A 57,255-nucleotide genomic window follows, 5' to 3' on the forward strand; every position below is an offset into this window, starting at 1 on the left:
TGCTGGTGCAGCTGGCCATTCGCCTCACTGTCCATCTCCTCTGCCCACTCAGGCTCCACCTTCTCCGTCTGTGTCCCCTTTTCCTCCATCTGCCATTCCTGGGGAGTTTCTTTTGCCTCCCGCTGCTCCCGTTTGCCCTTCTCCTCCCAATACATTTCCCAAAACCTCTCGAGCTCCAGAGCCACTTCCTTCAGTGGGTCAAGGTCTTCCGTCTGGGTTCCCTCATCGTCCGTCCACAGAAAGGGAAGGGTCCTTTTCTGCCCTTCCTCCTGTCGGCCCAGATCATCCTCTTTCAGGACCACGGAATTGCGCCCGTCCCCCTCCGCAGGGACCTGAGGCTCTTCCCGCCATCGGGGCTCTTTCTGGCCTTCCTCGGCCTCGGCTTCTCGGTCATTGTTTCTGTGGTCCTCCCACTGGTCAGGACTTCCAAAGAGTCGGCGGCAGTAGATCCGTCCCTCGCAGCAACAGCGTTGCTCGCAGCAGTGCTCCAGGGCCGGAGGGGAGTCTCCGAAGATGATGCTGCAAAGGTGCTTCGATGGCCCGGAGATCTTCATGTTTCTATCTGGGTTGTGCTCGCAGTCTGCACCGGTCCAGGCAGAGATGAGTGGAGAACTACCTCGAAGACCCGACTCTCTATTTATGGCCCCCAGTTTCTTCAGAGCAAGAGGTGTGAATCCGTGTTTCCGTGTCACGCCCTCCTGATTCGCTGGAATAGAGAGAAGGTGTTCCCACTTCTGAGAAATTCTGTGTGTGAAGCAGGCAGAATTTACACCATAGGTCATTCACTCTGGGATGAAAACTCACCCATCCTCTACCTCTTCTCCACATCTTTCTCCAAGCTTGTGGTGCAATTTGAAGGGACTACGGCCTTACCTAAATCTTTCTCCCTTACTACCTTTGACCTTTCTCGTGTCCCCAGGCATGTGGAGTTTCATAATATATGAAGATTCCACTATATCTCTCCAAATGAGCACTTTAAGTTTCAAGAGTTAGACAATGATCTCCTAAAAAAAATTATAATAATGACGGTATTTTTTAAGCACTTACTATGTGCCAAGCATAAAATAATTCGACTCAAATTCTACTCAGGATATATTATACTAATGAATTAAAACTCTTTAATTAGAAACTTGACTAGAAAAATGGGAAAATGTTTTCACAAGATGAAGAATGCCTCATGGTTTTCCACTTGAATTGCCAATAAAAATTATTATAATCTGTTGGGTGATTTGAAAAGAACATTTAAGCTGTAGAGAAGGCAAGTGTTTCAATTGAGAATAAGTAAATACCCATCATATGTTCTAATTCTACAGTGATATATCAAGTATTAATTGCCCTAGGACAAGCAATCTTCATGGTGGGATAGAAGCAGATTTAAAAGTTCTTATCCTACTGGTTATTACATACTTCCCATTCCATTCCTCTTTTCAAGAAAATATACTTTGCATATGATGCTTGGTGTGCTTTTAGATTTGACTAGTTAGCATATCGTGATATTGAGTATGTATGCCATGGGCAAAGGAAGGCATAATTACTCAAGGATATTGAATTAAATTGGGAAATAAGGTCTTTGAGAGAAAAACTAATATTGTAAGACATTAGCTATTTAAGAAAGAGTATTATAAGACATCAGCTGTTTAAGAAAGCCTCAAAAATCCTTTTTATGTGGATCAATTTATTATAGTCTTGAAAGTCAGAGCATTAAAACCTCCTCCCCCAGTAAACTCTCAGAGAATCACAAATCCCTAGAGAGACACAGTCCAGGGTGGTGGAAGGGCTGGTGATGGGAGAGGTCTCTCTCCCTTGTCCTGACCTGACCTGACCTGAGCACAGCCAGGGACTGAACCTAAGGCATGAGGGAGGAGTGGGGCCGGATATCCAGCCGCAGCACTGGTCCCCAATTGGAAACATCACCAACTCCCATTTAATCCATCTCCTGTCTTCTTCTCTTCTTTAACTATGGTCCCATCCCGCCAATCGGACCCCAGCACCTTTCCTGAGACACATTTCAGCGTGGCTTAGTGGAAAGAGCACGAGCCTGGGAGTTAAAAGACATGGATTCTAGCCTCGGCTCCACCACTTGTCTGCTCGTGGCCTTGGGTCAGTCACTTTACTTCTCTGTGCCTCAGTACAATCATCTGTAAAATGGGGATTAAAAGTGTGAGCCCCACGTGGGACAATCTGATTACCCTGTATCTACCCCAGTGCTTAGAACAGTGCTTGGCACATGGTAAGTGCTTAACAAATACCATCATGATTTTCATTATTATTATTGCCCTGGACAAAGGGATAAGGTAGTGGATGAGGTGACTGACAGAATGAATGGCAGGGCGTATTGCAACCTGAGGCGAGGATATTCATTCTCTTTGCCCTCACTGTCCTCCAAGGTCACCTTGCTTTGGTCAGTCGATCCCAGCATTTGGCTGCCGTTGATGGACAGGCCACTTATGCTGCCCCAGGAATGTCCTAAGGCGCCGTGGTGGGCAGGAAGGTCCCAAAACACCTGCTTTCCACAAGACCTTCGTGGGTCTGCGACCGCTAAGGTCCCTGAAGATTTGGATGCAGTGAGTGTGGTTTGATTCGATATTTTCATAAGGCTGTGAATGAGGGGAGAGCTGTGGTCTGGAGTATGTGTAGGGAGAAGGATTTGCGATGTTGGTGGAGAGGTGCGTTGGGACACCGTGATCTCATCTTGCAGAGCTGCATAGGCCACACAGCAGAGAAATAGAATGACTTCAAAAGAGTGGGAAGTCATTTATAATCCCTTAAGGGCAAACTCACCCAGTCCAAGGCCTTGACCTGTGAATGAGACAGTATTCTCACCTTTAATCCATAGGTCATTCACTCTGGGGTAAGAACCCACCCAACTTCTACCACTTCTCCATACCTTTCTCCACGCTTGTGGTGCAATTTGAGGAGACCAAGGCTTTACCTTGGATTTCCACGGCAATTTTTCTACTTTTGACCTGTCTTCTCATTATTCCAACCAGGTGGAGTTCCCAGAATACCCCTCACTCCTGCCCTGTATGTCTGTGTGTGTGTGAGATGTATATATTCACATATATGTACTTCACCCTTGAAAAAGGCCCTTCTGGCAATGATAATTCCACATGAGTGTGTGTTTGTGGCTGCAAAGGCCATCACAGGGCCAACAGATTCACAGAAGAAATGGTCTTCCTATGACTTCCTGAGTGTATCTGTGTGTTGTGTGTGGCTGAAGAGTTCAAAAAGGGGTCCATAGTCACTTCCAGAGAGGCCACACAAGACATAGTCACTTTGTTGTGTATTATCCTTAATATTTGCAGGAACTGGTACTGTTTTATTCTTCCTTTTCTGTTTTTTTTATTGTGGCCTACAAAAATATCCTCTGCCCTCATGAGTTTCCTAATTTCAGTCCTCCATATCTCACTTATTTTAGGATCCTGCTGTCAAATGTTTTCCCCAAGTATTTCACCCAGGATAAATGGTTTAGGGTAAGGCTTTGAAGCGGGGAGAGTGTAACTGTCTGTTCAATGAGGAAATGGATGGGCAACCACAGGAGTTTCTTGAGGATTGGAGAAACATGGTCGGAACGTTTTTGTAGGAAAAAAGTAGGAAGTATGGGCAGAGGCAAAAGACAGGGAGGTCAGCAAGGAAACTGATATAGTAATCAAGACGGGATTGGATAAATGCTTAGATTAACGTAGCAGCAGTTTGGATGGAGAGGAAAGGGTGGATTTTAGCGATGTTGTGAAGGTGGAACCAACAGGATTTAGTGATGGATTGAATACGTGGGTTGAATGAGAGGAGTCAAGGATAATGCCAAGGTTATGGGCTTGTGAGGCTGGAAGCATGGTGGCACTGTCTACAGTGATGGGAAAGTGAGGGGGAGGAGAGTATTGGGGTGGGAAGTTAAGAAGTTCTGTTTTAGACATATTAAGTTGGAGGTGACCAGAGGACGTCCAAGTAAAGATGTCTTGAAGGCAAGAGGGAACGTGAGACTGCAGAGAGGGAGAGAGATTAGGGCTGGAAAAGTACATTTGGATATCATCTGCATAAAGGTTGCAGTTGAAGCTGTAAGAGTGAATGGGTTTTCTAAGGGAGTGGCGGCAGATGAAGAATAGGGCACCCAGAACTGAACCTTGCAAAACACCCAATTAGGGAGTGGGAGGCAGAGGAGGAGCCCACGAAAAAGACTGAGAATGAGCGGCCAGAGAGATAGGAGGAGAACCAGGAGAAGCCAGTGCCAGTGAAGCTGAGGATGAATTAGGTGTCCAGGAGAAGGTGGTGGTCCACAGTGTCGAAGGCATCTGAGAGGTCGAGGAGGATTAGGATGGATTAGAGGCCATTGGATATGGGAAGAAGGAGATCACTGGTGACCTTTGTGAGGGCGGTTTCTGTGGAGTGAAGGAAATGGAAGCCAGATTGGAGGGGGTCCTGGAGAGAATCTTCATCCCACCCACGCCAATGGTAGTGGGAGAGAGGCTGGAATCCCAGCACCTTTTCTGGGACACATTTGAACAGTGGACAAAGGGAGAAGGGATTGAGTGAATATTAAGGCATATTGTAATCCAAGGCGAGGCACTACTTTGCTGTTTTTCAAACCTAATTAAAGTTCGACTATTTTGCCCTTTTCCTTTACCAGTTAGCATGCAACTATATACTTTTCCATTAAAATACGTGATTTTCATAGTATATTGAGATTCCACTAAATTTCTCTGCCCTCCCCACGACCCTCGTGCTGCTGCCACTGCTAAGGTCCCCGGAGATTTGGATGAAGCGAGTGTGGTTTGTTTTGATTTCATAAAGTTGGGAATCAGTGGAGAGCTGTGGTCTGGAGAATGTGAAGGGAGAAGGATTTGCAGACTTGGTGGAGCGGTGCTTTGGGACACTGTGAATCCATCAGGCCGAGCTGCATATGGCTTCAACACGCCGCAGAGCGAATGACTTCAAAAGTGTTGTGGATCATATGTAGGCCCTACAGGGCAAACACACCTAGGCCACAACCCTCCCAACCCTGACCATGCCCCTAGGATGAGTGCAACCGTGTTTACTTTTGCTCTTGATCGGTGTACATTTCAGTTATTTAGCACAGGACACACAAGACAGAGCGATCACTAAAATGACACTTTATTGCAAAACTCCCTTCCCCCAGAGGCCGCACAAAGAATCACAGACATGAAGGGTCAGCCCAACCCGACCGTGGGACCACCACCGGCCAGGCCCAGCACATAGACCATGAGGGGCAGGCGAAGGCAGAAGCCCCACCCAAGGGAGCAGCACATCCAGTCGCAGCAGTGGCCCCCACTCGGGAACCAGGGAGGGGTGGGATGTTTCTGAAGGACTGGTCGCGCCCACAGGTCATCTCGGTGGCCCCTCTGCGACTGCTGCTCCACCAGCTCCTCCTCCTTGGTTTCTTCCTGCTCGTTTTTGGTTTCCAGCCCTTGGCCTTGTACTTTCTCCAGTCTCAGCTCCTCCGCTCCTGCCACATCCATCGCCTCCTGTTCAATGGGGTCGAGTTCCTCCGTCTGCGTTCCCTTTTCCGTAGTCTGCGGCTCCTCAGAAGTTTGTTCTATCTCCCGGTGATCCCGATGGCTGTTTGCTCCCCTGGACATCTCTGGCACCCACTGTAGCCCTAGAACCTCTTGCTCTCGCAGGTCGAGTTCGTCGGTCTGCGTTCCTTTTTCCTTTGCCCACAGTTCTTTCTGCGTTTGCTGCCCTATCTCTTTGTGATACAGGTGGGCCTCCAGGCTCTGGGCAACAGAACTGTGTTGGTCCCTCTCAGGAGGACACTGAGGCACTTTCTGCAAACTGGACTTCTCCTGGCCTCCCTCACCATAGGCACCAGTGGCCAGGCCCAACACATTGACCGGGGGAGAGTTCCATCCGAAGGAGGAACATATCCAGTCACAGCAATGGCTCCCACCCGGGAACCAGAGGGGCGTGGGAAGCTTCCACAGGCCGGACTCCGCGCACAGAGGGTCTCCGCGGCACCTCAGCCCATCTTGTTCCACAGCTGATTCTTCTGGCTTCTCTCTGGGTTCCAGCTTCACCACGCCATGGACTCGCTCCGGCCTCAGCTCCTCCGCCCCCTCCACGTCCACTTCTTCCAGGCCCATGGGGTCCATGGTGTCCTCCGTCTGAGTTCCCTTTTTCTTGCTCCATGATTCCTCAGGAGTTTCCTCTGTCTCCTGCTGGTCCAGCTTGCCATTCGCCTCACTGTCCATCTCCTCTGCCCACTCCAGCTCCACCTCCTCCGTCTGTGTCCCCTTTTCCTCGATCTGCCATTCCTCAGGCGTTTGTTCTGTCTCCTGGTGGTCCTGTTTGCCTTTCTCCTCCCAGTACATTTCCCGCACCCTCTCGAGCTCTAGGGCCACTTCCTCCAGTGGGTCAAGTTCTTTTATCTGGGCTCCCTCATTGACTGCCCACAATTTCTCCTGCATTTTCTGTCCTTCCTCCTGTCGGCTCAGTTCATCCTGCAGGGTCTGGGCCACAAAATTTTGTTCATCTCTCTCAATAGGGCCCTGAAGCGCTTCTCGCAATATAGCCTTGGCTTCATCCAGCATTCTGTGGTCCTCCCATAAGTCAGGGCTTCCGAAGAGTTGGTGGCAGTATATCCTCCCCTTGCAGCAACAGCGTTTTGAGCAGCAGTGCTCCAGGGACAGAGCAGAGTCTCCGAAGATGACGCAGCAGAAGTGTCTCGGTGTCATGAAGATCTTCATGTTCCTCCACTTGCAGTCAATACCAGTCCAGGCAATGATGAATGGACAGTCCCAGGAGATCCAACTTTCAATGTTTATGTCCAAAGACACTCTCTTCAGAGGCAGAGACGTGAATCCGTGTTTCTGTAACTGGCCCACCTCGATGGCAGAATAGAGAGAATGCATGTGTTCATTCTTGTGTCAAGGTCTAAGTGTGAGGAAGGCAGTATTCACACCTTTCACACATATGTCATGAACTCTGGGGTGCAAACACACCCATCAGTCAACTAATAGTTTTTAATTTCAGCCTTTATGCTGAGCACTGTACTATGATTTTAGGAAAGCATAACAGAAGTGGAGTAAATTCTCTATAAGTTTTTATGCCCTAGCCCAAGTACCAGACAGCTACTTCCAATACTTTAGGCTTCTTATGGGCAGGGATTGTATCTACAAATTCTAGGGTACCATTCCAAGTGCTTAGTACAGTGTCCTGCACATAGTTAATCGCTCAAAACTGACCATGGATTAAATGACTAATTTCAGCTGAAATTATTCCCTTTAAAATGAAAGATTTTACGTTACTATCCTAATTTAGATAAGGGTGAACTTTCTTTTTTCCCTCAAAGCTTTCCTTTTTCCTCAGATTGCAATTAGCTCCCAGGCCACCCTGCCCCAACTTCTTAAAAGTAGAGGCACTATCAATTCAATAATATATACACATCGAGTCCTCTTTTCATATTTTAACATTTTAAAAAAATACAACAATTTTCCCCTTCCCTCCCAAAGACACCTTATTTTATCAGAGTGATCAGGGATTTAAATGTGCTCTGAATCCACCCCCAGGTCTAGAATGTATCAAGGTTTACTTTCACTCCAAGTTTACAGGCCAACCTGGTGTAAGAGGTGAGACATCTAGGCATCCTAACAGCCTAAGGCTGAAGGAGGGAGATAGGTGGTAACATAGAAAATTATAAGGTACAGAGCCACAACAGGGTGTACGAACCCTTTTACTTTTAGAGAAATAAATAAATCAGGCAGCAAGGAATAAGTATTGCAGAAGATGGACATTGGTCTGCCATTTCAAGTAGCACTGTCAGAGTAGGGAGGTTGTTTTTTAAGACTGTTTTTCCTTAAACTCCCTTTCTCACATAGAGTAGTAACCATATTCCAAATGGTTAGGCCCCTTTGGGGGTCCAGTTCCATAGAAAACATTAACACCTTTTAGGGTACCAAATTCAAGATGGAATCTTTGGTATTTTTACATTTCCATTCGTGTTTTTCATGACAACATGCAGGATTAAAAAATGCTACATTGATTAAGAAATGGAAGAAAAAATACTTTGTACTCAAGAGTTCATATATAAAAAATAGGAAACAATATTTAGTGATCCTACAACTGGGAAGCTCTGTTCAATTCTAACGTTCTGATCTGATGCTGAAAACCTTGAAACCATTAGCCTTAGTTTTATGAGACTCGGGTGATACGATGATATGGCTTTGTACTGGGGTCACTTGGTGTTAGTAGAACCACTACTTTACAGGTCTGGGGTTCTAAATTGCTCTAGCTTTGGTCTGAGAAAAGGATGAAGTGGGACATTACCCTCTGAGCCTTTGCTATAATTTATCCCTTCTTTCTGGTCTCTCTTTATGAATAGCAACTTTGATAAGGGTACCTGTATTAGGCCTCAGACCTTGTGCCTTTTGCATTACTAGTCACAGTGGTCACTGCAGTGTTTACAACTGACTCTTACCCCAATTCACTGAAAAACCCATCAGGAAGAGAAGCAATACTCTTCACAGGGGGAGAGACATGCACTTAGGAAAATCGAAGTATAAGAAATTGTCACTCAAAATCCATGGTAAGGTCAATATTCTGCCCCCTTGGGACACAAGCTTTGAAAAAAGAGTTGAGAGAGGTTACTTAATAGAATGGATTTTCACTCCAACGACAGGTGCACTGGAGATCACCTTTAACGTTACCTTTAAGAGGACAGTGTGCACCCAGAAATTCCTGTGCACTATACACATGTATAGATCATTTTTTGCTAAGCTGTCACTTTAGGTATTGCTAATGTTTGGCAGCATTTTCAGTTCTCCTTCTTGCTGTCACAATTCCTCAAAGTCTGTGTTCTAAAAGAGCTATCCTATTCCTGCTTGCTACACACCAGGCTGGTCTATCACCACTGTCTCCCAGCAAACCTCAGCTAGATCAGCAATTGAAGCTGTACCTCACCATGTCCATAACAAGACTTCTTCCCTCCCTGTCTGCTTAGGCCATTCACATTTCAACTTATAGTCTAAGCAGAGTTTAGATATTTTGTTGTCATCCATTATCTTCACTTAACCCAGCCAATGGGAGGTGTGTTGATGTAACTATGGTTTCAATTGGGGATTATAAACGGGTTTCTGGAGGACTTGTTCCCTTGTTTCTTAGCTGTTCTCCAAAATGCAGATAACCAGGCAACTCTGTTATTCTGCTGTCTCAATCAATCAAATTTATAGAATACTTTTTTTATGGTTTTTGTTAAGTGCCTACTATGTGCCAGGCACTGTACTAAGCACTGGGTTAGACACAAGCTAATAAGACTGGACACAGTCCATGTCCCACATGGGGCTCAGATGAGGTAACTGAGCCACGAAGAATTTAAGTGTCTTGCCTGAGATCACAGAGCAGATAAATGGTGGAGCTGGAATTAGAACACAGGTCGTTCTGACTTCCAGGCCTGTGCTCTATCCACTAAGCCATTGTGTGCAGAGCACTCTGCTAGGTGCTTAATTTTATTTTTAAAATGTCTTTTCCTGAGTGAGAGGTCCCTTGAGGGAGCAGCAGGAGACCCGGTTCTAGTCCCATCTCCGCCAGTAGCCTGCTGAGTGACCTTGGACAAGCACTTAATCTTTCTATCAATCAGTCAATCAATGCCATCTATTGATCGCCTCTAAGTGCTTGGAAGAGTAGACCAAGCGTAAGACATACATCTCCTGCCCTCATAAGGGAGACAGAGATAAATATTTATAGATTATGAAAGCCACAGGAAGAACAAGTATAATGTAGGGCAAACATGGCAGGATGAAAGAATTGAACAAACAATTGAATGTGCAGATAAATAAATAAAAATACACACCATACAGATAGGATTAAGGAAGCAGCATGTCCTGGTGGAAAGAACACGGGTCTGGGAGTCAGAGGACCTAGGTTCTAATCTTAGCCCCGCCACTTCTCTGCTGTAAGATCTTCAGCAAGTCACTTCACTTCTCTGCGCCTCATTAACTTCATTTATAAAATGGGGATTAAATCCTTCTCCCTCCAATTTAGACTGTGAGCCCTATGTGGGACAGGGACTGTGTCCAACCTTATTATTTTGCACTTACTCCAGTTCTTAGTACAATGTCTGGCATATAGCAAGCATATAACAAGAACCATTAAAAATTCACAGTTTATTGATTTTTGAGGCCAGACATCAAAGCCCGGACTCATCTGCTTGATATTTGTATATTGAGAAAGGACAGGTGAAATGGAAACATAGTTTACCATTGCTGAAAATACTCATCCCTCTGAAAGCAACCCAATCTGAAGGTCTAAAGCTCAGATTCCAACTGCCATTAGTATTAGCAAGACACAAACAATGATTAACATTGTGAAAGGATTGCAAAACCCAGAGTATAGCTGATCTGACCGAAATCCATTTCTTTGTTCGGTTTGCCACAGTGCTGTTCAGAAGGCACTAATGCATATTCAGATTCAATTCTATGACCAAATGTAACCAACACCTAAAATGCACCTATTTTCTGGAGCTTAAGATGGAAAAAAGTAGGGCTTCCATAGTGAAGGGGCAGGTACAATGGTCCCAACTGATGAAGGGGGAGGAAATGGCAGGAAAGGATAACAGGAATATAGAGGGAGAGATAGAAAAGACCAGAGACACAAAGAGAGATCAATAGAAAGAAAAAATGAGATAGAAAGCGATAAAGAAATACCATTATTATTATAAAGGCAGGGAAGCAGATCCACTTGACCCCAAGGGACAGGGACCATGTCTAATTCCCATTTGTGTAGACTCTCTCAGCACTCAGTACAGTGCTCTGCACATAGTAAACACTTAATAAATACTATTACTATTACACACACATAATCAACCTCATCCAGCAGCAGCATCTACTGAGGATAGAATAGTGCGGGCAGAAAGAAGAGACTAAATACATATTTAAAACATAAATTGGCCTCAGGTTTCATAATGATAATTTGAAAATGATATTAATAGTATTTAAGTGCTTACTATCTGCCAGGCACTGCCAGGCACTGTACTAGGCACTGGGGTAGTAGATACAAGATAATCAGATAATCATAGCAATATATGTTATCTTCTCAGCAACTGATGAAGCTAATATGAAGAAAAACTGTTCCAACTCACTTACCTTTTCCACGGGGCCACTGTTACTCCAGAATCAGAAAAGTACCACGCACAGAAGTCATTTAAATGGGCCATGGCTCCCTCCAGGTTGACTCTGACATGCTGGCATTTCATTTAAAATTTAGGGGTTTGGCTGCGCCAGACCTTAGAATTTTTGTGTCTCCTGGGCTTAGGCTGAGCTGAGTCAGATTGGACCCTGAAATGGGAAAGAGCATGGTCACAGGGACTGATCTGAGTGAGAATTAAATTCTCCTCTATTTTCTCAAATGCCATGGGGGAGGAAGTACTGGAGATTTACAAGGATTTCAAAATTGAGAAAGGTAAAGATGAATTAAAGGGAAATCGTGACCCAATTTGAAGAAGATTGCTTACCAAAAAAAAAAAATTTAGAAACAATTGAGCAGAAACCAGACAAAACTAAAAATGTTGGCTTACATCTTGCTTTTGTGAATTTAATCAATTCCCTAATGACAAAACTCTATAAAAGAAACTATTGCATTTAGAGGTCTGGATAAGGCTCTATCACTCAATCGATTATATTTACTGAGCACTTACTATGTGCAGAGCACTGTACTAAGCACCTGGTGAGGTACAATATAAGGGAGTTGGAAGACATGTTCGCTGCCCACAGTGAGCTTACAACATTTTCCAGAGGGGGACACAGTCGGTAAAATAAATAGTAAATTATGGATATGTACATAAGTGCCATGGGGCTGAGGGAGGGGTGAATAAAGAGTGCAAATCCAAGTGCAAAAATGATGCGGAAGGGAGTGGGAAAAGAGGAAATGAGGTTTAGCTTGCCCTGTTTCTTGGAGATGTGCTTTTAATAAGGCTTTGAAGGTGGGAAGAGTGATGGATATGAAGAGGGAAGGAGTTACAGGCCAGAGGCAGGAAGTGGGCGAGGGGTGGGCAGCGAGACAGACGATATGGAGGTACAGAGAGTAGGTGGGTGTTAGAGGAGCGAAGTGTGTTGACTGGTATGTAATAAGAAATCAGGGAGGTAACATTGAGGGGGCAAGGTGATTGAGTGCTTTAAAGCCGATGGTAAGGAATTTCTCTTTGATGCGAAGGTGGATGAGCAACCACCAGAGGTTCTTAAGGAGTGGGGAAACATAGACTGAACAGTTTTGCATAAGAACGATTCAAGCAGCAGTGTGAAATATGGACTGAAGTGGGGAGGCAGGGAGTTCAGCAAGGAGGCTGATGCAGTAATCAAAGTGGGAGGGGGTAAGTGCTTGGATTAACACCGTAGCAGTTTGGATGGAGATAAAAGGGCAGGTTTTAACAATGTTGTGAAGCAGAACTGAAAGGATTTATTGACATGAAATATGTGGGTTGAATGAGAGAGATGAGTTGAGGATAACACCAAAGTTATGGGCCTGTGAGGCAATAATAATAATAGCAGTATTTGTTAAGTGCTTACTATGTGCCAGGGACTCTACTAAGCACTGGGGCGGATACAAGCAAATCGGGCTGGACACAGTCCCTATGCTCTATAGGGCTCGCAGTCTTAATCCCCATTTTATAGATAAGGTAGCTGAGGCACAGAGAAGTGAAGTGACTTGCTCAAGATCACACAGCAGACCAGTGGCAGAACTGGGATCATTCTCACTCCCAGGCCTGTGCTCTATCCACTACACCATGCTGCTTCTTGGTAGAATGTTGCTTCTCGGTAGACAGGTAGGATGGGCTACAGTAATGGGAAAGTGAGGGGAAGGACAGGGTTTGGTGGGAATATGAGGAGTTCTGTTTTGAACATGTTAAGTTTGAGGTGTCGGTGGGACATACTAGTCGAGATGTCCCGAAGGCAGGAGGAAATAAATGACTGCAACGAAGGAGAGAGGTCAGGGCTGAAGATGAAGATTTGGCAATCATCTGCATAGAGGTGGTAGTTGAAGCCGTTGGAGTGAATGAATCCTCCAAAGGAGTGTTTGTAGATGGAGAACAAGAGGACGCAGAACTGAACCTCGATGAACACCTACGGTTAGTGTGTGGGAGGCAGAAAAGGAGCTCGCCAAAGAGACCAAAAATGAGTGGTCAGAGTGATAGGAGGAAAGCCAGGAAAGGAGAATGTCAGTGAAGTCAAGGTTGGATAATATTTTCAGAAAAACGGGGTGGTCGACAGTGCCAAAGACCTCTGAGAGGTCAAGGAGGATTAGGATGTAGAGGCTGTAGGAAAGAATAGAGATATGGACAGCTGCAAAAATGATAATCGTTCAAGCAATGAGTTAAATGTCCCAAAAGGGACAGTTGCACTCTAAACTTAATAATAATAATTTTGGTATTTGTTAAGCGCTTACTATGTGTAGAACACTGTTCTAAGCGCTGGGGTAGATACAGGGTGATCAGGTTGTCCCACGTGGGGCTCACAGTTTTATTCCACATTTTACAGATGAGGTAACTGAGGCACAGAGAAGTTAAGTGACTTGCCCACAGTCACACAGCTGGTAAATGGCAGAACTGGAATTCGAACCCATGACCTCTGACTCCCAAGCCCAGGCTCTTTCCACTGAGCCATGCTGCTTTTCAACTTACTGAAGGCTTAGTCTGCGTGAGAACTGTACTAAGTGCTTTGGAAAGTACAACAGTTGGTAGACACGATCCCTGCCCACAGGTAGCTTATAGCGTAAAGAGGGAGACAGACGTTAAAGTAGATTGGAGTAGGAGAAATAGTAGAGTATAAGAATATTTATATGTGTTGTGTGGCTAGGGTGAGTTTCAAGATGCTTAAGGGATACACAGCAAAGTTCATAGTCGGCACAGAGGAGAGCGCAGATAGGGAAAATTGAAGGATTACTTAGCGAAGGCCTCTTGGAAAAGATATGAACTTAGAAGGACTTTATAAGGTGGAGAGAGTAGTGGACAGTAGGATATGAAGGGAGAGGGTGTTCCAGGCCTGAGGGACAACTTAGGCAAGGGGTCAGTGGAGGGCTAGATGAGATGATGGTTGAGAGAGTAGGTTAGTATTAGAGGAGTGGAGTATGAGAGTTGGGTTGTAGTAGATCCGAGGTAAGGTAGCAGAGAATGAACTGAGTGCCTTAAAGCCAACGGTAAGGAGCTTCTGTTTGATGCAGAGATGGATGGGCAACCATTGGAGTTTTCTAAAGAGTGGATAGATATGGACTGAATGTTTTTTCAGAAAAATAATCCAGGCAGCAAGAATGAAGTATAGACTGGAGGGCGGGGGAGATCGGACGAAGCAATACTTCCTGCTGATTGACTGACAGAGGGCGGCAAAGAGGTGGATGCAGTAATCAAGGTGGGAAACGATGAGAGTGTTGATGAGCACAGTAGCAGTTTAGATGGAGAGGAAAGGGTGGATTCCTAGAGAGATACTGTGAAGGTAGAACCAACAGGATTTTGTGATGGATTGAATATATGGGTTGAATGAAAGAGATGAGTTGAGGATAATGCCAAGGTTATAAGCTTATGAGAGAGGATGTAGACCATCCTGTCTACAGTGATAGGAAAGTCAGAGGGAGGACAGGATCTGGATAGGAAGATGAAGACTTCTGTTTTAGACCTGTTTAGTTTGAGGTGTCAGCAGGACATCCAACTAAAGATGTCCTGAAGTCAGGAGGGAAAACGAGACTACAGAGGAGAGAGGTAAGGGGCTGGAGAGGTAGATTTAGGAACCCTCCACATAGAGATAGCAGTTGAAGCCATAAGAGCAAATGAGTTCTCCAAGGGAGTGGGTGTAGATGGGGAATAGAAGGGGACCTGGAACTGAACTTGGAGGCACCCCTAGAGTTAGGGAGTGGGAGACAGAGAGGAGACTGCAAAAGAAGCTGAGAAGTGGTCGGGGAGATAGGAGGAGATCCAGGAGAGGACGGGGTCGGTGAAGCCGAGGTTAGATATTTCAGGAGTTGGTCCACAATGTGGAAGGCAACAGAAAGGTCGAGGGGGATTAGGATGGAGTAGTGGCCATTAGATTTGGCATGCTTGGATAGCACGCAAGTGGTGTCCCGTAATTGGGAAATCTGTCACGGGAACAATCATTTTGCAAAATGCTGCAAATCTCAAGCATTTATAAACTTCAAAGAGTCTACTGTGAAAGTTCTCTGGGGAAAGACATTTCATACGCATGTGGAGAAATCAATAAAAACTAAAGAGAGACTTGATTCTGCCAGCAGAAGTTTGGAGAAACATGGTTTTATTCCAACTGGGTACTGGAGCTCAGAGTCATATTTTATTACAGCAAGATTATAAAAGATGGGGAAAATGAAATCACAATTGAGTCCAGTACACATAAAAATATCTGGCTTTTCAGAAACCAAAATGCTATTGGAAGGAAAATTCATCATTAGCATTAGGTCTAAAAACAAGTATTATCCATGTTGCTCTGGAATAAGCTCATCATTGTTTTCAAACTGAAGGTTAGTTCTGTAAGGAGCTCTCATTAAAGAGCATCAAGATTTATCTCAAGGTCTGGGATGTTTGCCATGTGAATACTTGATCTGAATAAGTTCCAAAGAGACATGTAGAAAAGTGCCTTTGGCTGTTTGTGATAAATTTGAAGCAGACTCATAAGTTCAGATTTCACATATGAAAAAGATTTTAGACCAGTGGCCCCACAATTAAAAGGAAGATTTATAGGATTTGAAATTACTTTCCAGGAAAGAAAACCTTTTGCAGTAACATCAGTGAAAATTGAAGAATTTCGAGAGAATGTCAAATAATTTAAGACTCGCTCTGGCATGAGATACTCTGCACAAAGTTCTTTAAATTAAATTTATTTGATAGTTACTGCCATTCATGTGCTAATACACAAATACGGACATTATCATTGAACGCCCTGATTGGCATGAAAGCTGCATCGGAGAGTGTAATTAGTTAGAAGGTTGGAGAATGGTGGGGTGGGGGAGAGAGAATCATGTACTCCATTCTCCAAGGTTATCTTCTTCCCATGGGAAGCCCTGGTGGGCAGGGAAAGAGAATGATGCCGCAAAAACTAGCCCTCTCCTGCAGTGAAAAAAACCATCCCTCAGAGGGAGTCAATAATTAATTTACTCTAAAAAAGTTCATCTTTACATTAGTTAGAAATAGAAAAATATATTTATTTATAATATTTATATTTGTGTACAGTATTTAGACACTCCCTTATACTAACCTGGGTAAATAGACTAGGAATGGGAAAGTCATCTCTAACTAGAAGAGGCTCAGCTCTCCCGATGATAAGTGAAGAAACACTACCCTGGCCTCACGTTGAAAGTCAGTGTTTTTTTCTTCTGAATATAGTGGATGTCTATTGAGCGCTAAGATAATAATAGAGGGTGGATGCATAATATTGGGAAGTGTACCTTGAGTAGCATAATAGAACATGGAGAATAAGGGGCGGAAGTTGCAGTGATTATTCCCACATACAATTTTGTTCACCCAGGGCTCATATCCCTCAAAAATCTGGTAAGGATTTTCAAATCATTGGTGCCCTTTTTTTCTTTAGTTTGACTACAGGGGATGGGAGCCTCGTGCACTATAACGCCCTGTCTCTAGGGCTGTGGAGCATTCATTCATTCCATCATATTTATCGAGTGCTTGCTGTGTGCAAAGCACTGCACTAAGTATTTGGGAGGGTACACCATAAGGATAAAGGGGCACATTCCCTGCTTACAGGCTACGGGAAAAGCCCGGGAGGGCGACACTAGGCGAATTATTGCGTTTGAATTAAATCTCCAGGCGGGAGACGAAACAGGAGGAGGCACGGCCAGGGCCTGGGCCTTTAGTGGTTCGCACGCCCGTGGTGGAAAGCACATGGACCTAGGAGAGTTGGGAGACCTGGGCTCTGACCCTAACCCCATTCCCCCTGGCAGTTACCTCGCCTGTAAAATGGGGATTCGATACCCGTCATCATCACCGTGGGTATTTAATAGGGTGCTCCCCGTATTCTCTTTCCCACATGGGGTGGGAACTGTGTTGACCCTGAGGGCGACCCCGGTGCTCGGTACAGTGCTTGGCATCTAGCGAGCGCTTGGCAAATGGCCCGGTCGGTCACTCTGAGGTAACGTGGGCTGCTAAGGGATCATCCTCCACGTGATGAATGTGATCGAAGCGGCCTCTCCCAGCTCGACCTCCATCGGTTTGGCCGGCGTCTGGGGCTGAGGCCTCCGGGCGGTTCCCCCTGGAACGAAGCCCCCGGGGCCGCACATTACCTCTTTTGGGGTTCTCTGGGTGGTGCCGTTGGGGCGGGGTCGTCAATGGCGGAGGGGGAGGGTGTCGGGAGAACCCTTCCCCGGGGGCCTTCGTGCAAAGCCGGGCCCCCGGGAGGACGTGGCGGGCGCTCACTAGCAAGTGTCGGGGCCCCTCTTCCCTGAAGCCTGAGGGAAGGAGGGAAGGCGGGAAGACCAGCGACTCCCTCACACCAGGCGGGAAGAAGCCGGGGTGGTGGGAGGGGGGGAAAGAGGGGGCGGGCCTCGCAGGCCGCGCCCCCCTGTCTCCGGACGGGCGGGAGGAGAGAGAAGGAGGGGAGAGAGAGAGGAACGGAAAGGAGGGAGAGGAAGCGGAGGGAGGAGGATTGCGCCACAGCCCGCGGGCGCCGAGCGGGCCGTCCCCGTCCCCGTCCCCGTCCCCTCGCTGTAGCTTCAGCCGAGGCCCCGCACCATGGCGGCCGGGGCCGGGGCCGGGGCCGGGGCCGGGGCGGGGTGGGCGTGGTGGGCCCCGGCCGAGCCCCTGAGCCCCGCGCAGCTGAAGCGGCTGGAGGAGCACCGCTACAACGCGGCCGGACGCTCGCTGCTCGAACCGCCGCTGCAGCGCTTCTGGGGCTGGCTGGTGGAGCGGGTCCCGCCCTGGCTGGCCCCCAACACCATCACCCTCACCGGCCTCCTGCTCAACCTGCTCACCACGCTCGTCCTCGTCGCCTACTGCCCCACCGCCACCGAGCAGGTAGGCCCGGGCCCGGGGGACCCCCGCCCCGGACCCCACCCCTCCCAACGGCCCCTCCCATCCTCCTTTTTTACAAGGACGGCCTGGGCCAGGCCCCTCTTACGACCGACCCCGACTGTAAAACCTCGTGCCTTCCCCAGGCCCCCGGGCCTGCCTCCCTCTTTTGCTCCAGTTCATTCCTTCGGTCGGATTTATTGCGCGTCTCCTGTGCGCGGAGCACTGTACTGAGCGCCTGGCATGTACAGTGCAGCAACAGGTACGTGTTATAAGGAGGACTTTTTAAAAAGAGGAAAAGTAATACTTGTCCACGTAAATTCTTCTCCCCTTCCCCCGGCCAACAAGCCCGGGGAAAAGCGCCAAGATTACGGCCGTGAAGTTTTTCAGTCTTCTCCAAGGGACTATAACCGGGGGAAGCAGCGTGGTTTAGGGGAAAGAGCACGGGCTCAGGGGACGTGGGTGCTCATCCTAGCACCGCCACTTGTCTGCTGTGTGATCTTGGGCAAGACGCTTAACTGCTCTGTGCCTCAGTACCTCATCTGTAAAATGGGGATTAAAACACTGAGCCCCACGTGGGACAACCCGATGACCTTGTGTCCACCCCAGCGCTTAGAACAGTGCTTGAAACACAGTGCTTAACAAATACCATAATTATCATTATTGGTATTATTATAACCACCCCCAATTCGTAACCAGCAGTGGCATTTAGCCACGTTCAAAATAATGGTCCTAAGAATTTGGGATTTGGGCCAGATGACTGGGCAGGGTTAGGAATCAAAATGTATATAATAGCAATAGTTGTGATGTTTCTAAGGGCATACAATGTCTCAGACACAGTACTAAGCGGTGGGGTGGATATAAGCAAATCGGGTTAGACACAATCCCTGGCCACCACGGGGCTCACGGTCTTAATCCCTGTTTTACAGATTAGGTAATTGAGGCACAGAAAAGTAAAGTGACTCTACCAAGGTCATGCAGAAGATAAGTGGCAGAGCTGGCGTTAACTCAGGTCCATCCGACTCGCAGGCCTCTGCTCTATCCACTTAGGCCACACGGCTTCTATTGGAAATATTGTATTCTCTAAGTGAGCATGAGAGCACTGATATAGCTTGGCTTCCAGATAATTCACTGGGGATTCCCCCCTCCGCTGTGATTTTTGTTTGTAGAGAAGTCGATAGTAAGTGGTTTGTTGATAACAAAAAAGCAAGAAGTTGCAGTATGGAAACTTGATTGGGCAGCATTTTATTAGATGAGGTGTGGTATGTTAGCAGAACTAGTTTTGACTAGTTGTTACTGCTGCTGACAAGATGAATCAGTGCAGTGCCCTAAGTGTATAGGAATTGGATTAACTCTAAAGTGGAGAGTTGATATATGAGGTGGTCATGTGAAAGTTTGGGCTTCTCAAATTTTCATTGTATTTTTCATATTTGCCTCATTCTTTGAAAGGGGAATAATAATTCAGGACTTGAGGATCAAGAAGTAGAATGTAAACTTTTCAAGGTCAGGGACTGTGTTTTTCTATTGCGTGCTCCCAAGTGTCTACTTAAGGGTTCTCCATACAGATGAGCAAATACTGATGAAGAAATATACACTTCATTAAGCCTCTTTGAGTAAATATCTGTATAAAATATTTGTATAAGCTTTTCCTTTTATTATCTAGGGCCTCTCTTAGTTATTTGAAAACTGCAAGGCGTTTGGAGATTTTTTTAATGCATTTTTAGTATCTAATTGACACGGCCTCATTTTTACCCTCACTAGAGATTAGAGTTTACAGATGAATGTAGCCAGAATTATTTTTTTTGCCAGTTACCACCCTCTGTGCCACTAGGCCCAAATGGGACCATCCTTTGGGTGTCATTTGTCTATATGACCTACTTCCCCATTCTTTGACTTTAATAAACAAATACTTAACCCCATAGTCCACAAGTTGTAGTGATCAAGTCATTTATTCATTCAGTCAGTCGCATTTATCGAGCACTTACTGTGCAGAGTATTCTACTAAGTGCTTGGGAGAGTACAGTATAACGATAGACACATTCCCTGCCCACAGTGAGCTTACAGTCTAGGGAGGGAGACAGATATTAATATAAATAAATTGTACGTATGTACATAAGTGCTGTGGGGCTGGGAGGGGGAATGAATAAAGGGAATGAGTCAGGGCAATGCAGAAGGGAGTGGGAGAAGAGGAAAAATGGGCCTTGGGTGCAGAGCACTCTATTAATGCTTGGGAGAATACACTGTAGCAGTTTGGTAGGCACATTCTCTGCCCTCAAAGTTTACAGTCTAGAATGCTGAGGGTGGGTGAATAAAAAGTACAAATCCAAGGGTGGTGCTGATGGGAAAGTGGGGGAAATGAGGGCTTAACTGGGGAAGGCCTCTTGGGGAGATGTGATTTTAATAAGGCTTTGACGATATGATTGATAGTACTGTATTAGTAATAGGAAATGCTTTCTGAGATGGTGTTATGGTAATTCATGGTAGAGAAGCAGCGTGGCACAGTGGCACAGTGGAAAGAGCACGGGCTTTGGAGTCAGGGCTCATGAGTTCGAATCCCAGCTCTGCCATTTGTCAGCTGTGTGACTGTGGGCAAGTCACTTCACTTCTCTGTGCCTCAGTTCCCTCATCTGTAAAATGGGGATTAAGACTGTGAGCCCCACGTGGGACAACCTAATTCCCCTGTGTCTACCCCAGCGCTTAGAACAGTGCTCTGCACATAGTAAGCGCTTAACAAATACCAACATTATTATTATTATTAATTCCCAAGTAGTTACCTAAAAACCTTCCTGTTTCTTACCTGAGAAGGGGAAACTGGCAGAGCTACAAATATGTGCAAGGTTGATCTACACTGAATCAAGATAAACATCAAGGAAGGCTTTATTCATAGTTTAGGCTAGTAGTTACTTACAAAGGCAATTACACTTTACAAAGACAATAACTTAGACTGAAGATTAATGACAATTAAGACTGTTTAATATCCACTTTGGGGCACCTTCATATTTTAGTCAGGTTCATCGTCTGGCCAATTACAGAGTGAATTTTGTGTGTGAGATTGAAGAGGTGGGGAACAAGTTGGAATTGATCAAAGAATTTGAAATCAATAGGGGAATTCAGAAAAGTAGGTTTATTTGATGGGGAATTGTGAGATTTGGTGGTTTTTTTTTTTCAAATAATCCTTTGAAGAATATGGGACTCCATGGTTTTTCATTCATCCTTTCATCCTTTTGAGGAGAAGCGCTTACTCATATTTACACATTTCAAGGTGGGCAAAAAAGATCAAGAAAAGTTAAGTCTTCTGTCAAGGTTCACTTAGAGCCCTGCCTTACTATCATCACCAGTTCCACTCTTGAATCTGCTGCTTCAGTGTTAAATTCCAGCCTATGGTTAACAGTAACTTTCAGGAGTTTATGATTAACTGGAGCATTTTAGAGTGAAGTTTGAAAGTATTTAAAGTACAGCACTTGAATTTGCATAAAATAAGCTGAAGTTGGCTTCACACTGCAAATCAATCAATCCGGTTGAGGGCTTATTGTGTTTAAAGCACAATATAATAGAGTTGGTAGACATAATCCCTGCCCACAAGGAACTCAATAACTGAACTGATGTATGGATAGCTAGATTCATTTTATACGTGATTAGTCATTCACACAGGTTATTTAAACAAGTCAGATTCACTATTGTGGAACTTTTGAAACCAATTAGTTTTGCTCCTCACATCTCCACTCCCTTCCATCGCCTCCTCCTCTCCTTTTAAGTATTCAGGCCTGTATTTCCCAGTAATAATTCTGAAGCCAGGATGGCCCTATATTCTTCAAACATTTTTCTCTAGATCAGCTTATTGGAACAACGTTAATAACCCTGTTTCTCTCCCTTTTCTTCCTCTTCTTGTTTCTACATGCATCCATGTTGAAAGCCAAAGTAAATTATTAGCAATTGAGAAAAATAACTTAACTAGATTTGTGGTTTCAGGACTGAGTTTTCTAATTGAATTCTTTGATCTGATTTTTAAGGGTATTTCAAGTGTCTAATATAATGCTCTTCATCCTGCGATAAATCAGTGGTATTTATTGAGCACTCACTGTATACAGAACCTGTACTAAGCACTTGAGAGCACAGCACAGTTGGTAGACCCATTCCCTGCCCACATAAGCTTCAGTCTAGAGTGGGATAAAAAGTGTTAGCAAAATCTGCATTTGCAAAATGTCTTTTAGATGGGAAATAAGCAGATGCAATCCAACTGTTTAAGAAGTCAGCACCACTTCATTTACACATCTGGTCATGAAATTGTGTCTCTATAAAAAAAAAACAAGGAAAGAATTAACTTTTAATTTAAAATCTGGGAAGCCATCGTCTTCACTCCTCACCTCTCTTCTTTCACTGTGAGATTCCTGGGGCAGTAGAGTGCTAGTTGCCACTCCCAGGGCACCAGTTTGCCAGGGAACCACATTCCTCAGGGTCTGATTTGTCAGGAATCCAGAAAAACTGCTGTTTACCATTTAAGAAGTAACACTGTATGTGGATAACATGTCCATTGAGCTGACAGATAACTCACATTAACTACTTCTCATGTATTGCAAGTCTATGACAGTTAAACTTTGTAAACACCAGGAGCCTCACTGTACAGAGTAGTGTATTCAATCAGTCCTGGATATTGATGATGTATTCCACAATGATGTCTATTTGAAGATATTTCATAACCTAGTCTTCAGATGAAATGAGAAACATAGATGTTTAAATATTTTGCAGGGGTATTATCAAACAAAAACTCCTCACTATTGGCTTTAAAGCTCTCCATCACCTTGCTCCCTCCTACCTCACTTCCCTTCTCTCCTTCTACAGGAGAAGGATTATGGCTCAGTGGAAAGAGCCCAGGTTTGGGAGTCAGAGGTTATGGGTTCGAATCCCCACTCTGCCACTTGTCAGCTATGTGTGTCAGCTGTGTGATTGTGGGCAAGTCACTTAACTTCTCTGTGCCTCAGTTACTTCATCTGTAAATTGGGGATTAACTGTGAACCTCACGTGGGACAACCTGATTACCCTGTATCTACCCCAGCACTTAGAACAGTGCTCTGCACATAGTAAGTGCTTAACAAATACCAACATTATTATTATTATTACAGCCCAGACCACACACTGCTCCTCTGGTGCTAACCTCACTGTGCCTCGATCTCGTCTGTCTCTCCGCCAACCCTGGCCCACATCCTACCTCTGGCCTGAACTCCCTCCCTCCTCAAATCCGCCAATCACTCTCCCCCTCTTCAGAGCCCTACTAAAGGTGCACTTCCTCCAAAAAGCCTTCCCAGACTAAGCGCCTCTTTTCCTCAGCTCCCACTCCCTTCCGTGTCACCCTGGCTATCTCCCTTTGCTCTTCCCCCCCTCTCCCCATCCGACAGCACTTACATATATATCTATAATTCTATTTATTTGTATTGATGCCTGCTTACTTTTATTGTTGTCTGTCCCCCCCCCCCCCCCCCCCCCCCCCCCCGTCTAGACCGTGAGCCCGTGGACAGGGATTGTCTCTCTTTATTGCTGTATTGTACTTTCCAAGTGCTTAGTACAGTGCTCTGAACAGAGTAAATGCTCAATAAATATGATTGAATTAATATTGATGACAACATTGTAACTTATTTTTTCCCCATTATTGTGCAAGCAATCGAATGAACCAGAGCCCTGAATTTTGGGGACAGAGAAGGCACCTTGAATTAGATAGCTTCCTTCACTTCTTCATTTTTAATATGAGGAAATGATAGAGATCCTTTCAAATACTTAGAAAATATAATTCTTGTTCAATGATCCAGCAGACCAGACCTCCAAAAAATACAAAGAAGTAGATGGCACTTAAAAAATTCAACCTAGTCACTAGGACTGAATCTAAAGTAAAATTCTGATCAGGGAAAGAATTGTAGCTTGAGAAGGATGGTGACAGAAAAACAGAATTAGCTTTTAAAAATCCCATTTATTCTCTAATCTTTCCATAGCTTTTTACCAGTAGTCTCCAATGGGAGGTCATGTACAGTGACAAATAGAAAATCTGCAGTGAGGCCAGTGAGGTCTTAATAGTTCCTAGGTCAGTGTTCTCAATCATGGGAGCTCAACAAATGTCTGATAATAATTATCTTTCATACTGCAGCTGTGGTTCAGCTTAGCCCCACTGCACTTCAGTACATAGCTGTAATTTATAGTAATGTCTGTCTTCCCCTCTAGACTGCAAGCTTCTTGTGGGCAGGAAACAAGTTTGATAATTCTCTTGTACTCCTCCAAGTGCTTGATACAGTGTTCTACATAGAGTAAGAGCTCAAATTCTTTTGATTATCAGTTTCAACAGTATTCATTGAGAACATTGTACTGGATATTCAGGGAACGTACCAAAGAAATGAAATAAGTGATCCCTTTCTTTGAAGAGCATATATTAAAACTAATAGTTTGTGTATTTATTTTAGGCACCATTTTGGACATTCCTCTTGTGTGCACTGGGACTCTTCATCTATCAATCACTAGATGCTATTGATGGGAAACAAGCCAGAAGAACAAATAGTAGTTCCCCTTTAGGAGAACTTTTTGACCATGGCTGTGATTCTGTTTCCACAGGTAAGTTAACGTCTTTTTCATTGTCTTCTTTAAGCGGGAAATTGCCCGAAGCCTATTAAGGAGCTGAATCTTAAATTCATTTTTAAAAAGGAGATAGCTCTAAGTTGGGAGAACAACTTTTAAGAAATACCTTTGTGGGAATCCGAGTGGTCACATCATCTTGGATTAAATGTGTAGAAAAATGGTTTGGAGCTGTTTCCTGACCGTGTTGTGTGTCTTCTCTTTGTGTTGGCTGTTTCCATACAATAGCTGGTAAGTATGTGAATCTTGGATTAATGGGCATGTGGTTTTTATATGGGTTGTCATTTTTATTATCATCTTATGGGAGTTAAAGGAATGTAGAGGGAAAAACTTGGGATGTTAGAGGATAGTACAGCCTTAACTATGTCAAGCTGGGCAGCTAGCACATGGCTTCTCCAAACAGTGGGTTGCCACCGGTCTGCCCCAGGAATGGCATTTCTTATAATGTTCTGTTAATATTTATCAGAGATTGGAGGCTATTCTTGGTTCTTTAACCTGCTGTCTTTATTACATTGGAGATTTTTTGTTCCTATGCCCTCATTGGGCCCTACTTCCATTAACTTTTGAGGCCAATAACAAGATGCCTTTAAAAGTCAAAAATGACATAGTGAATTCAGGAATAAAAGTTAAAAATGACAGTGAATCCAGGAATATTGTGGCCGCTGAATTAGCCATCGGGGCTGTTTAATCAATCAATAGTATTGTTGAGCACTTACTTTGTGCAGAGCACTGTACTGAGCATTGAGATGACTCTGGGTTGCCAGACAGCAGTTGTTGAGTTATGTGGCTATCATCTATGCCCTGTTCAGCAAAGCCATGGTGCTGAGATAAGTGCCTCAGTGCCGGGAAGCTGAAGGCATACCCAGTATTCATTGTTGGTAAATTTTTCATGCCATATGATTCTGCATATGGGTTATAGGTGATGTTGTTGAAGCTACTCAAGAAGCTGGGTGTGTCCACAGTCTTTTGTAGTAGGTCCATTCCAGGTCGCACAACAATCTAGCACATTAGATGCCCAGTAGCCCTTAACAGCCTTCAACTTGGCATGGTACTGGATACACAGTTGTTGCCCAATTGTCATAGTAACATGGGTTGACACTGTGTAACATCTTGCTGCCATTTGGAACTCTGTCATGGTGACTGGAAAAATGACCACCGCATATCTGTTCTTTGGGCTGGATTTCTACAACTGAGCCACACTTCCATAGAGTTATTTTAAGTGGCTTAGTTTCATTCTTTAAAATATGAAAGAATATAACAAAGAGCTTTTAAAAATACTTGGTTTCTTTGAGATGTCAAAATAGTTGTAGAGGCTTTTTACAAGTTTTGTAGACTGATATTCCACTAACTGTACTGGACACCATTCCTTAGATATATATATGTATACACATTTAAAAGGGGAAGTGTTGTAGAGGGCTTTCAGGTGGCAGTTGACGGGAGAGTTAAGCATGGGGAGACAGCCTGGAGGAAGAGTAAGGATAGGAAGTAGACCCTCTTGACTCTCCTCTTGAACCCATTTCTAGGCCTCCTTCTAGACTTCTGCGACCCATTTGCTCCCTCTGAAGCTGGGCGGGGAGCTTGGGGGTCGGGAGAGGGGTATGTTTCCACACACTCCCATGCAAAGTTCCTCTGTAGCTACACATTTGTGTAGCTGTTCTCAACATTCAAAAGATGACTCCACCAAGTGTGAATTTACCAGAGTGATTGAAAAGGTCAATGCACGACCAACCGTCTCTACTTCCCTGGACATTCCTGAGGGCTGTCTGCTACTTGTTTGTGATTTGCAGCACCTGACACTGGCTTTGGTTTCCCTACCACCCTCTCAAAGCTTCTGCTTAGCAATGCATAATCTTTTTTTGGAGGACACCCCATTGCAGGAGCAAAATTACCAGCAGCCTCCTCTGAGCTTGGTTTGGTTTGAGTGAGCCCCGTGCTTCACAAAAGGGTTGCTCAGATGCCCAGGATGTTATTAAAGTGTGCTGCTAGCTCAGACAACCACCTGGGATACCTGCCCGTGTAGCCATAGCATGATTTACAGGGAAATACTGTTCACAATAAAGCTGCGTATTTCAAATGTTGCTTCAGTCAGATTCTGGCTCTTTAGCTTGGATAAGCCTTTTAAAACACATAGGAAAGATATTACTGAATTATGCCTTATTTGTGTGCCCTTATGTCATGTAAATATAACATACTACAGAAAAATTACAGATTTTTCATATTGTTTTTGCAAAGATTGGCAGACATGGCTTATCACCAATAGCACTAAAACTTTATTTCTTTCAGTATTTGTGGCCATCGGAGCCTGCATTTCTATTCGTTTGGGAACAAATCCTGACTGGCTGTTTTTCTGTTGTTTTATTGGAATGTTCATGTTTTATTGTGCCCATTGGCAGACCTATGTATCGGGCATGTTGAGATTTGGAAAGTAAGTATGCTGCATTTATAAATGTCAGTGTGTGAATCGATGTGTTGCAGGATTTTGCTAACTCATAATTATCTCTGCAAAGACACTCCCCACAAAAAAGAGAGAAACTCTCAGTTCTACTGCAAAGCCTGGGGAACCAATTCTTGCTTCCCGCAATAGTTGAGGAGGCTAAAGGAGGCCAAAATGGTACTGTACTTACATTGGGAAAAATTTTCCCAGGTTCCAGTTAATGTAAGCTGTCACCACTCACCTCCCTCAAACACTTTCCAGAGCAACATCCTTCTCAGTAACATAGTATAATCTTATTTATCCTAATTGATCAAAAGTAGACACTAGCCGGCAGGGTCTTAAGGAGAAAGGGGTGGGGAGATTGGGGATTTAGCGGGGAGTTAACGGTCTTGAGTACCTGGTGGGGGCACAGTAGTCAAAGAAGGAGGAGAAGTAAATTGCTGAACAACAGAAAGGCAGTAGCAAATAAGACTTCATTTAAAATGGCATGTCAGGCTAGTGTCTGGATTTCTGCCAACAGCTCTCTGCAGGAGTGGAAGAACCGTGCTGGGTTGTAGTAGTGTGAGTTTGACAAAGACAGGAGGGCAAGGGAGATATCTGGTGGAGGAATTGAACTCTCCGAAACACTTAGCACAGTGCTCTGTGATGCGTAAGTGCTCAGATTGTGAGCCCTGTGGGGGGCAGGGACTGTGTCTCATCTAATTTAATTTACCCCACTGGTTAGCACAGTGTTTGTCACATAATCAGTGCTTAAATACAATTGTTGTGAATAATAAATATTCTTGATTGATTTGTACATTCCAAGCGCTTAGTACACTGATCTGCACATAGTAAGCACTCAATAAATTAGAGAATTAGAGAAGCAGCGTGCTCAGTGGAAAGAGCCCGGGCTTGGGAGTCAGAAGTTATGAGTTCGAATTCCGCCTCTGCCACTTGTCAGCTGTGTGACTGTGGGCAAGTCACTTCACTTCTCTGTGCCTCAGTTACCTCATCTGTAAAATGGGGATTAACTGTGAGCCTCACGTGGGACAACCTGATTCCCCTGTATCTACCCCAGTGCTTAGAACAGTGCTCGGCACATAGTAAGCGCTTAACAAATACCAACATTATTATTATTATTAAATACTATTGAATGAATGAATGATTGAAAAGTAGTTTAAGCAAGATTATTGTTCCATTAAGTAAGGCATGGTTATTCAGGGATCAACAGGGATATAACAGTATTTTAACTAGCACAGGGTACTTAAGTTGAGCAAAAAATCTAAAAGGACACTTGGTTCTCTTCTGAAAGGTTTTGGTCAGTTTTTAAATTTCTTGGATTGGTTTGATCACTGTATGAGGTGGTAAAAACTAAGGCTCAGTTCAGAGATAAGCAATTTAAAACCCAGCATTAGAAGGCCTGAATAAATTCCTGGCATAGTGGATAGAGCATGGGTCTGGGAGTCAGAAGTTCAGGGATTCTCATCCCGGCTCTGCTGCTTGTGTGCTGAGTGGCCTTGGGCCAGTCACTTAACTTCCCTGTGTCTGTTACCTCATCTGTAAAACCAGGATTAAGACTGTGAGCCCCACGTGGACTCTGTCCAACCTGATTTGCTTGTATCCACCCCATTGCTTAGTACAGTGCCTGGCACAGAGTAAGCGCTTAATAAATGCCATAATTAAATTGTAGTCCCTGGTTTCTGGCATTGAGAGTAAGAAATAACAAAGCAAGCCCTTGCAGTGAAGGAACCAAGATGGTTAAAGCTTGCTGAGTAGCCCCTGGTGGGGTGGTACTACCTTTTGTGTCATGCCTTGGGGCAGGGCAAGTCCAGTCTAGATTCCTGCAGTGGTACTGCATTTAACGCCCACACCGGAGGACGAACTGGTTTGCCGAGCATCTTGGCTACCACCACTTGCAGGTATCTGTGGGCCTGATGCAGACCATTTCTTTGGATGTGGAAGACCTAAAGACTCTGCTACAGAACAGCTGCTCCTGATATCCTGTTAGGACCAAGGCTCCGCTGGGCGGTGGGCAGGGCTGGGAGAGAGGGTAAAAGAGGAAGGGGCGGGACCTCCGGAAGGCCCACAAGCCCTGTCTTGGCTAATTGTTATTCCAGGTGCTGTAATGGCAGCTTCTCACACTCTTAATAATATCTGTGGTATTTAAATGCCTGCTAGGTCTGTACTACTCTACTAAGCGCTGGAGTAGGTACAAGATAATCAAGTCCTACAAAGTCCCAGTTCCACATAATAATAATAATAATGTTGGTATTTGTTAAGCGCTTACTATGTGCCGAGCACTGTTCTAAGCGCTGGGGTAGACATAGGGGAATCAGGTTGTCCCACTTGGGGCTCACAGTCTTAATCCCCATTTTACAGATGAGGGAACTGAGGCACAGAGAAGTTAAGTGACTTGCCCACAGTCACACAGCCGACAAGTGGCAGAGCTGGGATCCGAACTCATGAGCCCTGACTCCAAAGCCCATGCTCTTTCCACTGAGCCACGCTGCTTCGCTGCTTCTCCGTGTGAATTCACATGGAATTCACAGTCTAAAAGGGAAGGAAGCGGGTATTTAATCCCCATTTTAAAGTTGAGGAAATTGAGGTTCAAGGAAGTTAAGTGACTTATCACACAGCAGGCAGTGGGTTAGAATCCAGGTCCTTTGACTTTCAGTTCCCTACTCTTTCCGCTATCCTTTGCTGCATTTAATGAGTGCAGGGCCAGCTGACCTTACCTACACTGAGGCCCTGATAATCGATTAAATGCAGAAATTCAGGTTTCCATTCATTCAGTTGTATTTATTGATTGCTTACTGTGTGCAGAGTCCTGTATGAAGAGCTTCGGAGAGTGCAATATAACTAACGATCACATTCCCTACCCATAATAAGTTTTCAGTCTAGAGGGGGAATTCTATCCCTAGCCTAATTAATGGCTTCTGTCCAGGGGTACTTTCAAATATGATCACTGATTTTAAACATAAAGAGGTGAAATTCCATAGTGGCTTGAATGTTTCTATTTCCTTTTTCTTTTAGGAAATCATTAGCATATTGATTTATTATGCCATATTTTCTTCTGTGTTGTGCAACTATAAATTACATCAGTTCTGACACGTACCCTCTCTCGACTACACTGCACCCTCCAGCTATCACCCCATCTCCCTCCTATCAGTTCTGTCCAAACTTCTCGAATGAGTTGTTTACCCTCCTCCACCCCCATCCCTGACTCCCTGCATCTGGCTTCTGCTCCCTCCAGCCCACTGAAACCTATCTCCCCAAGGTCATCGATGACCTCCTCCTTGCCAAATCCAATGGCCTCTACTCCTTCCTATCCTCCTTGCCTCCTCTCATCCTCTCCCTGCCTCTCCCTCTCCAGTCATTCTTCAATCCACTGGATCATTCTCTAAAACAGCAGCAGAGAAGCAGCATGGTCTAGTGGAAAGAGCATGGGTCTGGGCATCAGGACCTGGGATATAATCCCAGCTCTACACTTGCCTGTTGTGTGACCTTGGCAAGTCACGTAACTTCTGTGCCTCAGTTTCCCATCCTAAAATGGGGATTCGATACCTCTTCTCCCCTTTACTGTGAGTCTTTTGGCGGACAGGGACTGACTGATTGATTATCTTGTCTGCTGTAGTGCTTGATGCCTAGTAAACACTTTAACAAGTAGCGCATTATCATTATTATCATTCTGCTCTCATCTGCTCAGAAACCTCCGATCATTGCCCGTCCATCTCCATATCAAGCAGAAACCCCTCAACATCAACTGTGTCACTGAGTCAGCTCTCTCCCTCCCTATTTAACTTGCTTCTCTCCCACTATAACCCCTTTGCACACTTCACTTATCTAGTACTAGTGTAGTCGCGGTGCCTTGTTCTTACATCTCCCGCCACTGATCTTGCTAGTGTCTTCCCTGCATTCTGAAACTGCCTTCTATCTGACAGACCACTACCCTCCCCATCTTCAAAGCCCTACTAAAATTAAATCTCCTTCAGGAAGACTTCCCTGAATAATCTCTCATCTCCCCATGCTATCTCCCCTCTCTAACTTACCACCTGTGCCCTTGAACCTGTACCCCCTAGCTCTTAGGGAACTCACCCCACCCCCTAAGCCTACAAATTTATGTACATATTTTATACTATCTATAATTTATTTTAATGTCTGTCTCCCTTGTAGATTGCAAGCTCCTTTTTTAACAGTATTCTTAAGCACTGACTATGTGCCAGGCACTCTACAAGCTAATCAGGGTGGACACAGTCCATGTCGCATATGGGGCTCTGTTTTAATCCCCATTTTACAGATGTGGTAATTGAGGCACAGAGAAGTTGTGACTTGCCCAAAGTCACACAGCAGATAAATGGCATAGCCAGAACTAGAATCCAGGTCCTTTAATAACATAATAATAGTAATTGTGGTATCTGTTAAGCACTTACTACATGCCAGGTACTCTTCTAAGCACTGGGGTGTATACAAGCAAATCGGGTTGGACCCAGTCCCTGTCCCACATGGGGCTCGCGGTCTTAATCCCATTTTAAGATGAAGTAACTGAGGCACAGAGAAGTGAAGTGACTTGCCCAAAGTCATGCAGCAGACACGTGGTGGATCAGGATTAGAACCCAGGTCCTTCTGACTCCTTGGCCTGCGCTCTAACCATTAGGCCTTGTTGCTTCCCTTGGGAAGGATTTATAAACTTTCTATTGCACTCTGTTGTGCTAAGCTTTGAGTACAGTATTCCGCACAGTGAGCATTCAGTAAATACCACTGATGGATTTGATAAATTGGCTTCCTTGGCACAAAGAAAAGAGAAACCCAGGAATTCAGCTGAATTTTTCCATGAATTAATTCTTGCTTTGTGTTAAGTCCTCCAGAATTAGTATTCTGTACACAGCAAGCACTCAGTAAGTACCATTGATTAATAGCAGATCTTAAATGAAGCTCTAGTTCTTCACACAAACCATACATTTTAGAAACAGAGTCTGATTTTGTTGCTATTTAAAATATTGTATTTTTCATCACTTCACTTTAATTTATAAGTGTGTGTGGAAAGGTGAGCGAGCACACTGAACTTTTGGATTTGAAGTGAAACTACATTGTTAGACTGAGACAGTGATCAATAATCCTTTTCATACTACCTGTAAAGACTGATAATCTATGTATTTTGTTGTGGTATTTGCTGCCTGTGGTGCTTGGGCCATTTTCATTCCTTTTCAAAGCCTCTACCCTCTTAGTGAACATAGATGTGGATAGCAAGTGAAAACAGAATGGTTAACCAAGATTTTTACATGCAAGGAAATACAGGGGTTAAATGGGCACATTCCTTTTATTTTTCTTGGAAATAGTGTGTGAATTATTTTACAAAAAAGAAAATCCTTTAACAGTCTGGCCTTAGGTCTGTTTTCTAGTATTTTTCCCACCTAGTAGTACATTTTCAAAGATGAATCTCATTTCTGCATTTTCAAACCACATATTAGTCGCTTCCTCAATCCTCAGTCATTTTATCTCTGACACACAAGCTAGTAAGTAGTCCATTTAATTAAATTGTAAATGATCTTTCTTCAGTTCATCTTAACCAATATAAAAAGAAAAACCCAAACTATTTTTCTAAATTTCTCTCCATTGATCTGGATACCTTCTAGTCCTGTCTAGTCCTGCAAATCAAAATTAGCTGAAAGTCCAGTTAAAGAACTTAAAGTAATAGCAGAATAAGAATGACCAAAGTGAGTTTAATCTTGATGAGTGGAATAATTTTTTTTGAAGCCATTTTAACTATGTTGTCTTATTTTATCCAGTTTAACCCATTTGTGTTATTTAATCAACTCAGATTTCCTTCTCTCTACTTTGATGAAATCATAGCATTCATATTGCTTGTACTAGGTAGGTACTCTGTGTAACAAGTTAGGTATTTTATGTGACTCCATAAAAGCATCAGGGGAGTCACCTTCATGGTGCTTAATGAAGTAGGTGATTGGCAAGACTTGTACTGCCAGCTTAAAGTGTTAGCGATTTTCTCACTTATGTTAGAGCAGCTGCTGAGATTTCTGAATCTAAATGAGTTTGTTGATTTTTCTTTTCCCTTCCCTCTTTAGAGTGGATGTAACAGAAGTTCAGATAGCTATAATCATTATCTTTCTGTTATCTGCAATTGGAGGAACAACAATGTGGGATTACACAGTAAGTCTCATTAAGCACTGAAATTTGCATTTCTCTGAAGCTGCTTCTCCTGTATGAGGATAGAGATATATTCATTTCCTTTTGAAAATCCTAACTTCTACTTAATATTTTGCACTTAACTCTGTTCTTTTCTTCTTTCTTCTCCCTGTACATGCACCTTGTTTCCTATTTTAGGATGCCTTCTTTCCCAAATGCTTCTTTACTGTGATGGTGATTTCTTATGCATGAATTTAATACCCCATAGAGGAAAAAGACCCCATCTGCCTAATATAAACTTCAACCAAACTCTCACTATGCCCAGGTCTTGTTAGAACATCAACAAAGAAATTTTGCGTAGTACAGAAAACTACTAATTTTCGCCAGTAAGCGTATTAATGTAATCAGCCTTCTCCATTTTAAGATCTGTATATTTGCAGATCATATATTGTATAAACCCCTTCTTAGGCATTTCCCCTCATAAGTAATAGAACCATTTAATCCAAGGGCCTGGCAGGCTGCGTATGCTTATGAAATATTTTACTTAGATTAACACTAATGAAGTTCATTTTAACCTTAAAATACAATTTTCTTTTGGTCAACAAAATTTCAAGAATGCCTTAGGAGAAGCCTGAAAGAGTTCCCAGTTATTGTTTACCAAATAAACTGGTAATTTTCATTTTCTTAGGTTAACTGTTCCATAATTTGAAATGTAGCAGTTGTTGACATTGTAGTATTTCAGAATATTTTAAAAGGCATAGATTATCGCTTCTGGAAATTCATAATTCCCTTTTTTTAACCCTTTGCTGCCTCTGGAAGCTTTCTTGAAACAGCAATTGACTGTCAAAGGTAAATATTTTGCTAAAGATCTATTTTTAGTGTGCAAAAATGCATGCATACACATAGTAGTATGTGACTGATACATAAAGCAAGCAGATGGTGTTTGCCTTTCCTGTGATGTTACCTTATTCACTGACTTACAATGAACTATACTTTTTCAACATCAAAGGTTCAATTAAGCAACCGTCACATGTTAATAGATTTTAGCTGATTCAGCTCGGCAAGAAATCAGCTTTGGTTTAATTGCTTAGTCGGATGACTCCTGAAATTGAACATTTAGTTTCAAGAAAAGGAATAGTTCATTGCATAAGGCCCCACAGTGCTCTCACTTTCTGCAGAATTTTAGCCATTTTTGTTACTTTAATAGAGCTAAAAATCCACACTTTTTTTGATGGTTTCTTTCTCTCTTGCCTCCCTTTCTCCCCTCTCCCCTTCCCTTTAAAGATCCCCATGATTGAACTAAAACTGAAGGTCTTTCCTATTCTTGGAATTGTGGCTGGAGCGTTGTTTTCCTGTTCAAATTATTTCCATGTAATCCTGAATGGTGGAGTTGGCAAGAATGGATCTACTATAGCAGTAAGACACTTTAGAAATATTTCGTCTACCTTTCATCACTGATTTTTTTTTTTAATGGCTGGGTAATTTAGTAGTCGATGAAATGTGACAATTTAAAAATATAAGTTTAAAAATGAACTGTATCTTTTGACTGGTATGACGTTCTTTGTTATTGATCTGTTTTGGAGCATAAAATGTTAGAGAGTATTACAAACTGAGTAGGCCAGATGTCAAGAACTCAGTTTAACTAGAGACTGATAAATTTATTTTTTACATGTAGTATAATGTTAGTGCCACAAGGGACTTTGTACCATGTTTTGATGTGGTAAATGCAAAAGAATGTCAAGGCTGAAGCCCTAACCAATAAGTAACCTTGACTGCTAGGATAAGCTCTGAAAAACCCTGTCATGGAAAATCTTGGGCTACTCCAGTAGCGCAGGCTCTTGTCTAGCTGTGTTTTCCCTTTGAGACGAGATTGTACACCTAATGTCATGCGTGTACTATTGCCTTCTTGAGCAGACAGGGACTGCTGAACATGCAGTATTCAACAGTGGCTTGTAATAGAAAGGGGCCATGGTTCAGTTGGGACCGAAGATTTCTGGAAATCCAAACAAGCCCTGACATATGCTGTTATCAGCCACAAGCCACTGTATCTAAATACAGCTCAGTAATCTGGGTTCACTTCTGGTTGTGTTACTGCACATGCATTGTTTTCAATGTGCAGTGATGTTTCAGTGGTCCCAGGAAGTAAGTTGCTGGGACTTTTTTTTTTTAATAATGGTATTTGTCAAGCACTGGGGTGGATATGAGGTCATCATGTCAGACACAGCCCCTGTTCCATTTGGGGCTCATTGTCTTAAGTACTGAATTTTACATTTGAGGAAATTGAGGCAAAGAAAAGTTTACTGACTTGTCAAAGTTTACACAGACAATTGGCAAGTCGGGAACAGTTCCAACCGCCTCCTGAAGTCAGTGAATGCCATTTAACAGGTATGGCCGAAAGGAAAGGGCACAGACGGCACTGCAAGTCCAGTGGAGGCATTGACAGGCCTTGCATTGCCTGTGGTGGCCAGGGAAGTGGAATAAGATCCAGGGCTATAAACCCGGCAGCTGACTCTAGTGTGTATGAACTTACTCTGTTGTATCGTACCCTCCCGAGTGCTTAGTACAGTGCTCTGTAAGTAGTAATCACTCAATAAATTATTTTGATGGATTGATTATTCATACCCATTCTCAGGACTTTTGTGTGTGTATATATATATATATATATATATATATGTCTAGGCAATTCTTTTTTTTTAATTACTCCTGTAAATATTTTTTTGTTTTTCTCCCATAATAGATTTAAGCTCCTTGTGGGTAGGGACCGTGCCACTTTTTACCTCTGTACTTCCCAAGCTCGTAGTACAGTGCTTTGCACAAATAAGTGCTCAATAACTGCTACTAATAGTCATTTTTCTAGAAGTTTTAAAGTGGATGTTTATCTTTAAGAAAAATGTTGCTAGATAGGTATTGTAGTTGAACTCAAAGCATAATAGATATGATTTCAAAAATAATGTAGTGAAAATCCCAACTTTGTTTTTTTCTCCTGTAGGGTACGAGTGTTTTGTCACCTGGACTTCACATAGGACTAATTATTGCTCTGGCGATAATGATCTATAAGAAATCTGCATCTCAACTTTTTGAAAAGCACCCATGTCTGTATGTCTTAACATTTGGGTGTGTGAGTGCTAAAGTCACGCAAAAATTAGTGGTAAGAAATTTTGTTGCAATTTTTTATTTGTATCCAAGTATACCAAATTTGGTACATCACTGGGGATGCGGGTCATATTTTCTTTGATTGCTCTACTTTTCAGTCCCCCTCATGCCATTGAATGCTTCGCAAGAATGATGATGGAATGATTGAAATTGTGGATTTATGTTACCAGTGATGAAAGTATCAAATGTATTTTACCTCAAGGGCAGTGGGCAGGGGCATCATATGTGAGCTGAGGACAGGGAGGGGAGGGGTATCAAGAGTGAGCTAGGTGTGCAGGGCAGGGTGAGTGTTCCCCCTACAGCCCGGCCCGCTGTGAATCCCACAGGCCCTCTAGACCAGCCCTGAGCTCTTACTGGAGGAGGGATAGTGCAGGTTGGCTTTTTCCTCTCCCTTCTCTGTGAGGAAAGCCTATCACCAGTGGGTCTGAGACAGTAATGAAGTTCTCTCCAGCCTGGGATAAGAAGTGAGAGACAAGAGTAGCCACTTAATCGTGATGCAGTGGCTTTGTTCCGTGGTATCAGGTGTCAACGTGTCATCTTCGCAGTGAGATGAGAAAAGTACTACCCAGCCAGCCCCCATTTACTCATTCATACCTACTGCCTCGTACCAGCCTTACTGCTAGCAATGCTCTTTCAAGAGAAAAGAGGCCAGTGGAGAGTCGGGGAAGCTCGAGAGAGGGGATCAGTTGCTCAATCAGTTATATTAATTGAGCACTCAGTGTGTGCAGGCACTGTACTAAATAGCTGGGAGAGTACAATATATCGGAGTTGGTATGACATCCACTTGGAACATCATTTCAGGGGTTGGGGTTCCTGCTTACTTTCACTCCTGCTGTTAACAAATGTTTACTTGGTAAATAGCTCCTGTAAGTAATTAGTTCAGGTGTGAAACTTAGAGTGAAACTATGACTTTTTTCAAATATTAGGGTGGAGGAGGGGCGTCCAGTGTTTTATCTTCAAAATTTAATACTTGAGCTGAGGAAGTAAAATGTTTACCTAAATTCCAGTCACAGGTGCCCCTTTAATAAAATAGTTCTGTCAGTTTTCTAAAGAGTAAATAATATTGAATTTGTTTTCCTCAGTTATTTTTAATTTTAAATGACAGTTTGACAAGGACCAATATTGTTTTCAAGATCAGCATGATGTTGATTTGAACAACCTACAGACTAGTTTCAGAGAGGAAAAATAATTTTGCATAGTAAATGATTTGAAAAGTTTTTGTAGTTTCCTCAGCCTTTGTAGTTTTGAAAACTGATAAATTGAGCGCTTACTGAGTGCAAAGCACTGTAATAAGCACTTGGGAAAGCACAGTACAACAAAGTTGGTAGACATGATCTCTGCCCCCAAGGAGTTTACAGTGTACCGGGAGAGTCAGACATTAAAAATAAATTATGGTTAGAGGAAATGGAGTATAAGGAATATTTTCCTAAATGCTGTTATTGGAGTATCAGTGATAAAATGACAAACTGATTTTGCTCAGTTAGTGTGAGACAATATAATCACCTTCACCCAAGACATACTTAGACTTGTTTCTCATTTTATCCATTCCACCCACCTTACAAACACCATGTACACTGATGCGCTCTGTCTCTCTCACAAAAATTATCACTTCCATTTCTCTAATGCACTCTGCCACTACGTGGTAGGCAGCTGCCATTTTTAATAGTCTCCTCCATTCTGGAGAAGATAAATTTGGGCAAGACAAGGAGGCTGTGCAGATAGTGGTCTGGGTGAGAGGCAGATGGAAAGAAGCAACAACCAAACTAGAAGGCGGAAGTTTGTATAGTAAGATAAAGAGTGTTCATTATCACTTTTTTAAATGTAAAATTTCATAAAATTTAAGTCACTCTGGGACTTTAGTGGGTTTGAGAAAATTTATCCAAAGTTTGAGTGTGGACAATTTAAGGACAGCTAAATTAAGGTCTCTTAAGTGAGGTTGAAATAATTGGCTTAAAATTGTAGCCTGGAAATAATTTTCTAAGTCAAATCAAGAAAAAATGGATTTACAATTTAAATTTGAACTCTGAAATAAGAACAGAAAATAAGTAACTCCCTCCTGCTCCCCCTATTGTAAATAATCTGTGTGCCTGCCTCCTTCATAGGGCAGGGAATATATTTTTTGTTCCTGCTCTCCCCAACTCAAAGCATTTATTGAGTGTCCAATAGATGCAGAGCACTGCCCTAGATGTTTGAGAGTGCAATAGAATTGGTAGGTATGAGCCCCGCCTTTAACTTACAATTTATAGTTAATGCAGTGCTTTGTATCAGTAGAAGCTTAAATCCCATTGATAAGAGAGTTGTGGTCTCCCCGCAAAACAGTGTAATGTTAGCCATTTCCTCATGGTGATAAAAGTCAGTATTTTTCATCCTGAAGTACCCATAATAGGCTACAAAACAAACTAAGTGATTCTTACCCTGACCCTCTGAACTAGTGATCTTTTTGCTTTAGGTAACTGTAGGGTATACAGTTTGAAGGGATTGTTTACTATATATGCTATAAATATGGTTTTCCTATCTACATTTTCCATTCACACTGGAGGATTTTCAAAGCTGTAGAACCAAAGCCCAGAACCACTTGGGTGGGGGAGGTGAAAAACATTGCTTAAGGTATAGTCTTACCTGAGTGGAGGGAATAAATTATTGTATTCCTTTATTTTATTCTTTTTGTATTACAATGCCATTTGTGGAATTTAAGCTCTTACTGTGTGCCAAGCACTCTTCTGTACTAAGCACTGAGGTACAGGTAGTTAGATCAGATTCAGGCTTCAGATTTTCTCTAGTTTTACATAACTTTTATTTTAAAATAAAGAACCTATCTCTGATTATAGCAAATTTAAGTTTTGTAGTTGGTTGTCTATTTACTTTATTTTTTTCTATATAGATTGCTCACATGACCAAAAGTGAGTTGTACCTTCAGGACACTGCATTTATTGGTCCAGGCCTGCTGTTTTTGAATCAGTATTTTAACAGTTTTATAGATGAATATATAATTCTGTGGATAGCAATGGTAAGTAAATACCTTGTTTTGGTTGGTTTTTAACTTTATTGAATTGATGTTGTTGCTTTCAAGTTGACATTTTGAATATAATTCTGCAACTAATCTAATTATGAATGTTAGAACACTTTTAGTTGCTGCATTTTGGGTTTGGTGAGTGGGGTCTTAATAACTTCATTGATCAAAATTAAACCATGGCTCCTTAGCAGCAGAATTTTCCTACATGCCAACTTTGATTTTTAATTTTTTTTTTTAATTCAGAGAAATGTATGTGTGGATCACTGTTAAGAGTATGGGCATGTATAAAGGGTGAACACCATTGATTTCAGGTTGTTTTGCCTATAATTACCTTTTGTAAATACTAACTCCTGCAACCTGTCAGTTGTTTTCCTTCTCCTTGGCAAACATACTTCAAAAAAAAGGAGGGTTTAGAAGGGATCAGAGAATTCGTGCCCAGAGTTGGTTTAGGGAACCATGAGGAGATCCTCGTGGGGTTGAGGGCTATGGTTTTGGCGTAGGTATGTCAGAATTTAATATGTCATATGTGATCAATTTGTGTACTTGTTTGTTTTGTGAAGTGCTCTCAAGTGTTTTTTGGTGTTTTTTTTGCAGCGAGCCTGAAGTGATGTTGAATGTTGTTTAGTTTAACCAACTTTTTCTTTTCTTTTTGCAAGTGTATATCCGTGTTTGATTTGCTGAGATACTCCACTGCTGTATGCCTGCAGATTGCAGCTCACCTTAAAATATGTGTCTTCAGGATTGCAAGTCATCCTGCTCCTGAACAGGTTCAAAACCATAATGACTGACTAATAGCCCAAGGAGAAGAGGAGAAGCAGTTAGGGGACCATTTAAATGAAGGAAATCTCCCGCTCAGGCATACAGATAAAGATGCTTTTCAAGAAAACCAACTCCATGAAAAGCTTATTAATCTGGGGCCATAATGCCGATCAAATAAAATATAAGTCCTGCAGATTCCATTCACTGTATTGTCAGTCCTGCAGTTTTTTGATCATGGATTTAAAAATATACTTATTCCCTAGAAGCAAATTTAGAGATGGGAATTTCAGTTATTAGTCGTATGGTAGAGAGAACAGCTGCAAATCTAAGTACAGATGAAACTGAAACATTCCAAAAATGCTATCTAAACCATAGGTATATATGTAATGAAAATCACATGAGCATGTCAATAGTGCCTTTGTTTTCTCTTGCTACAGGGTTTCTTACAATTTGGGTGGTGGTTATTTATACCCAGGTTTCACCTGTAGCAGATATTTTGCCTTTGTCGTTAACTAAATGCTGATTTTAGGCTTAATTTTTAAAAATATTGTTTATTAAACATTGCCACTGTACTTGTTTGAGGTCTTTCAGTGCAGAATGCATGCAATTTGAGTCCAAGGCTGGATGTATTTGAACCGTCCAGTGAGGTGATCTCCATGCCATTCTCTAATGCACCCCAAAACCTGGATGCTTTACATCTCTTCCTTACTATCTTGAAATCTCTTACTAGTAATCTCTTACTAATGGCTAGATCAATTCAGTTGAAGGTACCTAATAAAACATTTAAATCCTTGATTCAACCAAGGATATATTTCTGTTGATTTTTTTCACAGGAAATGTCTCCTACTTTTTAGCCTCAGCTGCATGGGAACAAACTTTATTTTGATCCCTTCAACTTAGTGTAACCCTTATTACTGGATATTGTTTGCTTATTTGATGAACTATGAGGCTAACAGACTGTTTTCTGGATTGACTGGAAAACAAACCTATGTTATTTCTATGGATTTCTCACTTTTAGAACTGGTGGCTCACACATATGGTTGAAGCTGCTTCATTTTGCTTTAGAAAATGATACTGAGGTAAAGGATACTTTACCTCACATACTTCTTAACTAAAATCTCTCATTCTGTTTTACTGAGAGCCCATCTAACTCGAAGAAAGGCTCCTAACATCACTCCTGCTTTAGAATTTTTTCGTTAAGTAACCACTGGAAAGAGCCCATCTAACTCGAAGAAAGGTTCCTAAACCACTCCTGCTTTAGAATTTTTTCGTTAAGTAACCACTGGAAATAATACAGGTTGTTTGAATGGAGTCTGAAAACCTTTAGAATATTCTATTTTAGGAAAGTTAACACCTCTTACTAAAGTATTTTATTGTTAAGGGTGACATTCAATTTTTTTTAGGCAAGTTTTACATGAAAGCCTGGTGTTTGTATTTAGAAGTGTATTTATATGAATTATAGCCTGTTTACATATTAAAATCATTTTTAGCGAGAAGGTGGGGGGACACTAAAGCCCAAAGCTACTAAGCTACTTTCTTAGCTGAAAAATTCTGAATATGTTACTTAAACACTCGGATCTCAGCTTTAAGGATGTTCCCACTCTACCCACAAGTTATATTTTTTGTACCTGCAATTGTCAGGCACCTACTTATGGGCAGGAGTTTGGCAGAAAAGACTAAACCAGTAGTTTTGATGAGAAATCCCTTAGCAGAGAAAATCACTGTGACCAAATTTGTGTTTGAACACCATACCAGATTCAAGTTAACTGGCCAGGTAGGCAGCAAGGGCATTAGCTATTGAATTTCCTATCATTTTCCCATATTAATTAGTATAAATATCAGAGTTTCTTTAAAGGTAGGGAAATATTGGCTGCTTCTAGAAAATTACAACCAGAATTGGTCCATTTAAATGTTTCAGGCTGATTACTAATAGCCTTTCATTGCTAGCCAATTATTTTCATAATTTATATCTAGGAATAGGTTCACTATTGATTGAAACCTTACTAATTCATCTTTTAAGAGTCACTTCCTGTTTTCCCCACTCCAATTTCTCTGGTCATTTAAGGGAACATAAGCTCCGTTCTTTTTTAAGTTTGTGGAGGACTATGGCAGCTGGTGGCAATTACTAGCAGGACGAAGATAAACTATTCTCAAGCTCCACAAGATTTTCTGTGCCAGTAAATGGAGAAAAAATTAGATATAGCCATGATCTTAACAATGTCCCCTTAATTTTATGAAATGATCACTTAAGGTTTGGACACATTTCTTCACATGTAAACACCACTTCACTAGAAAAGAGAATCTGTATGGACTTGTTTTAGAAAATTTAGGAGAATATTCAAATTTTGGGAAATAAGAGAATTGACGATCTCATGGGAGAAAGTCATACTCCTCTCCTCCTAATGGGCAAAACTTAATGAAGCTTTGGATCCTCTGAAAATGTTTTTATTAGCCATAGTTGCAGAGTGCAAAAGCAATATTCTGCCCAGATACGCTTTTTTCTTAATAGCATAAATGGATCACATTTCTTGTCACTGGAATCAAAAGGTTGGCAGACATCTTCTTAAGGTTAGTGTAAAACTTTAGCATAAAGATGAATGCTTATTTTCATCTTCAGATAGGATAGGCTTGATTTTGATAAATCCTGTCAATCTGCCAGTTGAGAGCTAGAAGACCTCTCCCTCTACAAGGCAGATTAACTGTCATCCTAGTTGGTCCTGAAGACAGCGTTCCTGTTTGTAGAGCTTCCCACAAGGTTTGCCATCCTTACATTTTAGACTTGTCCCAGCCAATTCTGGTCATTTTGCAGGTTTTCCACAAAACAGTTTCTCTCAAAAATGTGCCTTGTCCTATCTGTGCAGGCCTGGTTATAGTTAGGAAGAGAGCAACTGAAAACTTATTTTTGTGATAGCTCCATTATTTTAAGCACTTGCCAATCGTATTTATTAAATCAACCATTCATGATTGTAGATTTCACATGCTTCCTGTAAAAAAATGCATATTCTGATATTGTACAGACTTATAAATGTAAAACAATACTTCCATGTATTTGTAAATATAGAAATTTAGGATTTTTTTTTAAACCAGTTGGTTTAGAATATTTTCTATCTACCATACAAGTATTGTTAGATGCTTTAATATAATTGCTTTTGATTAACCTGTAATTATATTGAGGAACTGGCTAAGACTGTACATATGACGATGAATGGCTTTGAGCAGTGCCAAAAGCATGGTGGAGAAATATTGCTGTTATTTAGGCATGCCAATTACATGCTTTAGCATCACCATCACTAACTTTATAATATGGTACTATTTTTAGTTTGATTTATTATGGTGGCCCCATTTGATCAGGCTAAATGTGTTAAATCTTCTATTATCTTCACATCAGTTCCATAACTATTAAATGGATCAAAAAAGTACAATGGATTTGCATGTATATTTTAAAGCTTTTGTTGCCCCCTCACCCCCCCCCCCAACTTTTGCTCCGGCAAAAGCAGTGCAAGCTTTTCATCTTTATCCTGTGATTTTATTGTGTTCAGATAAAGACCCAGAGAATCCAAAAGTAAAATCAACTGAAGCTTTATTGGCGTAAGATTGTTCATGTTGAAAAAATGAATACTGAAACTCTGAAGGGCTTGATAGGTAACTGCAGAGTTGCTTAATACATAGATGAAAAGGTGCATTTCAGATGTTTATATGGAACAGACATTGCTTTTTTTTGCAGTAGTGAAGCTTCTTTGCATAATTTCATAAAATGCAAACTTAACTCAGGTATAACAACTTAAACTAAACTTTTTAAACCTCAGCAACAACTTACATCTCCCTTAGCTAATGGATGTAATTATATCGTATTACTTAGGTACAAGTTCTTTCTTCCAAGAGCCATCAAAATAACATGGACTGAAGAAACTTTTGGAAAGTTGCCATTTCTTGCTGCTGCTGCTGTAACAAGAAAGGAGATATTACTAAACAAATGTTTTACTGATATATGTTTGGTCAAATAAAATGTGGCATGATATTTTTGTGTTTTGTTTTGTATTATAGTATTTAAGTGCTTACTATATGCCAAGCATTGTTCTAAGCACTGGGGCAGATTCAAAATAATCAGATTCCCTTGTCCCACATGGGACTCACAATCTAAGAGGAATTTTAACAATGTTTAACCTAAACCAAGTGGACCGTACATATCTGGGTAAACAAGACGATCATAGTACTTACCCTGTCCAACAAAAGCTTGCCTTGTAATGTTAACATTTTTTCCATTTCATTTTGTATATTCGTCAAAATGACTTTTTCCTTCTTTTTCTTAATAGCCTAAAAATGAGAATATTTCTGTTAAGTCTTTTTTGAACTTTCAAAGTTGCAAGGTCATAATTTTCTACCTAGCCATCATCTCAATATTCAAGTCATGTTCATAAATTATCCATTTTACTTAGCATTTCAAAGAATTTGGCACTCTGAAATGTGTAAACTACCTACCTCAATGAGTACTTTTTTTTTTTTTTTCAAGTTGGAATCTCCTGTCAAAAATTAGACCAGATGACTTCATGAGCCTGCAGCCTGGTAATGAGGATTCCCAGGCCCCTATGCTTCTGGTGCCTCTTCAGCCCCTGCACCAGTCCTAGATGGGGAAGTCTCAACAGCACGGTGATTGCTTAATTTCTCCCATCCAGGCTGCAGGCCTTTCATCATCTGGACAAGGGGACTGGCAACCCCCATTTTGCTGAAATGTTCCATTATTTGCAAAGATTTTTTTCCACAGTGAACTCCATGAAATGTAAAGTAGGTGACTATCAGTACACCTTCCCTAAAGACAGGCTGTGCTAGGAGTTCAGGTCTTTCTGGGTGTTTCCTTCCCCCACCTCCCATCTTGGAGGTCTATCTAAATTACTGGATTTAGAACCAGATGAAATCGGACTCCTTCAGCTCCAAATTCATAGATTTCCAATCCCCTGAAGTCTACCCAAATGTTAGATTTTGGACCCATGCTACTTAGTACCTACCGATTTGTGGATTGATAAACTACTTATGGACTCATTTCAGTTAAAGATCCACCTATTACCTGGGAGATTTAAATATACAGGGAAACAGGATCTCCCAGAAACTCCCAGTGGGGCATAAGCTAATTTTCTCCACAGGCTTCATGGAAAGGTTTTGTGTACCCTGCCATGGCTCAGTGGAAAGAGCACGGGCTTTGGAGTCAGAGATCATGGGTTCGAATCCTGGCTCTGCCACTTGGCAGCTGTGTGACTGTGGGCAAGTCACTTCACTTCTCTGTGCCTCAGTTACCTCATCTGTAAAATGGGGATTAAGACTGTGAGCCCCACGTGGGAGAACCTGATTCCCCTGTGTCCACCCAGCGCTTAGAACGGTGCTCTGCACATAGTAAGCGCTTAACAAATACCAACATTATTATTTGTGATACTTTACTGAGCTGCACACCCTGGAAATGGCAATAATACAATTCACCATACCTTTATAAATTGGTCATACTTCTGCTTAAATGCATCCAACATGTCTTGATTCACGCCTGATTGTTGGGAAACACTTTGTTGATAAAGCAGTTCCTAAAATAGAAACATAAAAGTAGTTGTGATGTTTTCTGTTTTAGCAAAAGAAAATTCAGCTGGAGCCTTGGAAACTTTGGGTTTTTTTTAATTTGCCCTTTTTTTTACTCATCCCTTGAATAGGCAGATTAACATTTCTTAATTACATCTACAGCAGAGGGTTGAGTTCTTGCAGAAACACACCACCACCTGTGTAGTTAAATCAGTAGAATTTGTTGAGTGCTTTCTTTTTGCAGAGCATTGTATTAAGTGCTTGGGAGAATACAATACAGAGTTGGTAGACATTCCCTACCCACAATGAGTTTATCGGCCTAGAGGGGGAGAGAGACATCACTAATTTATAATGTATAATCTAAAGATGATAGGCTACTGTATTCTATTTTTAATCCTAGTTAATCTTCCCTATTGCTCCAGTCACTTTTTACCCTCAGCCCAGAAGTGCAGTAGCAGCCGCAGGACATCCATCAGGCTCCCCTCACCATCAGGAATCAACCCTGCTCTCTGACTAGTGCCCCTGACTTGCCCACATGACTTCTGGTTAACATCAAGCTATTTCAACATAACACAGACAGCATTGGGCCCTCATCTATTTGGTAAACCACTGTTGAGGATGATACACAGACTGGCTTAGGTGGATCTTTTCTACTTCCTTCTGAAGCATGTACGCTCCTTGTGGGAAGGGATCGGTTGTACTCTCCTAAGCACTTAGTACAGTGTTTTGCACACAGTAAGTGCTCAGAAAATACAATTCAATTGAATTCTATCAACTCTACCATATTGTACTTTTCCAAGTGCTTAATACAGTGCTCTGCACACAGTGCTCAAAAACATTCATTAATTGATTGATAAGCAAAAACACAGGATAATGTTGAAAGCAACTGAGAAGGATGCAGAGCTCAAGCTGCATGAGATGAGATGACATATTTGTACTTTAGGCCAAAGAAAACATAACTCACAACATAGTAAAATAGGCACATTTCAGTGAATAGTGTCATTGGCCACCATCTTTGATTGCAAGTCAGTGTTTTTGATCTGCATGTCCCGACAGTAAGGCTAACATTCTAAAATATCTATTTAGTCCTACTTAAACCACTCCAAACCCTTCAAAAATGAGGTTTTCTCACCCAGGCACAAACACCCAATTGCATTTTGCTCTCTAGGGATTAAAGCTTGGGATATGTGCCAGAAGGGTACTTCTGAACTGCAGGGCCATGGAACTGAGCTGTATAAGTGAGCTACCACAGATCGACAAGATTCCTGATTACCTGTTGAGGGAAAACGATAAGGTGCACTGGCATTTTTGTCAGCAATCATGTAGCTAGTGAATTAGAGAAATAAGTTGTACCTGGAATTTTTCCATGGTCTTCCACCAACCCCCCAAAAGAGTCGCTGTCCTGAGCTGTCTATATTTTTTGGTCCTGATTATATTTTAGACATAGCAAACTCATCTTAAAAGAAATAAGGTATACTTACAGTTACACTCTTGTACAATTCCTCAAATATCTGAACTGTCTCATCCTCGTACTGAAATGCATTCAGGAACTCCTGCGAAGAGTTTTCTTTGTTCTCATCCCTGAAAATGCAAAGTAACCAGATGCTATTATTATCACTATGAAACAGACATTTCTGGTAAATATTAAGATATAAATACAGCCGGACCTCCTCTAACAACTTTGCAGTACACTGTTTTAATAGAATGCTACTGAAGGCTAAGAATTAGGAATACTGGTTATATATTGTGGGAGTTAGGAGTCCAAGTTCTAATCCCAGCTCTAACACTGGCCTGCTGTTTGACTGGGTATATTACTTATCCTTTCTTTGCCTCAGTTTCCTATTCCCTACAGTGGGGATAAGATAGTGAGTCCCACGTAAGACAAAGATTGTGTTTGATCTCACCATCTTGAATCTACCTTGTGTATGTATCGCATGGTACATGCTTAATAAATACTGTAATAAAACAATAACACAATCCACAAATCGGTGAACACAGGTGTTGTAAATGAAGAAACGGTTGCTCTCGTGAGTGTCACTGGTCAAAGTGAGTATGCTAACACAATTTTTTGGTGACACTAGGTTTTTTATGGTATTTAAGTGCATTCTATGTGTCAAACACTATTTTAAGTGCTGGGGTAGATACAAGAAAATTAGCCAGAGTACAGTCCCTGTCCGGCACTCTAAATTGGGTATTTTAAGAACACAGCTACCCATGTAGGAGAACTGACTGTATCAAAGCAGCCCAAAAACTTACAGAAGAAACCATGAGATTTTTTGAGGTTTATAACACTTTCATTAGAGTATTACTACTTGATATCAGCAAGTTTAACCTTGTCTATGGTCAGAGTATAAATTAAGGAGACAATCATTTGTGCTAATGTGCTATTTATTGATTTTTACAAATCTTTTTGGTCCACACACAAATCTCCCTAGCAGTGACAGTGAAGATTGAGGATAAAGTGGTGGATGGAGAGGAAAGAAGCAGTGTGGTCTAGTGGATAAAGCACAGGCCTATGAGCAGGGGACCTGGGTTTTAATCCCAGCTCTACTACATCTCTACACTGTGACCATGGGCCAGTCACTTACCTTCTCTGTGCTTCAGTGATCTCGTCAGTAAAATGGGGATTAAGACTGGCTTAGCACAGTGCTTTTCAGAGTAAGCGCTCAGTAAATACGATTAATACATTTGAGGCAGACCTGAAGTCTGTACACATATTTTCATGACCAATAAATGGGCTATTTATATCTGCCCCATAGTGAGACCAACCCCATTAAATCCTAACACTGGATTTTAGCTTTTGTTGTCAACAAAATACCAAGTTGTATGGGTCTGGAGAGCATAATATGAAATAAGAAGAGGGAGGCTTCTTTTCACCCAAAAGGGTGTGCTGCTGCTAAATCCATGGTGTTTTCTAGGTGAGAACTGGGCTCAAAGTGTTTTGCATAGAAATAAAGGCCCACAAAAACTCATTATCTCCCTCCAGAATACTTGTAGGCATGAAGAACAATTAAGCAACAGGGCTGATCATCAAATAAAAACACCACGGAGAGGCACCCCATTGCAAATCTTACCTTTTTTCTTGCTCATGTTGCCCAATATTCTGGGTACTCACTTGGAGTGAAGATTTAATATATTGTTCCAATCTTTTCATCACTTCAGGAAGTATCTTGCTAGTATCACCTCCATTGAAATAGACAGTCGTTAAAATCTCGTTATGTAAATTAATTTTGCTAAATTCTATTACACAGGAGTCAAAATTGGCATTAAAGTTGAATCATCAGTATTAGACCAGAGTAAAAGTGTACTGGCTCGATTGATTCCACAAGGCATGAACTTTCCCTATTTGAAAACTTTCTTCTAAAAAAAATAGTTTCAGGTGGATTGAAGACTTCTTTAGCTTCAGACAGGCCCTTTCTAAAACTTGAATGAAATAAACAGATTAGATGTGGTCCTACACCCATGTGGAGCTCAAAATCTGAGATCTGAATTAATGAGATTTTATTTCTCATTGCCCAGAGTTGGGAAGAAATTAATAAGAACAAAGGCAAACACAAACCCACCCATCCACCAATCTACATATCCACTGATCTGCTTCTACACCAAGACGGGGCAAGACATGCTAAAAAACACTGATGGCTAGGTTGTCAAATTATATATCTATGTGAGAAACCCCATCTAGAACCCATGTAGACCCATTTCAGAGCCACACTTAGCCTTACATCACAAGTGAATTCAGATAAATGAAATGCAATCATAACTTTATCAGAACTGATAACGGTAATGAGTATATAGTCTTATTCTGAATTCCATTTTGGCTACCAAGGTATATATATTTCTGAGTGACTGGAAGCAATGAAGCAACCAGCAATTTCAAGCCAACTGTACCTTTTGCTGGCCTCAGCATCCTATTCATTGGGTTTCTTTTTGCAAGATGCTCATTAGCATTTCACAGGGAACCTAATTGTAACTATTTATTTACAGTTCAGATCCTTGTATAATGCTAATAAATTACTGATAAAGTAATCCATGAATTAATGCAGTAACAGCATAAGGCACAATGGATATCTAAGTACAGTATGCACAGTATTTTAAACCGAATTTTAAAAGTTACTGTAATTGTGATTTTCCTAATTACTTGAACATAGAACAAATTTAGGAAAACTTTTTGGAGCACAAATCTTCTTAATCCAATGTGAAAGAGGGCACAGATGCTAATTCCTTTCAGTCCTATAACGGTATCCATAAGAATTTAATTTAGTTTTACACGACAGAACAGCATAAAATAAGAAAAAAATTGTGTTTTTGCTAGCATTAGGTTCATCAGGGAACCTAACTTCCACAACTGGGAAGTGTAAACTCTGTATCACATTTACTCACAAAATTGCCTCATCTGGATATTTTAGAGGAAATTAAATATTTTTTAAACCATCTAACTGTACTAACTGAAATCATAACTTTGCCAGAATTGATGATGGTAATGAGTATCTGGTATTATTATTCTCCTTCCATTTTGGCTACCAGGGTACATACATTTTTTGAGTGACTGGTAGCCAAAGCTACTTGCAATTTCAAGCCAATTTTGCTTTTTTGCTGGCCTCAGCACCCTATTCATTGTTTCTTTTTAATGGATGCTCATTAGTATTTCTCAGGGAACCTAACTGTAACTATTTACTTACAGTTCAGTTCCCTGTATAATGCTAATGAACTACTGACATAGTAATCCATTAATTAATACAGGAATAGCATGAGGCACATTGGACATCTAAGGACAGGGCACACAGTATTTTAAACCAAATTTTTAAAAATTATTGTGATTGTGATTTTCCTAAGTAACTGAACAACATAGACAAGCTTAGGAAACTTTTTTGGAGCACAAATCTTCTTAATCCAGTGTGATTCAGAATGCTAATTCATTTTAGTCCTATAACGGTATCCATAAGCACTTAATTTAGCTTTACTAATTGTGTTTTTGCTAACTGTACGTTTATTGGGGAACCTAACTTCCACTGCAGGGAAGTGTAAACTATACCTTATTTACTCACAAAATTGCCTTTTCCTCATATTTTAGAGGAAATTAAATATTTTTTACACCACCTAATTGTACAGAGTGTTAGTTTGGGGGAGGAAAAGCAAGAGGGTGCAAATGAGTCACAATAGTTGGGAGTTGCTGATTCATTAAAGACTGTAGAAGGGTACAAACGGAACAACACAGCACTGGGGAAGGGGAGGGAAGTTAATTTGTGGGTGACTATTTTATGCAGCACTTAGGAAGGTGCAACAGATGTAAGTGGCAGCCAACTTTCAAAGCATATGGGGATTTTGTGTCCTTCACGACAAACGTCTGACATATAATCATTTCTATCATCCTACCAATTTTGGGATAGTCAAAAGGATGCAAAAACTTATGATCCAAATTTGACTATTTTTGTTCCATGGTTTTCTACTTCTAATTTAAGGTACATAGTTTACATACAAAGCAATTTTTTAAAATATAATTAATTTTCAAAACATACCTTCAAATCCATCCAGCAAACTTTGGATTTCAGCCCTAAAAGAATCATATTTTTCATTATTATAAATTGAAAATAAAAGTATATGCTACTGCATCTTGGAAAAGATAAATTCTATAAATATTCTAATCTATTTTACTATAAGTCAAAGTGTTTGTTACTTGTTACAACTTAAAAGTTCTAAGCAATTTACCCCAAATAATCCTCATCCATTTCACTAGGAATATCTCCAGGATTTTTTGTTTCAGTCTCATCAGCCACTGAAGTCTGTCCTAAAATGACAGAACATAAAATAATTTATTTTGCCAGGTCAGCAGATGTTCCTGTTGAAACAACTGAAAGTCAGAAAGTTACCTAGCAGTTTTATATTATTTAAGAGGAAATACAAGTTGCTTACCAAGAAACATTTTTAAGCACAAATAGCATTTCTATTTTGACTTCTGAAGGGGATTCAAATTTTAGAAGTTTTAAAAAAATGATGGTATTTATTTAGTACTTACTATGTGCCAAGATATGAGAAAATCAGGTCACACCCAATCCCTGTCCCACATGGGGCTCACAGTCCAAGTAGGAGGAAGAACAGATTAAAGTGAATCCTCAACTTTACTGATGAAAAAACTGAGGCACAGAAAAGTTACGTGACTTCTTCAAGGTCATACATTGGGGACCTGGAAGATCCAGGATTGGAAACCAGTAGACATCTGTTTGCAAAACAGCTACTCCCCCAAATGCCAAGTTCCAAATATTATTGGGACAATTATTTTAATTTCTGGGTCTTCATCCAAGAATGTCAATGTTTTTTTTTTTCCCTACCTGGTACTTCAATCTTCATATATTAAAAGTTCAAGAAATTCAAAGACTATAACAAAAGTTCATTAATTATGGTTTCCTCTTCAATCTATCCTATCTTGAAATATTGAATACTTGGAGGGTATTTTGAATGAGACCTTAAAATCCTCAAGATGTTTGTGAAACCCAGAAATATACGATCTCTCTCCATTGATTAAGTGCATCTCTGAAATCCAGAGCCTTGCTCACTTCTCAGCAGTATCAGCAGTTTCCCGAGGCTGCTGGGAGTTGTTCGGTGAAACTACCTTATGCACAGTAAAGTGCCATTATCCATCATACCATGATTTCCCATTCCACCCAAACCTGAAATCTTTTACAATGGATGGCAAGAAAAGAGAGAAGAAAAAGAGCTCTGTGAGCCCCACCCATCTGTAACTACATCTGCTTGGTGCCATCTCATTTTAGCTGATGCTTGGTATCTGGGTAGATGAAGAGCCTGCCCTGACAGTTCAGGTCTCTAATAAGGTTATCTTTCAGTTTAACTCAAGGTCTCTTAGGAAACCTTACGGCATACTTACTTCACACAATGGGGGTGAATAATAATCGTTACTGATTATGGTATTTGTTAAGCGCTTACTATATGCCAGCCACTGTACTTAGGTGCTGGGGTAGATACAGGCAAATCAGTGTGGACACAGTCCCTGTCCCACATGAGGCTCACAATCTTGATCCCATTTTGCAGATGAAGTAACTGAGGCACAGAGACGTTAAGTGACTTGCCCAATGTGACAGAGCAGACAAGTGGAGGAGTGGGGATCAGAACCCATGACCCATGGAGATGATTACAGTTTAGCTGCGTGGCTCAGTGTAAAGAGCCTAGGCTTCGGAGTCAGAGGTCATGAGTTCGAATCCCGTCTCTGCCACATCAGCTGTGTGACTGTGGGCAAGTCACTTCACTTCTCTGTGCCTCAGTTACCTCATCTGTAAAATGGGGATTAACTGTAAGCCTCACGTGGGACAACCTGATTACCCTGTATCTACCCCAGCACTTAGAACAGTGCTCTGCACATAGTAAGTGCTTAACAAATACCAACATCATTATTATCTGCCCTACTGTACTTTAAGGCATACTGTACTCATTACTGACTTTTGAAGAGGGCTAGGAACAAATAAAAGCCCACTAATCTTATGCCCCCTAGGAAGCCTTCTTTGACTAACCTCTTTCCTCCCCCACCCCATTCTCCCTGCTCTCTGCACTGTTTATGCTCTTGGGTCCAGACCTCGTAAGCACTTTAATACTCACCTAACCCCACAGCACTTCTGTACATTACCCTTATAGGCCCTGCTTTCCCTATCTGTAATGTATTTCTCTCCCACTAGACTGTAAGCTCCTTGAGGGCAAGGACTGTGTGTTTCCACCTTGGTTGAAATGTACTTTTCCTGGCACTCAGTACAGAGCTCAAACCACAGTAAACCCTCAATAAATACTATTGATTGAGGTGGGGTGGAGTGTGAGAGGAAGATATGTAGTATTAAATACTGCAATCTACTATACATTATATTCAATTGTGTTTATTGAGCGCTTACTGTGTTCAGAGCACAGTACTAGGCGCTTGGGAGTATAGATATAACAAAAAAGACACGTTTCCCTGCCCATAACAACCTCACAGTCTGAAGGGGGAAAGGATCATTAATATACATACATAAATAATAAATAAATTACAGGTAGCAACTACTTTACCTCTTTCAACATCCTCCTGTGATCCACTCAGATCTTCATTTTCTTCTTCCTGAAAGGCACCTGCATCCTGCTCCTTCATAATGGTTTCATCAGACTTCATTGAAGGGTTTTCCCCGTTGGTTGTCATTATGGAGGAATTTCTCACTGTAAAAATATCGATAATCACTTAAATTGCGTTTATTCTTTATTTTAAGGTAGCATAACTTTGAAATTTGAAAAAAAAAAATTTTAGTGAATTCTTTACATTTCAAGTTTCAAAAAAGATCAAGGCATCTTTGGGGTCAATCTCTAAATCTTTTAAAAAAAACATGCTCTACCATCAAAAAGTAAAGCTACAGAAGCCACATTGCTGCTTAAACTCTTTAAATTTTAGTACTTTCCGAGAAGCTCCTAAAAACAAGCAAATAAAATACTTTGTCCATGTTCATTCCAGGGGAAAAGGGGGTTATGGAACACTTAAAAACGGGAATTGGGAGAGGATTTGAGTCAGAACCACAATACCGAACTTTTGGGGGGACCCTCTGAGATCGAAATGATAATAATAATAATAATAATGTTGGTATTTGTTAAGCGCTTACTATGTGCAGAGCACTGTTCTAAGTGCTGGGGTAGATACAGGGTAATCAGGTTGTCCCACGTGAGGTTTACAGTTAATCCCCATTTTGCAGATGAGGTCACTGAGGCCCAGAGAAGTGAAGTGACTTGTCCACAGTCACACAGCTGACAAGTGGCAGAGCCGAGAGTCGAACTCATGACCTCTGACTCTCAAGCCCAGGCTCTGAAGCCGTTGGCCTGAAGCGGCCAAAAAGTTTAGAGCCCCGCTCGGACAGACATAACCCATCTCACACGGCCATGATCGGGGAAGGGCCGGGAAGACGAGGGGCCACAGCCGCCATCCCACCACCCACACACTGAGCTTTTAACCCCGAAAGCTGGGAGACGCCGACACTGCCAGAAGCCGAGGGGCGTCTCCCTCACTCCAAGCTCTCCGAGGCTGCGAAGCGCTGAGGACCTTGGCGCCTCCCCACCCTGCGGGGCCTTGCCGGGGGCGGCTGGGGGTGGTGGGTCGAGGAGCTTCTCGTTCCCGTTAAATGCCGAAATAATAAAACGCCGCACCTGCTGAAGGCCGGAGAAGAGGGCGACGAGGAACGTCGGGCTTCGGGAGGTAAAATGGAGGAAAGGCGAGCGTCAGGGGGCTTCCGGTGGGCAGGTCTGTGGCCGTTAACGGCTGGTAGAGGACGGGCCCGAGGCGCGTGACGAGGCGAGGCGCGCGACGAGGCGAGGCGCGCGACGAGGCGAGGCGCGCGACGAGGCGAGGCGCGCGACGAGGCGAGGCGCGCGACCAACGGTTCCCCCCGTTTTCGCGCCCAAACCTCCTTGGCCAACGGCCCCCAACCGTCAACCGTTGGCCAGAAAACCTGAGGGGATTGAGAGGGGAAGGCAGAGGATTAAGGATCCCCCTCCTGGGTGTCATCGCTTTTTCGATCAATCAATCAACTCAATTATCATGTTGGTATTTGTTAAGCGCTTACTATGTGCCGAGCACTCTTCTAAGCGCTGGGGGAGATCCAGGGTCAGCAGGTGGTCCCACGTGAGGCTCGCAGTTAATCCCCATTTTCCAGATGAGGGAACTGAGGCCCAGAGAAGTGAAGCGACTCGCCCACAGTCACCCAGCTGACAAGTGGCAGAGCTGGGAGTCGAACTCATGACCTCTGACTCCCAAGCCCGGGCTCTTTCCACTGAGCCACGCTGCTTCTCTAAATTAGCGTCCTAAACTAGGTCCTGGGGAGACTATAATACGATAGAGTTGGTAGACGCCATCCCTGCCACAACCAACTTACCTTCTGAGGGGAAGATGGGCATTAAAACATGGCTGACATGACGGCAAGGGCCCGGGCTTGGGAGCCAGAGCACCTGGCCTCTAATCCCACCCCGTCACTTGTCTGCTGTGTGACCTTGGGCAGGTCGCTTCATTTCTTTGGCCCTCAGTGACCATATCTGTAAAATTAGAGAAGCAGCATGGCTCAGTGGAAAGAGCCCGGGCTTGGGAGTCAGAGGTGGTGAGTTCAAATCCCGGCTCTGCCCCTTAGCTGTGTGACTGTGGGCAAGTCGCTTCACTTCTCTGGGCCTCAGTTACCTCATCTGTAAAATGGGGATTAACTGTGAGCCTCACGTGGGACAACCTGATGACCCTGTATCTACCCCAGCGCTTAGAACAGTGCTCGGCACGGGGTAAGCGCTTAACAAAATACCAACATTGTTATTATTAAAATGGGCATTAGACTGAGCCCCATGTGGGACAACCTGATTACCTTGTAATAATAGTGTTGGTATTTGTTAAGCGCTTACTATGTGCAGAGCACTGTTCTAAGCGCAGGGGAAGATACAGGGTCATCAGGTTGTCCCACATGAGGCTCGCAGTCTTCATCCCCATTTTACAGATGAGGTAACTGAGGCGCAGAGAAGTTAAGTGACTTGCCCACAGTCACACAGCTGATGGGTGGCGGAGCTGGAATTCGAACCCATGACCTCTGACTCCCAAGCCCGTGCTCTTTCCACTGAGCCACGCTGCTTCTCGTGTATCTACCCCAGCGCTTAGAACAGTGCTTGGCACATAGTAAGCGTGTAACAAATACCACCACCACCACCACCATCATTAAAGTTAATTAGAGAAAGGGGAAATGGCGTAGTGTAAGGATATGTATGTTGGCTGCTGTGGGGCGAAAATCAAGTCCTTACCTAGTCTCTTAAAGTCGCTGTAAACAGACACTACCACTAGCACACTTGAGGCCTATTTCTGAGTAACCCAAACCTAAACTATTATTTAGGATTCAGGTGTGTAGGAATTCAATCGGGCAAGTAAAGTTGCTCAATAAGAAAAGCACAGACACTAATCCATTGTCTATAAAGTGGTAATTATTCAGCAAAAACACCATGACACTCATATTCTGATTGTAATGTACCTCAAGGGAAAATCTGAACATAAATATCTTTCAGTGCTTTGTAAAAAATAAATATAAATGATTTTTATGTGTGAAAAGGTCACTTTATATTTGGAAATGCACTAGAGACTAATCAACACATTAAATCAACAAATTAGAGTACACTGTTGAACAGATTATATCGACCTAATAATGGTAGGACAATGCTAATGACATTGAAAATAATGAGAAATATTAATTTCAGAGACACTTAGCATCATAAAGTTTGGGTACTAGGGTTTTAGATCATGAGGTAAAAACTTTACCAGTAAGTCAAAGTTTTACCCTATCAATTCCCATATTGTAATTAAAACTGTGATTGTGTGAAATGGCTTATGATAATTTTGCATTATTGGACCTGACAACACCAGTGGTGAAGACTAAAAGTGCTATTTTCTTATTCACTGGCATATATTTACTGTTACCTTTCTGAAGAATTCCAATACTCTAAATTCTAGGATGAAATTTAACCTTAACTGTACTTCTAAAATTCAGTCAATTTTCTTTTCCAAAATATGGATGACAGTCTTTTGTTGGAGGTTGGAAAACAAGAGATTTGTTGCTGCAGGGAGAATGCCTGTTTGTTTTTACGAAGCCTGTGCACTTGACCTGGACT

The 57,255-nt window shown here is 42.1% G+C and overlaps 3 protein-coding genes across 3 annotated transcripts; 1 reads left to right on the forward strand and 2 right to left on the reverse strand.

Annotated features, from left to right (window-relative positions):
- Positions 1–5,087: 5,087 nt before the first annotated feature.
- LOC114816479 (cilia- and flagella-associated protein 251-like) lies at positions 5,088–17,633 on the reverse strand. Its single transcript, XM_029078724.2, has 3 exons — positions 17,239–17,633; positions 11,094–11,285; positions 5,088–6,839 (listed from the first exon to the last, which is right to left on the reverse strand). The coding sequence occupies exon 3, from the start codon at positions 6,699–6,701 to the stop codon at positions 5,166–5,168; it is 1,536 nt and encodes a 511-aa protein (XP_028934557.1). The 5' UTR covers positions 6,702–6,839; positions 11,094–11,285; positions 17,239–17,633; the 3' UTR covers positions 5,088–5,165.
- Positions 17,634–17,671: 38 nt separating this feature from the next.
- On the forward strand, positions 17,672–44,074 carry CHPT1 (choline phosphotransferase 1). Its single transcript, XM_029078726.1, has 9 exons — positions 17,672–17,968; positions 24,406–24,553; positions 26,858–26,999; positions 33,071–33,155; positions 34,416–34,547; positions 36,121–36,279; positions 39,166–39,291; positions 39,954–40,064; positions 43,916–44,074. The coding sequence occupies exons 1-9, from the start codon at positions 17,687–17,689 to the stop codon at positions 43,958–43,960; spliced, it is 1,230 nt and encodes a 409-aa protein (XP_028934559.1). The 5' UTR covers positions 17,672–17,686; the 3' UTR covers positions 43,961–44,074.
- Positions 44,075–45,521: 1,447 nt separating this feature from the next.
- LOC100075461 (synaptonemal complex protein 3-like) lies at positions 45,522–55,132 on the reverse strand. Its single transcript, XM_029078671.1, has 7 exons — positions 54,775–55,132; positions 53,659–53,802; positions 51,322–51,400; positions 51,132–51,166; positions 48,690–48,798; positions 47,097–47,196; positions 45,522–45,623 (listed from the first exon to the last, which is right to left on the reverse strand). The coding sequence occupies exons 1-7, from the start codon at positions 55,130–55,132 to the stop codon at positions 45,522–45,524; spliced, it is 927 nt and encodes a 308-aa protein (XP_028934504.1).
- Between the last annotated feature and the right edge of the window lie 2,123 nt (positions 55,133–57,255).

This window comes from Ornithorhynchus anatinus, chromosome 14 (genome assembly GCF_004115215.2).
Source record: "Ornithorhynchus anatinus isolate Pmale09 chromosome 14, mOrnAna1.pri.v4, whole genome shotgun sequence".
NCBI classification, from domain to species: domain Eukaryota; kingdom Metazoa; phylum Chordata; class Mammalia; order Monotremata; family Ornithorhynchidae; genus Ornithorhynchus; species Ornithorhynchus anatinus.

Bases quoted from the DNA above. Each gene is read 5' to 3' on its own strand.
- LOC114816479 (XM_029078724.2), bottom strand. From the start codon at position 6,701: ATGAAGATCTTCATGACACCGAGACACTTCTGCTGCGTCATCTTCGGA.
- CHPT1 (XM_029078726.1), top strand. From the start codon at position 17,687: ATGGCGGCCGGGGCCGGGGCCGGGGCCGGGGCCGGGGCGGGGTGGGCG. The intron at 24,554-26,857 runs GTAAGTTAACGT...TATTTCTTTCAG, and splicing joins CTGTGATTCTGTTTCCACAG to TATTTGTGGCCATCGGAGCC. The intron at 36,280-39,165 runs GTAAGAAATTTT...TTTTCTATATAG, and splicing joins AAGTCACGCAAAAATTAGTG to ATTGCTCACATGACCAAAAG.
- LOC100075461 (XM_029078671.1), bottom strand. From the start codon at position 55,132: ATGACACCCAGGAGGGGGATCCTTAATCCTCTGCCTTCCCCTCTCAAT. The intron at 53,803-54,774 runs GTGCGGCGTTTT...ATATTTTTACAG, and splicing joins TCTTCTCCGGCCTTCAGCAG to TGAGAAATTCCTCCATAATG. The intron at 51,401-53,658 runs GTAAAGTAGTTG...CTGTCATTTTAG, and splicing joins ACAGGAGGATGTTGAAAGAG to GACAGACTTCAGTGGCTGAT.